Source organism: Haliotis rubra, unplaced genomic scaffold (assembly GCF_003918875.1).
Source record: "Haliotis rubra isolate DU_JTF1 unplaced genomic scaffold, ASM391887v1 Scf16, whole genome shotgun sequence".
Lineage (NCBI taxonomy): Eukaryota > Metazoa > Mollusca > Gastropoda > Lepetellida > Haliotidae > Haliotis > Haliotis rubra.
In genome coordinates this window covers 460,407-529,067 of record NW_025765558.1, presented here as the reverse complement: position 1 = coordinate 529,067, position 68,661 = coordinate 460,407, and the positions used below count along the sequence as shown (strand labels likewise).

The following is a 68,661-nucleotide window of genomic DNA, read 5'->3' as shown; positions in this document are numbered from 1 at the left end:
TGTGCTCCTATCCTTACGGATCTGTTTTTATGCATATTTCTGCATGGGTTGGCAAAATCAAAACAAGGCAATTTGGCCAAGAGGTTTAACTTAAGCTTCAGGTATATCGATGATTTGATATCGTTCAATAACCATCAGATAGCCAATTCCCTTCTACTGATTTACCCACCTGAACCTGAAATTAAGGAGACAGGTGAGACCGCCTCAACTGTTTCATATTTAGATCTATGCATAAAGATTCAGAATGATAAAACAAAATGTCCACAAGGCTGTATTACAAAAGGGATTATTTCAACTTCCCAATAGTCAAATTCCCTTTCATGTCGAGCAATATAACAACAGTTCCTTCCTTTGTGTTTACAGTTCACAACTTTTGAGATACAATCGAACATGCACTTTCAAAGAGCGTCATACCACTCTTGTTTAGAAGTTATTTGATCAAGGTTACAACATTCAAGCCCTCAGTAAAGCTTTCAAAAGGTTTTTGGTAGAACTGTGGAGGACATTTCGAAATTTGATACACCAGTGACAAAAATGATGTCCGATGCTATTCCTTATTTTGACTTGTTACATAATCCCGAATTATTTCAGGTGAACAAATGACTAGACTTAGCAGATGTTTATGACGGGTGACACCGGTGGGCCAGGATACACTCACCTTTTCGCGAACACCTGGTATCATCGTGATTCATAAACACATGCTCTGTCGTCGTATCGTATGGTGACAATCACTGGATTGTCTGGTTCAGACTCGATTTGTTTACAAACAACATCATACAGCTGTAATACTGTTGACACAAATATATGCTCATGATATACTAACAATATCATAACAATATTATAGATATCATAAGAAATTAATTTAGTTTTTGCATTAATCAATTAATATTTTCATTCTTTCTCGATAATGGACGTACTATGACTTACGTCCCTTGGAATATGACGTCAATTTGGGGCAAATTGATAAAGAGATAACGTCATTGTCTCGGAAGACAGAAATACATATAGGCCTTACACTGTGTAGCATTTTCTTTGATACAGAAAGATATCAACACCATTATTCCGATATACAATCGTAAATGTCTCAATCGAAAAAGAGTGATATTCATAATACTGCATCTTACATGTCATTGTATATTCATTGATGAAGAGAGATTGATTATATTTTCACTCACTTTGGGGTTATACCAATATGCAAACCGTATGCAACTGCAAACCGATGCAGATGAATTGCACGAAGATCATGCTGAAAAGCATGTGCAAATATCATGCATGTGAACAGCTGCGTTTTGGTGTAAACTTTTGTTAAGAATTCGCCAATTTTCACTGATTTTTATCATTTATTAACTCATGATAATAATCTTTCCATCGTTGTTTAAACAATACCTTTGTAAAACAGTACCTTTAAACAGTATTTAGTAAAAGTTTGTTTTGCATTGAAAACAGTTGCAAAAAACGTGAAGCAAGTGGCTATATAATTACCAAAAGTTGTTTAATAAAATCTGAACGTTTTAAGTGACATTATGAGCCATGATGATTAACGGTATGACTCATGATGAGTGACGTTATGAGTCATGATGATCATTGACGTGACATGATGTGACGTTGCGAGTTATGAGCCCACGATGAGTGACACTATGTGTTATCATGTGACGTTATTCATGATGCTTGACGTTGAGTCATGATCATGACGTTATGAGTCATGATGATGACGTTGACATTATGAGCCATGATGAGTGACGACGTGAGCCACGATGAGTGACACTATGTGTTATCATGTTTGACGTTATGATGAGCCATAATGATTGACATTATGATGCCATGATGACGTGAGTCATGGTTATGAGCTGATGATGATTGACGTTATGAGCCATGATGAGTGACGCTATTTAACCTTGATGAGTGACGATGAGTGACGTTATGAGCCATGATGAGTGAGTGATCGACGTTATGAGTCATGATGAGTGACGTTATGAATCGATGAGTGACGAGTGATGATGAGTGACGTTATGAGCCATGATGAGTGACGTTATGAGCCATGATGAGTGACGTTATGAGCCATGATGATTGACGTTATGTTCTTGATGACTGACGTTATGAGCCATGATGATTGACGATTTATGAGCCATGATTGACGTTATGAGATGAAATGAGATGACGTTATGATGATGATGACGTTATGAGCATGATGAGTGACGTTATGAGAGTCATGATGAGTGACGTTATGAGTCATGATGAGTGACGTTATGATGATGATGAGTGACGTTATGAGCCATGATGATTGACGTTATGAGCCATGATGAGTGACGTTATGAGTCATGATGACGTTATGAGCCATGATGATTGACGTTATGTTATGAGCCATGATGAGTGACGTTATGAGCGTTATGAGATTGACGTTATGAGCCATGATGAGTGACGTTATGAGCCATGAGAGTGACGTTGACGATGAGATGACGTTGAGTGACGTTATGAGCCATGATGAGTGATGATGATGAGTGACGTTATGAGTGAGTGACGTTATGATGATGATGAGTGACGTTATGAGCCATGATGATTGACGTTATGAGCGTTATGAATTCATGATGATTGACGTTATGAGCCATGATGATTGACGTTATGAGTCATGATGATTGACGTTATGAGCCATGATGAGTGACGTTATGACGTGATGAGTGACATGATGATGAGTGACGTTATGAGCCATGATGAGTGACGTTATGAATCATGATGATGATGATGACGTTATGAATCTTGATGAGTGACGTTATGATTGATGATTGACGTTATGAATCCCATGATGAGTGTTATGATGAGTGACGTTATGAGTCTTGATGAGTGACGTTATGAATCATGATGCCATTATGAGCCATGATGAGTGACGTTATGAGTCATGATGATTGAGTGACGTTATGAGCCATGATGAGTGACGTTATGAGTCATGATGATGACGTTATGAGACGTTATGAGTTGATGATGACGTTATGACGTTATGAGATGTCATGATGATTGACGTTATGAGCCATGATGATGAGTGACGTTACGTTATGAGTGACGTTATGATGATGAGTGACGTTATGAGTCATGATGATGAGTGACGTTATTAGTCATGATGAGTGACGTTATGAATTTGATGAGTGACGTTATGAGCCATGATCCGTACTTTGAGTTGTGATGAGTGACGTTATGAGCCATGATGCTTGACGTTATGAGCTATGATGAGTGACTATGAGCCAAGATTATTGACGTTATTAATTTATGAGCCATGATCCGTACTTTCAGGCTACATTGACATGCTATGAACCAAGACAGTGTTCCTAACTCCCAATCCAGTTAGTGCCTTTTATGACCTGCAGAGGTTGCCGGGGAACTGTTCCAACCCAAAATCCTGAAGGATGCACTGTGTGATCAGCATCCCCAGCATCTTGGTAGGGGATACACAATCAGCCAGGTCCCGCACTGTGACCACCAAACCCATCTGGTCAGCTTCTGTTGTGAGCAGCATCGGCTTCTTTTCTAACTAGCATGAGCTAACAAGACTACTCGTCACAGAATACCAATGCTGTCAGACACAGATATTTCAGCTGTAAATGTTGTCTCTCAACAATGTATCTTTCACACATGTCTTTTAAACACATTTAGTGTTGTGGCTTGACACTATTTTGACTTCACAGTTGACCATCCGTCAAGATTCCGGGAAATAAAAGCGGCAAAGCCCTTTCAACATCCAGAAGAAATCTCTGCCAAAAACTGAGACGATTGTACAGTTGTGACTATGTCATGAATATTTATTTGTTTCAGCAGTATTACAGCTATGTCGCTTCGCCTATTGTTTGCAGAATCGAACCCTGACCTTCAGCGCATGAACCTAACCATCTGTATCAGCCATGGTTACAAACCATTGACCTTTCAGTCAAAACAAAGATGTTGTTTTTATAATATTGTTTGTTTTATTTCATAAAAGATGCATTCGAATTAAGCTGAATGTTCACCGCCGTAGAAAGATCATCTGCAAAGAATCGAACAAAATATGTGATACAATTCTTGAACTTGTACTTATAACCAATGATGAAGAATACACTGTCTTTGTAACTATTTGGCAAAGGCCCTGTCGTCTAAGGCGCATAATTAGCTGTGCACACCTGAGTCTCGTGCACTGGCAATCCATGAGCCATGAATAATTAAACAGACGTCCCTGTGACATTTGCTATTAAGAGCTACTGAAAATCAGGAAAATCTTGACTTGAAAGGGATGAAACATTATATCATGGATTCAATGATAGAGGCAATAGAATTGTTTCTAAGACTGTGAGACGGACTGATAAACGGCATCACTCAAGTGTAGGCAAATGAAAAACTAATGTGGCATGGGTATGGTAGAAAATTACCAGTTGAGCATTGGCAGCTGAAAGGACTCCTTTATATTTTCATTTCCACGGGGAGGACATCCTGCCTTGAGCTGCGCCTCCTAATGCGCCAAATATACCTTGAAACATGTGTCCCACTTCGGACGCTGTGGACGCTCCAGGCGTACCGCCTCCCATTCCGGATGCCCCAGACATCCCGCCTCTCATTCCAAATAGCCCAGACAGAATGCCTCCCAGTTCGGGCATTCCAGACATCCCCTCTCCCTTTCCGGATGTCCCAAACATCCCCTCTCTCTTTCCGGATATCCCAGACGTCCCCTCTCCCTTTCCGGATGTCCCAAACATCCACTCTCTCTTTCCGGGTGTCCCAGACGTCCCCTCTCCCTTTCCGGATGTCCCAAACATCCACTCTCTCTTTCCGGATATTCCAGACGTCCCCTCTCCCTTTCCGGATGTCCCAGACGTCCCCTCTCCCTTTCCGGATATTCCATACGTCCCCTCTCCCTTTCCGGATATGCCAGACGTCTGCTCTCCCTTTCCGGATGTCCCAGTCGTCTCCTCTCCCTTTCCGGATATCCCAGACGTCTGCTCTCCCTTTCCGGATATCCCAGACGTCTGCTCTCCCTTTCCGGATAACCCGGACATTTTGTCTCCCGATCCTGAGATATCGGACATTTTGTCTCCCGATCCTGAGATATCGGACATTCTGTCTCCCGATCCTGAGATATCGGACATTCCTTCTCTCGATTCGGACATCACAACGCTTCCCTTTCCGGACATTCCAGACATACCGCCCAACATTCCCCGTAATCCACTCTTTAAGACATATTTTTCAATTACATCGGCTCCCGTTTTGTTTTTGATTGTTTCCATTTCAGACAGTGTGCTTGTGGTAAGACCGATTCCTTCTGAAAAATGGGAATATTGTGTTACTTCTACGGGTGTTTAATCTTCATTTTCCAATGTTTCGACAAACTTTCTAAACTTTTACCAACATTGGTACTGCATTATATTGTAACCGTCATAAAGGTCAAAAAGATTATCTCGAATCACACAAATTGTTTAGGTCTGCGTTTTATGAGGGGTACAGCTATCCGATACGTCAGTATTTGTTTAGTTGCTTTAAGCAATATTCCAGCAATATCACGCCCAGGGATACCATAAATGTGCTTCACGCATTGTATCCATGTAGGGAATCGAACGCGGGCTTTCGGCGTGACAAGTGAACGCTTTAACCACTGGGCTACCCCACCGCCCTTATCTTTCCACTGAGTTTCGTCCTTCCAGGATCGGTTGGTTCAGATCCAATTCACCTCAGTCAAATCATTAGTTCACCAGCAGCATACCAGTCTTCCTGGTCGTGAGGCGGTGGGGTAGCCTAGTGTTTAAAGTGTTTGCTCGTCATGGTGAAGACCCGGGTTCGATTCCCCACATGGGTAGAATGTGTGAAGCGCATTTCTTGTGTTCCCCGCCGTGAATATTGCTAAAGCGGCGTAAAACTAAACTCGCTCACACTGTCTAGAAGTACTATACCGCAGTTGTAAACAACCAGCAGTAAACGCTGTAAACAGTATTCAAACCATATCTCGCCGGCCAGGAAATAATCGACTCTGGGACAGACAAAACAGTGACTGATCTTGGATCATGACTCACGATAACACATATTTTCAGCCTCCGACACGTGGTAACGACAAGTGAGATATTTGTTTTGTTAAGGAATCAAGAATCAGATTTCCCTACGTTTCTACTTACCATCATAAGTGTGTAGATAACTACCCTTCGTCATGATAATGATTTTATAATTGTAGACAATTATCCTTCTTTCAATCGATTTTGATGAGTGATTATTTTCATTCTTTTATGGAAATAATATATAATTATAGATAAGTATCCTTTCAATAAGTCATGAAAACGTACGACTTTGCAACATCGCAATAGCTCTCTGGTACTCGGGACTGTCTTCTAATATTTGCAATCCGTCAGGCCTTGTCATGATGATCTCTGAAGCGAAACACAGATACAAGCCCAGTCTTAATTACTATTGTAAGAAGGTTAATAGGTTAACAAATAATCAAAATACACACAAATGTATGTAAATTGCCAGTTTGATACTGATATCGATATTTATTATGTATACACTTACATTTAGTCTTGAGTTTGTGTGTCTGTGTGTGTGTGTGTGTGTTTGTTTGTTTGTTTGTTCAACGCTGCACTCAGCAATATTCTTGTTATATGGCGGCAGACTGTACACACTCGAGATCACAGACAATCCAGTGATCGACATTATGAGCATACATGTAGATCTACGCAATTGGGATACGATGACATGTACCAACCAAGTCAACGAGCTTGAGCACCCGAACCCGTTAGTCGCCTCTTTCGACAAGCATAGGATGCTGAAGACCAAAATCTCAGCCGGATCTTCATGCCGCAGTTAAATACTGCCTGTGATATCTAAAAACGAACGTTAAATAATAGATTTCTGGAAGGAAGGCTCCAGGTTAAAAGAGCCCAGTGTCCGTGGTCAACATTCTGGAAAATAATAAACATGCGTCGAACACTGGCGAAGCAGCAGACGGATAATTGGCACATTATGTGGGTTTGGGAGGTTATTGTACCGCTGGAACTACGGTATGTCACACCGGTGGCGTCGATATTTTACAGTTTCTGTCATCATGATAAACAGCATGGATCTTAGACCAACGTGTTATTGCATGAAACAAGAGTCACTATCACTTCACGATGCCACGTGTCACGTCAGTTCACGATCACACCTGTTTCTGCAAGACACTTCACGATACAGCGTGTCATGGCTTTACGATGCTAATATGTCGATGTCACGATCAACTTCACGATGCAACCTGTTACTGCACGTCACTTCACGATGCAACCTGTTACTGCACGTCACTTCACGATGCAACCTGTTACTGCACGTCACTTCACGATGCAACCTGTTTCTGCACACGTCACTTCACTCGTTTCACGATGCAACCTGTTACTGCACGTCACTTCACGATGCAACCTGTTACTGCACGTCACTTCACGATGCAACCTGTTACTGCACGTCACTTCACGATGCAACCTGTTACTGCACGTCACTTCACGATGCAACCTGTTACTGCACGTCACTTCATGATAACACCCGTTACTGCACATCACGATACAGTACCATGTACTGTAAGATAATTCAAATTACTGTTTGTCTCAATATGATCAACTGGATCTTTGAACAACGTGTTATTGCATCAAACATCTCATGTCACCGCATGCTTCACGATACAACCAACTGTCTCTGTATGACAATTACGTGTCACTGTCACTGACACTTCACGATACAACGTGTCACTGCAAAGACACTTCACGATACAACGTGTCACGATACAACGTGTCTCTGCATGACATTTCACGATACAACGTGTCACTTCATGACACACTTCACGATACAACGTGTCACTTCTGCATGACACTTCATGATACAACATGACACTTCACACTGTCACAACGTGTCACTTCATGACACTTCACGATACAACGTGTCTCTGTTCATGACATTTCACGATACAAAGTGTCATACAACGTGTCACTGTGTGACACTTCACGATACAACGTGTCACTTTCACGATACAATGTCACTGCATGACACTTCATGATACAACGTGTCACTGCAAGACAACGATTCACAATACAACGTGTGTCGACACTTCACGATACAACGTGTCACTTCATGATCAACGTGTCTCTGCACGACTTCATGATACAACGTGTCTACATGACATTCACGATACACTGCATGACACTTCACGATACAACGTCACTGCATGACACTTCACGATACAACGTGTTCACTGCATGACACTTCACGATACAACGTGTCACTGCATGACACTTTCACGATACAACGTGTCACTTCATGACACACGATACAACGTGTCACTGCATGACACGATATGACACTTCAATACAACGTGTCACTTCATGACACTTCACGATACAACGTGTCACTGCATGACACTTCATGATACAATGTGTCACTTCATGACACTTCACGATACAACGTGTCACTACATGACACTTCACGATACAATGTGTCACTACATGACATTTCACGATACAACGTGTCACTTCATGACTACAACGTGTCACACGATACAATGTGTCTCTGTATGACATTTCATGATACAACGTGTCACTACATGACGCTTCATGATACAACGTGTCACTGCATGGCACTTCATGATACAACGTGTTACTGCAAGACACTTCACGATACAACGTGTCACTACATGACATTTCACGATACAACGTGTATCTGTATGACACTTCACGGTACAACGTGTCACTGCAAGACACTTCACAATACAACGTGTCTCTGTATGACACTTCAAATACAACGTGACTCTGCATGACACTTCACGATACAACGTGTCACCGCAAGACACTTCACGATTAAAAAGGGCAACTGCAACTCACTTCTCAATGTAATTACCTGTGTTTGTCTCGTTTCCGCCAATTTCTTGGAGTTTCTCCATGTCTTGTTGAAGCTCAGACACTGGAATGTAAACGTCAATGATACAGTAAGCTTGCTTTGATCAGTACTGTAGTTTCTTGTCTCTTACGTCTTGAATACTTGAATACTTGAATGTGTTAAGCCCATTTCTGGTGTCCCCAGCCGTGATATTGCTGGAATATTGCTAAAAGCGGCGTAAAACTAAACTCAGTCAGTCAGTCAGTGAATACTTAATATCGGAGGAATGGGGTGTTACCGATTATATCACCCTTGCATGTACGAGTAGGTTGTTTAGCATACCGAGTGATATATTTGTCATAACATGAGGATTCAAGAAGACATCCCCAGAATTAAGAACTAAGACAACCTTAGAACTGAAATGGATTTGTGAAGACATATCCAACTCAATCAATCTTCATGTCATATAAAACGAAAGTGTCCATAAGAAAAAGGTTTGAGGCACATTTCAGTAACTTAATCAGGATTGTTTGATGACGTCAGGGATGCTTTGATGAAATTATTGTTTCAGTCAGGGATGCTAAACATGCTCGTTGTCTTTCCCAACGAGAACGTCAAGATATGTAAATTATTGTTTCAGTGTCCACCTGCTTCGTATATCTCCGTCAGCTCTTGGGACATGCTGCGTTGTCTCTTGCCCAGCTCATCGATGAGTCCTGCATCAAGAAACATGACACTGCTAAAGGACACTGCCAATCTGCATCAAGAAACATGACACTGCTAATTTACATGAAAAACATCCCTCCATGACACTGTAACCATATAGAGGGCCTCAAGAAACATGATCGTCATATGAGCGAAATATTCTCAAGCACGACGTTAAACCAACCTCAAGAAACATGACACTGCTAATGGACACTGCCAATTTACAATAACATACATTCACACCATGACACTCTAACAATATAGGGAGCATCAAGAACATGACACTGCTAAAGGACACTGCCAATTTACAATAACATACATTCACACCATGACACTCTAACAATATAGGGAGCATCAAGAAACATGACACTGCTAAAGGACACTGCCAATTTACAATAACATACATTCACACCAATTTACAATAACGTACATTCACACCATGGCACTGTAACAATATAGGGGACACTTACAACCATGTGTGACATCTGTCGGACAGTCCAGGACAAATGTTAATGTTTGCTGCACAAAACACCTTGAAATTACAGTTCAACTTACGGCCTATCGTACCATGTCCGTTATCCTCAGAGCAGCAGTGTTTATACAGTTCGAACTGAATATAATTAAGCCTTTGTCTACAGCTAGACATTCCAAAAACTTTGTCATTGATCTTGTTCAACGCCATTACGGCAACAGCAGGAATCGGGACCAGTACCAACACAGAAGGGACATCGTCTTTTGGGTTATCGATGTGATTAGTGATAGTATTGACCAGTGGGTTTATACGTACCAGACTTTCCAGATCCCAGTCCGTGCACACAGCCATACAAGAGGATTGAAACACTCAGCCGGAACACGGTGACCTGAAGGAGATCTGTTCATGTTAGTGTACAATAGCGTAAGAGAGTGAGTGAGTGAGTGAGTGAGTGAGCGACACCAGAAATGGGCTTCACACATGTATGTACCTTAATAGCCGACTAACCCGTGGATTGGATGGATACAAGTTGTGACGTTTATCGTCCTGTATACTATCAACCACTGATTTATCCCGATCGGAATCCTTCAAAGCCGCTAGGTGTAGCTGCAGTATTGCCTCGTAAGGCATTGATTTTATACTTGATACTAATGACCTGCCCTAAATTTATCCCCGCCCCTGAATTGTGTTTTTAAGCATCATCAATGCTCGACTTTTTCACATTTAATTTTGTTACTGCTACATATTCAAACAAATACAAAAGAGGTCAAATACCTTCAAAATATGTAAGGTACTTAAAAATACAAATGTATATAATTGTTTCCTGGCCCTCCAATAGGTCATTGTTGGAAAATGTCACATCACTCTAAAAGGCCTATGTTCTTGTGCATAGAGCGCAGGTCACAAATAAGTTGAAGTTAAGCATCGTTGGGAGCGGAGAGTTCTTGGATAAGTGGCCGTGTCTAGACTTCAGTCCTGCCCCACAAGGAAGCACGTGAGACAAGTTAGGCAAGAGAGTTTGTTATAAAATATGGCCCCTGTTCACCCAACAAAAAATGGGTACTGTGATAAGCCCTGTCACCATTAACCCTCTAGCGCCTCACAGGCAGCTAGGGTTATCAAATTGTTTGGGGCTTCGAGCATACATTGTGCATAGATAAATGCGCATGATATATGGACTATTATTATTATTACCTACGGTGAGATTATTCAAATAACCTAGATGATTCACTGTCTGAGTGACGATACACATTACTTGTGTCAAGATGAAAGTGTCTTCCAGATAGTTGAAGAATCATCTACGTCGATGAATTTTGGATCTTATACGCTTCTAGGGGAACAAGGACATCTATTGAAGTCTGATTTTGACATCTGTCACTGTCCAGCTAACTTAAGGACCACGTGCTTTTGAAAGAAGATATGAGAGCATGTGAGTGAGTGAATGAGTGAGTGGGTTTGGTTTTACGCCACTTTAGCAATATTCCAGCAATATCACGGCGGGGGACACCAGAAATGAGAGTATGTTGTAAGCGCATGTTGCAGATGACGGAAAACGACGGAGAGAGGTTTTGATGAGACTTACCTTCAACATGCTGGCTTGTTCACTGTGACAGGCTCTCATGCATGAAGCGAAATATGCCATGCAATCGTGTGTGTTGTTTATGTATAGCGACCGCCATTGAAGTAAAAGATGAAAGACATACTTCTCACCCATTTACAGTTACTGATGTCTTTGATTACATGTCCAATGTTTTCAAATACAACTAAATCAAACATATATTCCTAGATCCCCCATCTGATATACCGAAAAGAATGATCCATTTGATCAGAAAGTCGCCACCTTGAAACACGTATGTATTTTTACACGAACACGAACTGACAAAAAAATACCTGCTGTTTGTCAGTTCCAAATCAAATCAAAGGAAAAAACTAAAATACCAGATATTATCCATGATTCAATATCTGCATTCCTTCTGAGTGGCCGGTGCTAACACTGCAGGGACATGCTAACCCTTCTCGCACCCACCTCGAGTGCCCAATAATTTCAAGTACAAAATTCTACACCATATCCTACCAACTAAAATCCGTTTACACAGAATGGGCAATACTTAATCAGATAGAAGCGACTAGGGGCGGTGGGGTAGCCTAATGGTTATAGCGTTGGCTCGTCACGCCGAAGACCCGGGTTCGAATCCCCACATGGGTACAATGTGTGAAGCCCATTTCTGGTGTCCCCCTGCCGTGATGTTGCTGGAATATTGCTAAAAGCGGCGTAAAACCATACTCAGTCAGTCAGTCAGCCGTTTACAAAGAATGGGCTATACTTAATCAGATAGAAGCGACTATTGTTCCTATAAAACAGATACATTGCAGCATTTATTTTGGGAATGTGATCTTGTACGGCCACTGTGGACCAAACTGGAAGGTTGGCTAAAAGAAAAAGCTCAAACAGAAATTCATTTTAAAGAAAGAATACTCATTGGTTTTCCAGAGAGAAACAATGACCCGCTAAACATAATCATCTTGATTTTCAAAAAGACTATATTTGACCACAAACAGAAACGATTGCCAACCTTCGAAACATTAATATGCAAAGTCCGGGATTATTATAATATTACTAAATGTGCAGTTGAAATGTCAACTAGAGAGTGATTCGTAACCACATACTCAGAAGATCCGGTTAGAATTGATCTTCAGCAACCCATGCTTGTCGCAAGAGGCGACTAACGGGATCGGGTGGTCAGGCTCGCTGACTTGGTTGACACATGTCATCGTATCCTAATTGCGTAGATCTATGCTTATGCTGTTGATCACTGGATTTCTTGTCCAGACTCGATTATTTACAGATCGCCGCCATATAGCTGGAGTATTGCTGAGTGCGGCGTTAAACAACAACCAACCAACTTTTACGCCCAACGTAATAATTGTGGGTGGATAATTAAGACTGAATATCCTATTGCGTTGACGTTTATTATTACGCCTAAAACTATTGATACATTACAGATATTACCAGGCATTCATGGTTTAATCATTGTCGTCGGTGTCTCAGATAAGCACCTGTCTGTAGGCTCAAAGCAGGTAGATCTCGTGTCGAGCAAGAAGTTTTAACTTTTCGTCTTACAGTAATTTTACTTGTCGATTTAACTGTCACAAAGCCTGCATGTGTTTAAGGGGGCTGAAGAACCTGCAGCTTCTCAGGTCTGAGGGTCCTGATGGCAGATTGTCAAGTAATTTCATTTCACCACTTATTGCTGGTGTGTCCATACATGAAAGTTATTTCAACACTTCTATTTTATTTTCATTCATGTGTGTAAGTACCGCAGCGAATACATACGAGGGGCGTTCAAAAAGTAGTCAGCCTCACCTAGAAAATGATACAAATGCAGCTGTTTTTATGTTTTATTTTTCTACATATTATCTGTCAACCTCAAGAAAATTGGCTTTGTTCTGTTCCACCCTCACCCCCCTCTTCATGTTTAATGAAAGAGCTTGTTTCGGAGATGATGTAATCATAAGGACCTATTCTAATGTTTTCACTTGTTCATACATACGGAAGCGCTGAAGGGACATGAGTAGGAGAATTTTCATACATGATGGCAAAGGTTCAAACTAAATACTGAATGGTCACACAAGTGTCAGTTCTCAATATATTGTAAACAATGCCAGCTTTAATATCTGGACACAATGTTTTTGAAAGATTTCAAAGTGGGTGTCCTTATAAAAACAGCCCTGACTAAATGCAAATCAAGCAATCCAAATCTTTGAATGTTGATCATGACGGGAAGTCATCCAACACTATACTGAACATATTGTATATGACATTATCTGAGGACATACCATTATCCAAGAGGTACCAAATGACAGATCGTTTTTCATTTTCTGCAAATTTTAAGAAATATTATACCCCCAATGTGTTGTGATGACTAATATCTCGTTAACCACATTACCTACTTATGTGAAATTTAGGATATGGCTTTGCTAATGATTCCTTCAAAATAAGATGGAAGCTTTCAAACATTGGACATCGAGAATGTAGCTAGACCGACTACCTTTTGAAGGCCCCTTGTAGTCACGCATGTTATATTTGAGATTACACTTTCTCAGTAAAGTACAGATTCTAGTACTTTTGTTGGGTTGAGTCCCATGCGGGATTCGAGCCCACACCCTCAGAGTCAGGCACCTAATCGCCAGCACACAAAGTCAGCCATCTAACCCACTCAGCCTCCCACTAACCATATGTAGACAAATGTGATGCTCGACCAACAACAGTTCACACAGTTTCCACATTCAACTGAACTGCTCAGGTAACTAAGTGACGGTTGTAATATACTTCGTCCATATTAGAACATAAATGTAAGACACCTTGATTATTTGCAAACAAATCTTTATTTTGAGAATGTTGTCATTAACATCTGAATTTTCACAATTTCATAATTTCCCAGACAGGTGGCGGGCCAGCGAGGATCACTGTCCTGTAAAACAACAAGTGTTGCATCATATCTAATTGTGAAAATGTGAAATGCATGTTTCTGGAATCAGATATACGACATGAAAAGAAAAACACAGCAAGACATACTTAACACCAAGATATACATCTTTAAAATACACATATAGAGCAATGAATCCAGACATATTTAACACCTAGGTATACATCTTTAAAATGTATAAATAGCAAAAAGTATTTCAGCTTTAAAAACATATATAGATATGGTGTAAAGATAACACAGATAATGAATGGACAATACAGGAGGAGAGACAGACGGTACAGGTGGATACACACTACAGATGGTGGATACACACTACAGATGGTGGATACACACTACAGATGGTGGATACACACTACAGATGGTGGATACACACTACAGATGGTGGATACACACTACAGATGGTGGATACACACTACAGATGGTGGATACACACTACAGATGGTGGATACACACTACGGAAGGTGGATACACACTACAGATGGTGGATACACACTACAGATGGAGGATACACACTACAGATGGTGGATACACACTACAGATGGTGGATACACACTGGATACAGATGGTGGATACACATTACAGATGGTGGATACACACAACAGATGGTGGATACACACTACAGATGGTGGATACACACACAGATGGATACACAGTACAGATGGTGGATACACACTACAGATGGTGGATACACATTACAGATGGTGGATACACATTACAGATGGTGGATACACATTACAGATGGTGGATACACACTACAGATGGAGGATACACACTGGATACACATACACACTACAGAAGGTGGATACACACTACAGATACAGATGGTGGATACACACTACAGATGGTGGATACACTACAGATGGTGGATACACACTACAGATGGAGGATACACACTACAGATGGTGGATACACACTACAGAAGGTGGATACACACTACAGATGGTGGATACACACTACAGATGGTGGATACACACTACAGATGGTGGATACACACTACAGAAGGTGGATACACATTACAGATGGTGGATACACACTACAGATGGTGGATACACACTACAGATGGTGGATACACACTACAGATGGTGGATACACACTACAGATGGTGGATACACACTACAGATGGTGGATACACACTACAGATGGAGGATACATGGTGAACGTGGATACACTACAGAACGTGGATACACACTACAGAAGGTGGATACACACTACAGAAGGTGGATACACACTACAGATGGTGGATACACACTACAGATGGTGGATACACACTACAGATGGTGGATACACACTACAGATGGTGGATACACACTACAGATGGTGGATACACACTACAGATGGTGGATACACACTACAGATGGTGGATACACACTTACAGATGGTGGATACACACTACAGATGGTGGATACACACTAGATGGTGGATACAGATGGTGGATGGTGATACATACACACTACAGAAGGTGGATACACACTACAGAAGGTGGATACACACTACAGATGGTGGATACACACTACAGATGGTGGATACACACTACAGATGGTGGATACACACTACAGATGGTGGATACACACTACAGATGGTGGATACACACTACAGATGGTGGATACACACTACAGATGGTGGATACACATTACAGATGGTGGATACACACTACAGATGGTGGATACACACTACAGATGGTGGATACACACTACAGATGGTGGATATACACATTACAGATGGTGGATACACACTACAGATGGTGGATACACACTACAGATGGTGGATACACACTAGAGATGGTGGATACACACTACAGAAGGTGGATACACACTACAGAAGGTGGATACACACTACAGATGGTGGATACACACTACAGATGGTGGATACACACTACAGATGGTGGATACACACTACAGATGGTGGATACACACTACAGATGGTGGATACACACTACAGAAGGTGATGGTGGATACACATTACAGATGGTGGATACACATTACAGATGGTGGATACACACTACAGATGGTGGATACACACTACAGATACATTACACACTACAGAAGGTGGATACACACTACAGAAGGTGGATACACACTACAGATGGTGGATACACACTACAGAGATGGTGGATATACACACTACAGATGGTGGATACACACTACAGAAGGTGGATACACACTACAGATGGTGGATACACACTACACACACTACAGATGGTGGATACACACTACAGAAGGTGGATACACACTACAGATGGTGGATACACACTACAGAAGGTGGATACACACTACAGATGGTGGATACACACTACAGAAGGTGGATACACACAGAACAGATGGTGGATACACACTACAGATGGTGGATACACACACAGACAGAAGGTGGATACACACTACAGAAGGTGGATACACACTACAGAAGGTGGATACACACTACAGATGGTGGATACACACTACAGATGGTGGATACATACACACACATACAGAAGGTGGATACACATTACAGATGTAGGATACACACTACAGAAGGTGGATACACACTACAGATGGTGGATACACACTATAGAAGGTGGATACACACTACAGATGGTGGATACACACTACAGATGGTGGATACACATTACAGATGGTGGATACACATTACAGATGGTGGATACACATTACAGATGGTGGATACACATTACAGATGGGGGATATACACACTACAGATGGTCTTTGCCCATTACAGATGTGGAAAAAAATTACACAATACGGAAATGAGAAAGGAAATTATATTTGTCTACTGAGAGTTAAGAACGAACCTTGTTTTATGCTCCCAGCTTACTCTATCCAAGAGTGATTCTAAACGTTCCTGAAAAAGTTAATAATATGTTCAAAACATTTTTCCTTCTAAGTGTGAAATCTCAAAATACATAAAGGTACGAACAGACATAGTTTTGATATGTGATAAAATTGTACATATTTCTGACAGAATTTTGAGGGTTCCAAGACGACTTGGGATACAGGAGACCTTGTCGTCTTAAGCATGTTAAGATCCGGGCTAGGATTGGTTTTCAACAACCCATGCTTGCTGTAAGAGGCGACTATCGGAATCGTGTTGTCACGTTTGCTGACTTGGTTGACACATGTCATCGTATCCCAAATGCTCGTGTTGTTGATCACTGGATTGTCTGGTCGAACTAGATCATTTACAGACCATTTAGCTGGATTATTGCAGCGTTAAGCAAAAAAGAAAAGAAAGAAAAACCAAACAAACCAATGACTGACATGACCAGAAAATCGGACGGCACAGTAGAAAACTACAAGCGCTACAAGCACCCATATGCACAACATCGTTCATTTAAAACATATGCCGAAAAAAGATGGCTTTTTCTCACGATCAGTGACACCCGAACCCAGGAAATAATGAAAGAAAAATACGAACGTGGTTGGGAGTAGGAATCATCGCCACCTGCAATATTGAAACATGAAGTAAGCACACACCAGTGTTAATCCCGGGGGGCGGTGGGGTAGTCCAATGGTTAAAGCGTTGGCTCGTCACGCCGAAGACCCGGGTTCGATTCCCCACATGGGCACAATGTGTGAAGCCCATTTCTGGTGTTCCCCGCCGTGATGTTGCTGGAATATTGCTAAAAGCGGCGTAAAACCGAACTCAGTCAGTCAGTCAATGTATGTGTGTAGTTTGGTTTTACGCCGCATTGGCAATGTGTTGATACGAATAAGTCGATATTACTAACAATATCACTGCGTTGGCACAACACCTGAAATGGGCTTCAAACATTGTAAACCAAACTCAGTCAGTCAGTCAATGTGAATCTTTTTAGCAATAATCCAGCAATATCACGGGGACAACAGCAAACATTGTGACGATCGCGAGCGAACGCTTTAACCACTGGGCTACCTCACCACCCCTCATATCAAGGAGTATGTCAACCTCAGCCAACACTTACCAGAGGGGTACACAAAGTCCGCAGTCTAGACTACCAGTTGTCCGACTTACATTTTTGTGGAAGCCGTGATGGCTGAGCGGGTTAGGCGGCTAACTTTGTGTGCTGGCGATTAGGTGCCTGACTCTGAGGGTGTGGGTTCGAGTCCCGGATGCAACTCAACCCAACAAAAGTACTAGAATCTGATATATAAGAAAGCGTAATTCCAAATATAACATATGTTACAGCCTCAGCCAAGTTTGATTAAGTTAAATCCAATTTTGATGTGTACACTAGCTTCTGTGCTGTAATTGTATATAAAAGTAGTTCAATTCATTTTAGCTTCCAGTCTGCATCTGCACCCTCTATTCATGAAGATCCTTGCGAGAACTGGTTCTCAGCAGCATAGGCTTGTCGTAAGCGGCGACTCACTTGACAGATTGGTTCGGCTTGGTAACAGGATTCCACCTAACAATTTCACGTTGTCACGTCGTCACAACGTTATGCTTTCGGGGTTACAACGTTTTTCTGTGGGCTCCCATTTACGTTGTCACAACGTTGTGGCCTGACGTTGTGATACTAGTACGTTATTTTTACGTGGCCACAAGGTTACGTTATTTGATACTAACGTATTTTACGTTGTCTTAGCGTTCGATTTAACGTTAATAGTTGAATAGTTTTCCCAGTAAGGAACATTACATAAGAAACAAAGCTGAAATTCACTTCAATCTTTATTCGCCAATTTGCATGTTGTTTTGGTCGTGTTTTCTGAAGCTGTAGCTGAATAGTGAAGAAAGAATCTCAAAGTGAAAAGTTTTACAGAAAACCATCGTGACAAGTTATAAGAAACGTTGTTATAACGTTGTGAGGAGCCCAAAGCATAACGTTTCCTCAACGTAAATTTGCAACGTTGTTATTACGTTGTGACATAACGTTATAAAATGACGTAATACTAACGTTGTGATAACGTTGTGTCATGACGTTACCAATCTACAACCTTCCCACAACGTTGTGGCATGACGTTACCAATCTACAACCTTCCCACAACGTTGTGGCATGATGTTACCAATCTACAACCTTCCCACAACGTTGTGGCATGACGTTACCAATCTACAACCTTCCCACAACGTTGTGTCATGACGTTACCAATCTACAACCTTCCCACAACGTTGTGGCATGACGTTACCAATCTACAACCTTCCCACAACGTTGTGGCATGACGTTACCAATCTACAACCTTCCCACAACGTTGTGGCATGACGTTACCAATCTACAACCTTCCCACAACGTTGTGTCATGACGTTACCAATCTACAACCTTCCCACAACGTTGTGTCATGACGTTACCAATCTACAACCTTCCCACAACGTTGTGTCATGACGTTACCAATCTACAACCTTCCCACAACGTTGTGTCATGACGTTACCAATCTACAACCTTCCCACAACGTTGTGTCATGACGTTACCAATCTACAACCTTCCCACAACGTTGTGGCATGACGTTACCAATCTACAACCTTCCCACAACGTTGTGTCATGACGTTACCAATCTACAACCTTCCCACAACGTTGTGTCATGACGTTACCAATCTACAACCTTCCCACAACGTTGTGGCATGACGTTACCAATCTACAACCTTCCCACAACGTTGTGGCATGACGTTACCAATCTACAACCTTCCCACAACGTTGTGGCATGACGTTACCAATCTACAACCTTCCCACAACGTTGTATCATGACGTTACCAATCTACAACCTTCCCACAACGTTGTGTCATGACGTTACCAATCTACAACCTTCCCACAACGTTGTGTCATGACGTTACCAATCTACAACCTTCCCACAACGTTGTATCATGACGTTACCAATCTACAACCTTCCCACAACGTTGTATCATGACGTTACCAATCTACAACCTTCCCACAACGTTGTGTCATGACGTTACCAATCTACAACCTTCCCACAACGTTGTGGCATGACGTTACCAATCTACAACCTTCCACAACGTTGTGGCATGACGTTACCAATCTACAACCTTCCCACAACGTTGTATCATGACGTTACCAATCTCTACAACCTTCCCACAACGTTGTGGCATGACGTTACCAATCTACAACCTTCCCACAACGTTGTGGTCATGACGTTACCAATCTACAACCTTCCTGCACAACGTTGCAACGTTACCAATCTAAACCTTCCCACAACAGAACGTTGTGTGTTTAAAACAACCTACTGTCGGAAATGCTAGAAAAATGCTTTTGACTTATATTTAAAATTCAGAGGTATTACAGTTACTTAAATAACAAATATCACTTCAAGAAACATCTACCTAATGTAGACCGGGGGAATAAATTTAGAGACATGCTCTAAACTGTGTTTTTACTGATGAAAATACCAAAAACTTAGAAAAATAAGGGGTAGTTGGACGTTATTTGAAACAAACATTAACTGCCTGTCTTACGTCATCAGCATGCACGGTATCGACAGGTGAAATTGACACCTGAGCACACGCTCGGGCGAGGGGTCATCTCAATAGATGTCTTCTGCAAAATGTTGAATATGTGTACGTATAGTATACGCATCAGTTATGTAAGGGATCATTTGTGTATGTGTGTTTGTTGTGACATAAACATACGAATTACTGTACATTGAAAGAATCCTATCACTTGTGGTATCTTATCGATTGATTGTAGAAATGTGCAACGTTTTGATAAATGTTTTGCATGTCAACAGTATAGTTCATTGAAAAAATATGGATGTAATTCGGTCAGTTTAATCTAGTTGTGAACATTGGCCAAAGATATATTATATATATTTTTCTTTTCATAAAGTTTGTAGACCGTCCGTCTAAGCACTCCCTTGTCAAAGTTGTCAAGGATGGTTTTACGTCTCGGTTTTGCATATGAGACGGTCCCTGTCTTGTCTGATTTGTTTACAATATTGTAAACTTGTTGGTAAGACATGCCAACAGCTCTACAAGTTCTGTAATAAACCCTCTCTACACTAATGAAAGGTTTACCTCTGTCTTTTTAAGCAGAAAAACTATAAACCTTTGCAACAATCGACTGCAAATCGTTGGCCATAGTGCACGCTGTGATAAAGATGTGCATGCATGACGGGAAACCTATTTATCGACTTAACATTTATATTAATATTTCTTCAATACAGAAAACGATAATTAAGTAAAGTAACACAAACATTAAACGTTTATTTGTTTAGGAAAAACGTTAATTCATATTTTTACACCACCTGTATTATTAGCATAAATGTAAAGACTATTTCAGATTTCTGTTGTTGAACTCTGAATAAATCTTAAGTTGCTGTTTTGGTACCAAATTCTCTCCTGTAAACTGCCCTTTAAATGTATGGGGATGTTAAATCGATTGAAATAAAAATTAGGTAGACAATAGGCGAGTTGATATATTGACAACATAGTACATTTATCACCTTTATAAAGATACTAAGGATAAAAAGCATTTTTCTAGCATTTCCGACAGTACTATAGCTGGGATTATCCACCATTCATTACGGATATATTACGAGCGCTTCAGGCAGAAGCAGTTTGTGCACCCAAATACCGCATCACTCATTCACAACTTATACGTAACATAGCAATTCTATTGTGTGTTCTATGATCAGTAGCACTCAACATCAGGTAAGAAATGAACATGGGACGTTCGCAATCTGTATATTAAAACATGAATTAGGCATATGTTGGTTTACTGTCGGCACGGAAAGTCTATGTTTTATGGTGGCTAAAATATAAAAAGGATAATCGATGGTGATAAATTTCATTCGGGCACTACTGTCGAGTATAATATCAATGAATAGCTCACAACGCGTCAGGAATACAGCATAAATTCAAAAATAATTTTGAAGGGCCAATTAGCTAGCAGTTAGCATCTGAAACGACCCTGCTTATAATGGGTATTTCGTGGTCGTTTATATCACATAGGGCTTTCCTCCTGCATTAAGCGGACACTTCGTGAAATAAATGGAATACTGTTGAAAGCGGAGTTAACCCTGCTCACTCATTCACCAACTCACACCGTGACATGTTAAACACCAAGCTTAAGCTCTATCAGCATATACACTGTTCCGCATCTTTCAAAACGAAAATTATTTTAACCGTTCCTCCCATTAGATCTTGCTTACGTAGAATATTTCGTTCGCACGTTTATTTTCAACACATCTCCAAGTCAAAACATTAATTACACAGTAGATTCGTTTCCTGCTGACTGGGTTCCGTCCTATTGCGCAACTTAGTTCAATAACCAGCCCAGAATTTTGAGACCAACTCATTCAACTGGATACATAAATATTAATCAGTATTATTTGACACATCTAATCACTTGTATATTGCAACACTACGCTCCTTCTAATCCTTGCAAACTTCGTCGTGCTGCGTGCTCTGTCGTATAGCGTCCTCTGACAAACGGAAATCTGGAAATCGTGGAAATCTCAAAGCGAGGCTCGGCCGCTAGAAACGTTTTGCGGTCTGGTACGGACTTGATATTATATCAATCAAATTGTACGTTACAAACAATACACGTAATAAGCGCAAAGAACACATAACAGGCGTAACCAGTGAGCCAGATGAATTGTGAATCACTGTACGACCTCTTCAAACAGGGGCAGTTTGTAAGGTCTTAGTTAGTTAACGACATGCTGCCTAAACCTCGACATAAAATAGAGAAATACGATTTTTTTTAAAACTTTAAACTTAAAATTAATTTCTAAATACCATTTTCTTATGAAACAAGGAATTGCAATTTTCTATAACCATAGCTGTTTGTTGTGTCTTTTTTCACTTTCACAAGAGAAAATTCGGATCGACTGAAAAGTAGGTCATTGTCTGAATTGGTTAATGAGACTCATGTTTTGGTTTGAGGTGTCAGTAGTATTACTTAGCACTCATTGTGATCATTTCGGACAAAACCAATAAAACGCGTGACTCATGCATGAAAATATTACGAGCGCTTCAAACAGATCAGTTTGTGCACTCAAACACACCACACCACCTATTCACAGTTACATCTGACACCAGGAAAGAACGTGCAAAGCGGCCTTCTGATGGCGAGACTGCAACAATGAAGAATGCTGTTTGCACACACTAGTTTAACTAACTGGCAAAAAATGTATATAAAGACAGTTGCCCTGTGTATATCGCTCAGTTCCTTTATACTAGCAATTAAAGTACTGTAGGAAAAGGAAAAAAAACTGTTTTAGGCTGTTAAACTGTATCCCTAAAGTTTACACAATTGCAAACAGCATATGTCGAAATAACCCACTTCGGCCTAACTGGGCGTTCAGTGGGATGCGTAATACGATATCCAGAAAACATTTTCACTCGTAAAGTCGGGCAAAACTTACAGATGGCAATTAGGTCACTCAGCCAGGACCCTCGACTCACCTGGCATGAAATGCATGTGCTGCCCACAGGCACAAGGGGTCATCTCAAAGATATTTGATGCTTTTTCTTGTGTGTTGAATATGTCTCATCTATTGATTAACATCTTACGTGTCTTTCTTTCATAAAGTACATGTTCAGATATGTAAAAGAGTATGATACCCGTAGAAAAGCATAATCAGTCATCGTATTAAATGTCTCAAAATATTAGGTTGCATGACCACCCGAAGGTCGACAGGACTGGATATTGTTTGTAAATTGTTATGACATGCCGTTTACTTCCCCAGTTTACTTCCCCTGAAGGATTATCTTACCTTAACTTATATCTCTATCCTCCAGCCCGGCCCCAACCACCATCTGCAACACGTCCTTGCCGTCGTTTTGCTTTTGAGACGACCCCTCCTACCTGTTTCTTTTTATAGTGATAGTCACTCCATGGAAGCTACATCCTTAATAGTTTCAGTATTGAAGTTATTATTTTTTACGTCAGCTATCGTTTATAATGAAGCTAAGTCTAATTTCAAAGTGGGTATTTAAAAAGTGTCCTTGTAATACAATATCACCGCACTCTAATTTGCATAAAGCCATGGTCTTTCCAAATAAGTCGAGTTGAACTTAGAAAAAACGCGTTGCTCTTTTCTGCACTAATCTTTCCTCAGTAAAATACAATTTTTACGTTTGTTATCTATCTACCACTAAGACTGTAGTTAGGCCAAACTTAGTTTAACAAATATTTCACACTTTCCCATATTATCTACGTAACTGTATATGTAAATGAATGTGAAATAACAGTTTGTTTTCTATTTCCGACAGTACTTTTAGTATCTGAAACGACCCAGCCCTTAGTGGATATTTGATATGATTATGGAAATGAAGTGATCGTTTATAACACGTTGGGCTTCACCTGCATTAAGCTGACACTGCGTGAAATAAATGGAAGACTGTTCACAGCGTGTACTCACTCACTCACTCACTCACTCACAACGTGACATGTTAAACACCAAGCTCTCAACATATGCACTGATCCGTATCATTCCGAATGAAAATTCATTTAACGATTCCTCTGATCCTGCTTACGCAGAATATTTCGTTTCTAATGTGTATTTTCAACACATCTCAAGGTTTCAAAAGTACTACTTAGCACTCTTTGTGAGCGTTTCTTGTGTGAAGTCCATTTCTGGTGTCCCCCGCCGTGATATTGCTGGCATAGTGCTAAAAGCGGCGTAAAACTAAACTCACTCACTCACTGTGAGCGTTTCTGACAAAACCAAAAAACCGTATGTATGAAAATATTACGAGCGCTTCAAACAGAGCAGTTTGTGCACTCAAACACACCACACCACCTATTCACAGTTACATCTGATACGAATGAAAGGAAGTATACGAACGTGAAAAGCGGCCCTCTGGTGGCGAGTCTGCAACAATGAAGCATGATGTTTGCACACACTAGTTTAACTAACGGGCAAAAAATGTATATAAAGACAGTTGCCCTGTGTATATCGCTCAGTTCCTTTAAACAAGCAATTAGTATCTGAAACGACCCAGCCCTTAGTGGATATTTGGTATGATTATTGAAATGAAGTGATCGTTTATATATCACTTTGGGCTTCACCTGCATTAAGCTGACACTGCGTGAAATAACTTGAACACTTTTCACAGCGTGGTTGAACCCAGCTCACTCACTCACTCACTCCGTGACATGTAAAACACCAAGCTCTGAATATATGCAGTACTGTTCCGTATCTTTCCAAAGAAAACTTCATTTAACCCTTCCTCTGATCTTGCATTCGCAGAATATTTAGTTTCTAATGTGTATTTTCAACACATCCCAAGGTTTCAATAGTACTATTTAAGCACTCTTTGTGAGCGTTTCTGACAAAACCAATAAATCGTATGTAAGAAAATATCACGAGTGCTTCAAACAGAGCAGTTTGTGCACTCAAACACACCACACCACCTATTCACAGTTACATCTGACACCAGAATGAAAGGAAATATACGAACGTGCAGAACGGCCCTCTGGTGGCGAGACTGCAACAATGAAACATGATGTTTGCACACACTAGTTTAAGTAACGGGCAAAAAAAGGCACATGAAGACAGTTGCCCTGTGTATATCGCTCAGTTGCTTTAAACAAGCAATTAGTATCTGAAACGACCCAGCCCTTAGTGGATATTTGGTATGATTATTGAAATGAAGTGATCGTTTATATCACTTTGGGCTTCACCTGCATTTAGCTGACACTGCGTGAAATAACTTGAACACTTTTCACAGCGTGGTTGAACCCAGCTCACTCACTCACTCACTCACAACGTGACATGTTAAACACCAAGCTCTCAACATATGCACTGCTCCGTATCATTCCACACGAAAATTCACTTAACGATTCCTCTGATCCTGCTTACGCAGAATATTTCGTTTCTAATGTGTATTTTCAAGACACCCCAAGGTTTCAAAAGTACTACTTAGCACTCTTTGTGAGCGTTTCTTGTGTGAAGTCCATTTCTGGTGTCCCCCCGCCGTGATATTGCTGGCATAGTGCTAAAAGCGGCGTAAAACTAAACTCACTCACTCACTGTGAGCGATTCTGACAAAACCAAAAAAACCGTATGTATGAAAATATTACGAGCGCTTCAAACAGAGCAGTCTGTGCACTCAAACACACCACACCATCTATTCACAGTTACATCTGACACCAGAATGAAAGGAAGTATACGAACGTAAAAAGCGGCCCTCTGGTGGCGAGTCTGCAACAATGAAACATGCTGTTTGCACACACTAGTGTAACTAACGGACGAAAAGGGTACATGAAGACAGTTGCCCTGTGTATAGCGCTCAGTTCCTTTAAACTAACAGATAGTATCTGAAACGACGCAGCTCTTAGTGGACATTACTCTTCTGCACAAATTAAAAACACTGACGAGGCATACAAAACCCTGATTCATATCTCGGACATGTCACGAGCGCTTCAAGCAGGACACGTTTAATACCCAGGTATCCAAGGCTCAAACGGTACGACTGCCGAATCGTAACATAGCGATTCAATTGCGCATTCTCATGGTTAGTAATACCCGACACCAAGAGACAAAGACAAAGGAAACATACGAACGGTGTACCCCCACCGTGCCCACTTTTCTTAAAACAACAAAATGCAGTCACCCGTAGGACAATCGGGGGGATTAGTTATAGTCTGCTTCAAGGTACATCTGGTGACACCATGAGTCCGTGACCACAAGTCTTATTAAATTGGTGAGCACATTTCAGAACAAATTATATATTAAATGAACCCCCACTTCACCATTCATCATCATGGCTAATGCTAAATTTGACATTCAGTACATTGTTAATACACAGGGTGAACTAAATTTGATTTATAGCAACTGTAAGTTTAGGGTTAAGATCCGAAAGAATAATAATGTGTACTGGAGATGCTGTGTCAAAGACTGCCGAGCGACACTGAATATGACTGAAGGACTCATCACTAAGTCATTAACAGCATTCATAGCCATGAGGTCGATCCAAACAGACTTTCTGTTGACAAGATCTTGACTAGATCTGTTTCTGCCATATATCAAGATGTGATTGTTAATAAACAGTTGTATGTTAATAACTTATTATTTCAAACTCATTACACTTATGTCTTGCTGAGTTATGCCAGGTACTAGTTTTTTAATTAAGTATGTAGTTTATGACTGCCCAAAGAGTTAAGTAGACTATACTATATGCCACTGCCCTCTAGCCTGATACAGACTATACCCTAATCCCTCTGTTGTTTTAACACTGTCCATTTCCAAAAGTGGGCAAAGTGGGAGTAAACCGTACGAACGATGGTGTCGGGCTTTGGTTGACTGGTTATGTACATGTTAAAACTACCCGTGAAGACCCAGGCTAGAAATGGTCTTCACTAACCCATGCTTTTCGTGAAAGCGACTAACGGCATCGGGTGGTCAGGCTCGCTGACTTGGTTGACACATGTCATTTGTTCCCAAGTGCGTAGGTCGATGCTCATGCTGTTGATCACTGGATTGTCTGGTCCAGACTTGATTATCTACAGTCCGCCATATAGCTGGAATATTGCTGTTGCGGCGTAAAACAACAAACCAACCAAACAACCATGTTCTGACTGTTTCGGTTCTGTTAGTGCCATTGGAATTGCTTTGTCCCAGGGTTACAAGTGCAGTCATGAAAGAACTTTTGACCTTTCATTCACATTACATGGCGATCAGATCCGTGATGTTCCGGGTTAGCACTGATCGTCAGCAACCCATGCTTGTCGTAAGAGGCGACTAACGGGTTCGGGTGGTCAGGCTCGCTTACTTAGGACCCGTGAAGGTCCGGGTGAGAATATTGATCTTCAGTAACCCGTACTCGTGGTGAGAGGCTGCTAAGGGGATTGGGTAGTCAGGCTCGCTGACTTGGTTGACACATGTCATCGGTTCCCAATTGCGCAGATCGATGCTCATGCTGTTGATCACTGGATTGTCTGGTCCAGACTCGATCATTTACAGCCCGCCGCCATATAGCTGGAATATTGCTGTGTGCGGCGTAAAACAACAAACAAACAAAAACATGCCGAAGCCAGATTTAAATTTATGAAAAATCCGCAATTTACCTCTGTGTCTTGAGAACGACGACCTCTTATGACCTCCGCTCCTCTTACCTCCACGCGTGGCATCAGCAGCCTTTGACACTGTAAGGAGTTACAAAAAACGCAACACTATTTTAAGCATTTAAACACTTTCCTGAACAACGTTACTACTGATTAGGACAACATTAATGGATGACCAACTTCTATATTCAGGTGATGCGACGTGTCGATATAGATTCTTGTGTGATGCCAGCTTGACAACGACGCAAGAATCTGTATCGAAACGTCCCATCACCTCAATAAAGAAGTTGGTCATCCGTAAAGGTTGTCCTTATCTGACTCTCCAACTTCCAAAAATGCCACTCACACTTGAAGATTCTTTGAGAGGCGTTTTAGAAGTTGTATAGTTGTAGTAGTAGTAGCAGCAGCAGCAGTAGTAGTAGTAGTAGTAGTAGTAGTAGTGATGGTGGTAGTAGTAGTAGTAGTAGTAGTGGTGGTAGTAGTAGTAGTAGTAGTGGTGGTAGTAGTAGTAGTAGTAGTAGTAGTAGTAGTGGTGGTGGTGGTAGTTGTAGTAGTCGTAGTGGTGGTGGTGGTAGTAGTAGTAGTAGTAGTGGTGGTGGTAGTTGTAGTAGTCGTAGTGGTGGTGGTAGTAGTAGTAGTAGTAGTAGTAGTAGTAGTAGTAGTAGTAGTAGTAGGTAGTAGTAGTAGTAGTAGTAGTGGTGGTGGTGGTGGTGGTAGTAGTAGTAGTAGTAACAGTAGTAGCAACAGTAGTAGCAGTAAATAGTGAATTTTGTTTTACGCCACACTCAGCAATATTCCAGATATATGGCGGCGATCTGTAAATAATCCAGCCTGGACCAGACAATCTAGTGATCAACAGCATGAGCATCGATCTACGCAATTGGGAACCAATGACATGTGTCAACCCCGTCAGCGAGCCTGACCACCCAATCCCGTTAGTCGCCTCTTACGACAAGCATGGGTTACTAAAGATAAGTTCTATTCCGGATCTTCACCAGCGATGAATCCAGGTAAAGTAGGACAGCGAACAATCAGAATGTGAGAGAGTAAGTGAGTATGGTTTTACGTCGCTTTTAGCAATATTCCAGCAATATCACGGCGGGGGACACCAGAAATGGTCTTCACACATTGTACCCATGTGGGGAATCGAACCCGGGTTTTCAGCGTAACGGGCGGACGCTTTAACCACTAGGCTACCCCACCTGAATATGAACTAATGATACAGTATACCTGCACTACTGGCCACAGACAGCATCTGTTTTTGTTAGATAACATATTTTGCTCAGTATCATTCTATAATATAAAAACAAACAAAAGAGCAAAAATGCTTTACCCTTGGGGAGATCTGTATAATTGTTATGAAATTCGTGAAATGACTCGTGTGTTTTTAAATATACTTTTAAAGTTGTGAAGTGCATTGTCAGTAAACGGAAAGCATTCGAAAGCAATACCAGGAGGGAGACACAAGAAATAGGCTTCAAATATTTTAAACCGCTTTGCTACTGTACACAATATGTATAGAGTGAGTGAGTTTTGTTTTACGCCGCTTTCAGCAGAATTCCAGCAATATCACGGCGGAGGACACAGAAATGGTCTTCACACATTGTAGCCATGTGGGGAACCTGCTGCGTGCCGAGTGAACGCCTTAACCACAAAACTACCCCAGATCGATGCTTATGCTGTTGATCAGTGGATTGTCTAGTCCAGATTCGATCATTTCCAGATCGCCGCCATATAGGTGGAATATTGCTGAGTACGGCGTTAAACAACGAAACAAATACATAACCCTGTATTACCTGTTTTGGATAGGGCTTCCACTTGCTGCAGCATCTGGTCCTGTCGCTGGTAGATCTTAGCCAGCATGGTGGCCCCTACGTCAAAAACATCGTGGAAGTAATTTTAAATTATTTAATGATCCACTGAATTAGCCGTTTGAAAAAGAATTAAGAGGTTGAGTGAGTGAGTTTAGTTTTTCGCCGCTTTGTAGCATTCCAGCAATATCACGGCCAGGGACACCAGAATTTGGCTTCACACATTGTACCATTGTGGGGAATTGAACATGTGTCATCGGCGTGACGGGCGGACGCTTTAACCATTAGGCTACCCCACCGCCCCTGAAAAATATTCTAACTTCGTTGAGTTTTAGAGTACAATATTGACATAGCAGTTTCTTTTATTTTCGATCGCTTCAACCCCTTTACGCCCCAGAATTAAGAGAAGGGAGTGAGCTTTCTTTTCTGACATGTGCAGAAATATTTAGAGGTGAGGTGAAATGGGAGTTAATGTCGTACTTAAGAATATTTCGCTCATGTGACGACGTGCATGCGTGTGTATGTGTGGCTACTTGTACCAGCCCAGACTTAAGCTGGTTTTATAGTGCTAGCTCACTGAGATACCATGCCGCAGTGAAGCATGAATACCCAACTCAGACACATTATACTGACTCCGAGCCGACCAGTCCTTGTTGTACCCATTAATGCCGAGCGCCAGACAGGGACCAACAAGTTCCGTATTTTAACGTCTTTTGGTATGACGAGGCTGGGTACCGTACCCGCGATCTTCCACTCTTCGGGTGGACGTTCTAACCACTACACCACGGAGGCGGTCAGAAATATTTTGAGGGACTAAATACCCTCTAAAAGACTTAGTAACAAGAGGTATGACTTCATTCTTATGAAAGACGATTTTCCCGTTACTGTTGAGGAATATTCCTGCAGTTCCAGCCTTTGGTCACTTTTGGATTTCAACCTTTTAGGTGTACTCGCTACCGTTCATATTTTTTATTTATCCATCCATCCATCCATCCATCCATCCATCCATCCATCCATCCATCCATCCATCCATCCATCCATCCATCCATCCATCCATCCATCCATCCATCCATCCATCCATCCATCCATCCATCCATCCATCCATCCATCCATTTATTTATTTATTTATTTATTTATTTATTTATTTATTTATTTATTTATTTATGGGATTGACATGAACTAGATATTTCCGAATGTGGTAGGGCAGTTGATGGAAAAATGGCGGCCATCTTGGATATTTTGAGTGTCCAAAGTTATTTGCTGAACAGGGAACCAATGATGAGCAATCATGCCAATTTTGGTGCTTGTATCACAAAGTGAATGATTCGGCCTATTTTGGTCTGTTATCCGCCCGTTCTAACTGACCAGAATGGTGTCTGATGCAAATACCTATTTAGACATTTAATGCAATATTTCCCCGTGTTAGTTCAGCGGAACAATTTGCCTTCACACACGTATGACACGGATGACATCTATCGTTTATTGACATTTATTATGTGTAACCATACGATGTCCGTTTGCCTATGTCCATTTGTAATCACAGCTACTTCGTTAACGTACCTTCGTCCTCATCATACGACGCCATCACTACGCCCAACAACAGCAGCAGGAGGTACACAATCTTCATCATTTCAACCTGCAGCGAGAAGCAGTCTAATTGGTTTTTAAATGTCATACGATTGAATGTTCTTTACAATGAGTGGCTCGGCAAAGAAACGAGGAAAGATAGTTCAACTTTGGGAAGATCTGCATAATTGTGAAAGGCCGCTTGTATTATTATGCATTGGTCGTTGATGGGTAAGGTAATAATGCAGTATAGTATAGTATAGTATAGCATAGTATATTATAGTATAGTATAATATAGCATAGCATAGCATAGCATAGCATAGCATAGCATAGCATAGCATAGTATAGTATAGTATAGTATAGTATAGTACAACATAACATAGCATAGTATAGTATAGTACAACATAGCATAGCATAGTATAGCATAGTACAACATAGCATAGCATAACATAGCACTTCACAGTACAGCATAGCATAGTAAAGTATAGTATAAGTATAGTATAGTATAGTATAGCATAGCATAGTATAATATAGTACAACATAACATAGCATAGCATAGTATAGTTCAACATAGCATAGCATAGCAGAGCACAGCACAGCATAGCATAGCATAGCATAGTAAAGTATAGTATAGTATAGTACAGTACAGTATAGTATAGTATAGTATAGTATAGTAACGTATAGTATAGTATAGTATAGTATAGTATAGTATATTTAAAGTATAGTATGGCATAGCATAGCTTAGCATCATCATCATCATCGAACTCTTTATTACATATGAAGGCCGCTGGCCCATATACATATTAATAATAATAATATTAATAGTTACCTGCATAGTATAGAATAGCATAACATAGCATAGCAAAGGATAGTATAGAATAGTATAGGAAAACATAGCATAGCATAGCACAGCACAGCACAGCACAGCACAGCACAGCATAGCATAGCATAGCATAGTAGCATAGTAAAGTATAGTTGGATCAGGTGGTCAGGCTCGCTGGCTTGGTTGACACATGTCATCGGTTCCCAATTGCGCAGATGGATGCTCATGCTGTTGATCACTGGATTGTCTGGCCCAGACTTGATTATTTCCAGACCGCCGCCATATAGCTGGAATATTGCTGAGTGCGGCGTAAAACTAAATTCACTCACTCACTCAAGTAGACATAAGGAGAACAAGGTAAACCTATCGACATCTTTATGCAATCGCGTATGGAGCAAGCACACATTGCAGCCGCGAACGGTAAAGCTTTAAAAGTAGCAAGTCTTCCCCTTGTGTATTTAACAATCAATGGAAAGAGATTTTTGTCAACGATTACCAATGACTGATGTTAATTCGCCATGCTCGTAGATTATACTAAAAGCATCTGTACTTATACAAAGTAAATACATATTGTTTAGCATAAGGACATTTCAATCTGCTTGGCTAATTCTTGAGATTTCTTGAGATTAAATCTACAGGCGACCTAACCTGGCAATATGCACAAATTCTGTCTCTTTTAAATAGGCAACTGTAAGTGGCAAGATCACTGATAAATCCATGTAGGTAATAAAGTTTAAAATGTAGTTCAAAAACATGTTTCCTTTAAGAGTAAGGATCAAGGGCTCACCTTGGACTTGTGATATCCTGGAATAGACGTTCACAACCTCAGGCTGGGAAATGAAGTGGTTGTGTTTCATTAATACAATTTTATAGACATCCTCTTCGACTCTCGTGACCTTTGTACTCCGTTGTACAAAAACAAAATTAAAGAGATTTTCAGGAGGTAACTCTTTTTTTCCAAGTAATGATCACACTGAACCAAAATCAATAACTTTCTTCTTACCGAACCTTTTCTCACGTGTGTCAATTTTATTACATTAATGTTTCCTTGCAAAGCGGGACAATAGCCCAACGTGGCACAAACCACAAACGACTTACGTTATGTGAGAAAATTCCACAGCAAAATTCTCACCTTCGAACAAAGTTAAATGTGCAATGCTAATTACATTTAAAGCTTAAAACTACGCGAGAAAATAATGCACAATATGCTATATGTCTTCAGTCAGAACGTGTATGTCTAATTAAACTTACAAAGTTCAAGTTGGACAGAACTAGTTAAACTTGATTTACACCAAAGGAGGTGATAATGAATTTATATCACGACTTCAGAATATTCTAGTGAGAGAGTGAGTGACTTTAGTTTTTCGCCGATTTTAGCAATATTCTTGCAACATCAATGCGAGGGACACCAGAAATGTGTGGAATCGAACCCGGGTCTTCGATGTGACGAGTGAACGCTTTAACCACTACGCTACTTCGGTGAATGTCATTTTAGAAGTTTGGCAGTTCAATATTGACAAACTTTATGGAAAACATTTTATTTTATTTTCGAATGTACATTCATCCGTCTTGACGTGTGTAAACATGTTCTATTTACATATATTCACTTTGTGCACTGACTCAACATCCACCTGATGAAGGAGCAAGAATTAGCTCTGACACGTCGTATCAAGAATAAAAAGAAGTTGTTATCTTTAAAATTTGTCATGTATTCTTTCATTTTGTTGTGCGACGTTTCGATACAAATTCTGGTACCGTTGGCATGTAGAGTTGTCAAGAATCGCCATCGAAACGTCGTATTCACGAAATTAAAGAAGTTATTATCCGTAAATTTTGTCTTTGTTCAAAATATTCTAGTGTGATATTTAGTCAGTTGATGAAAACGATCGACGAAAACAACAGGTTTATTAACCGTTTCTATTCCTCAGAAGAACGACCAGTTTCGATTATCAACAAAAACATAAACCATTTGGCGAAAATTGCCAAATAAGGATATTTATAATCTATATTGTTCTGTTTCCATGACAACAAGTTCATGTTGGTGTCTACCTGGCAAAGAAATAGTACGTACCGAATCCCAATTCCATGATATTGTTTTGATTGCTCAATAACTACTCTTGTATCGATTTAGTGTGGGCAGTTGAACGAACATTTTTAAACTAAGCAGCATTTTGTTTAAATATCTATTTAAGGAAATTATGCGATCCTGCAGGTGTTGCCGGTAGGTGTCACCTGGTATCATTACTCATCCACTCTTTTCAGCGCTACGTTGATAAATGTAATCATTGGGAAATCGAAGCTGGTTATTTTCATGCCTTGATGCATTGTATATAGGAAATAGTTTCTATCAAATAGCTACTTATCACATCGAAAAGTGTTATAAAATTATACATATTGACGAAGAGCATATTTTACAACCAACATGTAACGTTATTTGTGTATACACTCCCAAACAAGAAACGCATAGGTGATATTGATAAGTGACCTTTCAAATATTTTTCAAAATTAGTTTGTGATTTTTTATAATTTCGCCGGTATAATGACGTGTACAACGCACAATTGCAACTAAACTGCGGTAACATAATGCACATTGCAAAATATGCAGGTGCGGTTTTGCGTTTAGACGGTCATTGACTTTTTTTTAGGTAAATGTTAGAATATAGTAATGTCACGAATCACTACTGTAAATTGAAACATTGCCATTGGACGTCTGGAGGCTGGGGAGTCTCAAAACCTCCGTTGAACGTCACCTCAAAGTACCAGGAGTCGTTTATGGGGCCGATATGAACAAACCAATTCAAGGCAAGATGGGCTTCAAAGTGGTTGACCTCGGATTTTCTTCACTTGGGGAATCAAACAGTCACAGCAACTGAAACTGCAACTGCAAGTGCAGTGCCTAGTTTGAGGAGAGACTCGGCACAAACCATTCGTAATCGTCGTCGACGGGTCGAGTCGTAAATTACCGGAATCTACACATCTAACGATGTGTATCGTTCAAAGCCGAATCACACCTTCTACTTCAGTGCCGTGACGGGAGAGAACGTTTTGTCCAGAATTGTGTCGCCCAGGTTGACCGGTGGTGTCATGATGTGGGGAACCATATCCTACACGCGGAAATCTACCACTGTGAGCCTTCAGGGCAATTGAACTGCTATTCGGTACATAGACGAGATCATTGACCGCCAGAGGAAGTTGTTCCAGATAGATAACGTCAGGCCTCACACATCACATGCCACTATCAGTGTCTTCAGAATGAGAACAATACAATGCTTCCATGGTCTTCAAAATCGCCCAAGCTCTGCCCCATTTGTGGGATGAGCTCGGCCGACGCATACGTGTACGTCAACCGGCGCCCCCGACGTTAGATCAACTCTCGCAGGCATTGCAAGGGGAATGTGTCAGAATTCTATGAGGTCGAATTCAAAGATTTATTCAGTCCATGCCGAGACGGCGCAGAGCAGTTTATGGGGCTCATGGTGTCCACAACAGATTCTGAAGACAACACCCAACTGGGACCGGGCGCCTTCACTTATTGAACTTTTTATTAACATACATTTGATATTTTATACTGGGACATTTCGCTGCATCTGATCCCGAATAGCATGTTTTATCGCACTTTAAAGTTAGCAGATGAACTCGTGAAAGTACACCTGTGCGTTTCTTTTTGTGAGAGGACATTTAGATTCATCATTGTCTACTCTCCAAAAAGGTAGGGGATCGTAATGACATAAGGCAGAAGTCAGGAACACAGATCTGTTGACAACTGAAGGAACATTCTATACAAGGCAACCATTACTTTTACTGTATGTTCTTCAACAACGTATGTGATCGTGACGACTTTAGACAGAAGATTGATATCTGTGTTCGATTGAACATTTTTATGCTGGACAGCATTTTTACTACTGGTTCCAATTCCAAGCCAAAAAAACACGTATATTTCTGCAAATTATGGGAGTGGCGGGTGCTGTTATGATCAGTCGTCAAATGAAACGGTATCGGCACCGTCACACCAGAAACACTCCACCTTTAGCAGCATGATACTTCATGGGTAGTAGTATAAGCCATGGGGCTACGGGATTAGGGACTTCTCAAGGACTCAAGTTTTAAATTGAGCTCTTGGGAGGGACCTGGTCCCGTAGCCCCATGGTGTATACTACTTGGGCCATAACACTTCAGTGAAAGTTCGTCCTTGATTGATTGATTGAATGGTTGGTTGGTTGGTTGGTTGATTGTTGATTAACACCGCACTAAGCAATATTCCAGCTATATGGAAGCAGTCTGTACATAATCGAATCTGGTCCAGACCATCCATTGATCAACATCATGAACATCGATCTATACAATAGGGAACCGATGACAGGTGTCAACCAAGCCAGCGAGCCTGACCACCTGATCCCACTATACTATGCGAGTCGGCGAGCCTGACCACCCGATCCCGTCAGTGGACTCAAGCATAGGTTGGTGAAGACCATTTTTAATCCGGATCTTCACGATAAAAGCCAGTATTATCGATTTTGTCTATACTCTACTGAAACACGTAAGTTCTCCATACACTTGAATTGTGATCACATTGCTTATGTGTCGTCAGCGTGTTAGTCAATGTGTTCAGTGTGTCTCAGCCTGTGATTTGCAGACTTTTGAACCGGTTTCTGCAGACAAAATATATTAAAGGCGCAGTACACCACATGGCATAATAGGTCCAGGGTGGATTAATTAAGAACATGGCTTTCACCTTTTCGCGAACTCTTGATATCATCACTAATTAATAGGCATTCAAAAAACATGCTCTGTCATCGTATCTCAATATGTCAATCACTGGATTGTCTAGTCCAGATTCGAGTATTTACAGTTGGAACATTGCTAAGTGCGGCGTGAAACAAGCTTGGCCATGCTCATGATATATGTCGTTTTTATTTAGGCATTGATCTCCAACAAGCACTCAAATTGTTTGATTGTGACAGGAAACCGGAGGGCAAGAATCGACCAGAAAACGCCTGCATACTCTGTGACCAAGGTTTGTAATATCGTTTAAAGATACACACATGTTCCATAAGGCGAAAATGGCAAAACAGTAGCAAAAATTAGATGAATCAGTGACGTTGGCTGGCTGGTTATTTGTTTAACGCCCAAGCAATATTCCAGCTTTCATGCGGCGGTCTGTAAATAATCGAGTCTGGACCAGACAATCCACTGATCAACAGCATGAGCATCAATCTACACAATTGGGATACGATGACATGTGTCAACCAAGTCAGCGAGCCTGACCACCGGAACCCGTTAGTCGTCTCTTATGACAAGCATGGGTTACTGAAGACAACTTCTAACCCGGATCTTCATGGGCCCTTGTTCTTCGGCGTGACAGATGAATGCTTTAACCCGCTTGGCTAACCTACCACCGCAGAAGAAATAGACGCAATCTTGTACTGACTCTCCAGGTTCAGCGAGCCTGACCACCCGAGAATCAGTGATGACACCGGGTGCCCTACCCGCAGCACTCACCACTCACACAAATTGAATTGTAAAACAAAAAAATATCAAGAACTTTCATGGATATTTGCCCAGGGTGCCGTTGTACAAAACAACCTTAGTGCTGAGACTACATTAGGTCTATGTTAAGGTATGGGAGTTACGGTCACAACTTCCCCAGGTCGGTAATCAGAACATTACACTTGGTAAGACATAGGTCATTAGTCAAGGACTGGGGAATTCAATGAGTAAGTTAGTTTAGTTCTACGCCGCTTTTAGCAAAACAGTATCACGGCAGGGGGCACCAGAGAAAGGCTTCACACACTGAACCCATTTGGGAAAACAAACCCGGGTCTTCCGCGGTTTAACCAAAAGGCTACATACTCCACCGCACCTTAGGAATTTCACGCACTTCTCAATACAACTGTACATATTGGTCGCCATTGTCTGCCACAGGCAACACAGCTTTGTTATCAATGTTTGTGTCATTGCTGTCTTTAATCTGACTGGCAGAAACACGTTATAGAAGTTTTTGTAAAAGAATGTTAAACATATATCAAACGGAAACATACGTTACTGTCGCTCGTAAAACATATGATGGTTTTAGAATTAGCTTGTCAAAAGACAATCTATAAGAAGTTCCGAAAAATACCTGACTCCTAAGTTCGTCTGTGTATTTCATTGCACAACAACGCGAAACATTGCTGAAACCTTCTGTAATCAATAGTTGTTTGGTTTGTCGCCACAATTGTAAATGTCAGTAAAACATACATACCCAGTATATTGCGTGTTGCATAAGTGTGTAATCAAGCGATAGAACCATATGAAGAAAATGCTAATTTTGTAATCAGGTTTAGTGTTTCATAAAACAAACACCTCCAAATAGAAATAAACGTCAATGTTTGTCAAATGTGTTCCATGTGTTCAATTTTGTAAAATTTATGGTTAAGAATGAAACATTCGTTACTGACCCATACTTATAAAATGAATATTTCATGAACCATTGCCATTTGTTGCAAACATTAGGTTACCAAGATGTTTATACTTAACATACAAAAGTTCATTAACCATAACACTTTTCTTGCAACAATGATTGATATGCATTGACAAAATATCCGTTACAGAATTATACACAATTTACGAAACTAAAATAAATGAATCAGCTCTGCTTTGAGATTCCACGTGTTCATTTTTGAAACATTGATCACCTGGGAAGTTGTTTTGAATATCCCAAATAGAGGTTACCTTTTAAAAAATAAGTATGGAAAGTTAATCGTCAACTGTTATTGGTTATTACTTAGTAACACACGTTACATGAAGAACTGAATGATTGAGTATTATTTTGAAAAATTATGAAAGCTAGAACAAAGAAAGTGTTCCTATTGTCTCAAGTAGAGGTTTCTGTTACATTTAAATACAAAACGATCAGTGTTGAAAGGTGATTGTTAATGTTAAAAGTTGGTAACATACGTTACAGGAAAGTGCAAGGCCCACAACATGACGTCTAGATTATGTTTGCAGCAAACATTTACCATAACGGTTCAAAAATAATTAACTCATAACCTAGTGATGTAAAATCTACCCTAAGTACACCTCCCCTTGTTTGTGTGTTTAAGTATAGCAAAACATTGCTGATCATTAGAATTATGAAAATGTGCTCTTCATACATTGTCTGTTTACCAAATCGACTTTAATTCTTGAAAACAAACAATTCATGGGACCATCATTATGTTTTTAAGTAATTTTTCAGTGTTCTTTGGAAATATGAAACATATGATAATATACGATACAACATCATACCCCTCATAATTATAGCTACCACTTTGACATGAATAGAATTATCTTTGTAAAATGTTGTCCAGTTTTCACCATGTTAATGAGTTTACTATAATGGTATCGCAAGCCCTTTCTCTTTAACGAGTTTAGTTTAACAAGAAATGGTTTCAGTGCAATCCACGAAAATATCGTTTATTTAGATTTGTTAAGATGAAGGCCTTTTTGTATGCAGTTAGTAACAATGTTTAAGATAACATACTAACCAACTTACACCGTTCGCTAACTTTACTAACTACACATAACATAACGTATTTCCTATTTTCAAGTTGATATCAAAATAAATACTTACATTCAAACCTATAAACCATGAAAACAATCGTATCTTACTAGGCCTTAAAAATCAGATCAGATCAGTTGAATAATTGTCCCTTTAATTTGTCACTGTTTAAATTAACTTGAAACAATTTTCAGAAGTTGTTCTCTGCTTGTTGTAGCTTTCAGAGAACTAGTATTTTAACATGTCTGCGAAAACATTTGCTTTCTCATTACCGAAATATCAATGTACCGTTTTATTGAGAAATAGCGTTCAACGAACATTTTTTCCCAGAAAGCATATATTATGTATTACTGGTTCCCACTACAGGCCAAAAACTCATGTTCATTTATGCAAATTGTGTGAGCGGAGGACGTCATTGGGAGGACAGCCAAGATAGACGCTTCCCTTTTTCGTAAACACCTGGTGTCACTACTAATTTGTGTGATCCATCCATTTCACTCACTAATTTGTGTGATCCATCCATTTCACTGACTAATTTGTGTGATCAATCCATTTCACTGACTAATTTGTGTGATCCATCCATTTCACTGACATTTTGCCTTTTGTTCAAAATGGATTCTTCTCAGAATTGAGACAGATTATTCTCCCGGCTGGACATGTCCCATTTGTGATTAAGTTATCTCAAATATTCATTTCTTATTTCACACAAAGGACATTGTTGACAGTAAACCAAAGATGTGAAATCATTTTCAATTAACGTCTAAATTGCAATCATCTAATTTCTTGAATCAAAGTTGAGATCAACCACTTTGCTCCTTTGTCGTATCCTCTAATCCAACCCAGTCTATAATGTCATATTATTTCCGAATAAACTTATGACACTAAAAACTAAATGAATAACGACATGAATATTTGCAAACAGATCTTTATTATCAGGAAATGAGTGCATCTATCCCCATTATTACAAAAACATCTCACAGCCTTGTCCTGGAGGTGTTACGGGGGCTGAAAATGAAAAGTGTTAATTGTTACCGTAAATTCTATTGTATAAAATTAAAATAGGACCAGTTCATCAGTTTTAATGTAGCTGTAAGTGTTGATGTTAAGTGCATGCATAAGATTGTTGAAGTTAAGTGCATGTAGCTCTAAATGTTGAGGTTCAGTGCATGTAGGTGTGAGTGTTGAAGTTGAGTGTTTGTAGCTCTGGATGTTGAGGTTAAGCGCATGGAGGTGTGAGTGTTGAAGTTGAGTGCATGTAGCTCTTGGTGTTGAAGTTAAGTGCATGTAGGTGTGAGTGTTGAAGTTGAGTGTTTGTAGTGTTGAAGTTAAGTGTTAGGTGTGTAGCTGTTTGTAGCTCTGGGTGTTGAGGTTAAGTGCATGTAGGTGTGAGCGTTGAAGTTGAGTGTTTGTAGCTCTGGGTGTTGAAGTTAAGCGCATGTAGGTGTGAGTGTTGAAGTTGAGTGTTTGTAGCTCTGGGTGTTGAGGTTAAGTGCATGTAGGTGTTGAGTTGAGTGCATGAAGCTCTTGAGGTGTTTGTTAAGCTCATGTAGGTGTGAAGTTAAGTTGAGTGTTTGTAGCTCTTGGTGAGTTAAGCGAAGTTGTGAGTGTTGAAGTTGAGTGTTTGTAGCTCTTGGTGTTGAGGTTAAGTGCATGTAGGTGTGAGTGTTGAAGTTGAGTGTTTGTAGCTCTGGGTGTTGAAGTTAAGCGCATGTAGGTGTGAGTGTTGAAGTTGAGTGCATGTAGCTCTTGTTGAAGTTGAAGTGCGTGTTGAAGTTAAGCGCATGTAGGTGTGAGTGTTGAAGTTGAGTGTTTGTAGCTCTGGGTGTTGAAGTTAAGTGCATGGAGGTGTGAGTGTTGAGATTAAATGTTTGCAGGTTTGCATGTATTAATTAAATAAATAATGTAAGTAAGCACTAAGTATAACGTTAAGTGAAATGTCACGTAGAAGCGAGTTTAAGGTAAGTTACTGTTGGTTGTGAGTGATGAAAGGAAGCAAAGGTATAACAGATCTATGGCAGTGTACGCTAAACAGTGTTGTAATTCTAGGACAATGTTTCTGAAAAGATTCAGTAGAAGTTAAGAACTCTGACTTGTTGACAAAGTAGGAAAGTGGTGAGGAATGTCATATATGTTTCTGGAATTCACGTAGGCTTGGGTGATGAAAGTAAGTACACGTAGGTTTGGGTGATGAAAGTAAGTACACGTAGGTTTGGGTGATGGAAGTAAGTACACGTAGGTTTGGGTGATGAAAGTAAGTACACGTAGGTTTGGGTGATGAAAGAAAGTACACGTAGGTTTGGGTGATGAAAGTAAGTACACGTAGGTTTGGGTGATGAAAGTAAGTACACGTAGGTTTGGGTGATGAAAGTAAGTACACGTAGGTTTGGGTGATGAAAGTAAGTACACGTAGGTTTGGGTGATGAAAGTAAGTACACGTAGGTTTGGGTGATGAAAGTAAGTACACGTAGGTTTGGGTGATGAAAGTAAGTACACGTAGGTTTGGGTGATGAAAGTAAGTACACGTAGGTTTGGGTGATGAAAGTAAGTACACGTAGGTTTGGGTGATGAAAGTTAGTACACGTAGGTTTGGGTGATGAAAGTAAGTACATGTAGGTGTGTGGTGATGAAGGTAAGTACATGTAGGTGTTGGTGATGAAGGTAAGTACATGTAGGTGTTGGTGATGAAAGTAAGTACATGTAGGTGTTGGTGATGAAAGTAAGTACATGTAGGTGTGGGTGATGAAAGTAAGTACACGTGTTGGTGTTTGGGTGATGAAAAAGTACACGTAGGTTTGGGTGACGAAAGAAAGTACACGTAGGTTTGGGTGATGAAAATAAGTACACGTAGGTCTGGGTGATGAAAGAAAGTACACGTAGGTTTGGGTGATGGGTGAAAGTAAGTACACGTAGGTTTGGGTGATGAAAGTAAGTACACACGTAGGTTTGGGTGATGAAAAAAGTAAAGTTATAGAGTTTTGGTGATGAAAGAAAGTACACGTAGGTTTTGGTGATGAAAGTAAGTACACGTAGGTTTGGGTGATGAAAGTAAGTACACTTAGGTTTGGGTGATGAAAGTAAGTACACGTAGGTTTGGGTGATGAAAGTAAGTACACGTAGGTTTGGGTGATGAAAGTAAGTACACGTAGGTTTGGGTGATGAAAGTACATGTAGGTGTTGGTGATGATGAATGTAGTACATGTACATGCAGGTGTTGGTGATGAAGGTTACATGTAGGTGTTGGTGATGAAAGGTTAGTACATGTAGGTGTTGGTGATGAAAGTAAGTACATGTAGGTGTTGGTGATGAAGGTAAATTACATGTAGGTGTTGGTGATGAAGGTAAGTACATGTAGGTGTTGGTGATGAAGGTAAGTACATGTAGGTGTTGGTGATGAAGGTAATTACATGTAGGTGTTGGTGATGAAGGTAAGTACATGTAGGTGTGGGTGATGAAGGTAAGTACATGTAGGTGTTGGTGATGAAGGTAAGTACATGTAGGTGTTGGTGATGAAGGTGTACATGGGTGTATGTACATGTATGTGTTGTTGGTGATGAAGGTTAGTACATGTAGGTGTTGGTGATGAAGGTAAGTACATGTAGGTGTTGGTGATGAAGGTAAGTACATGTAGGTGTTGGTGATGAAGGTTAGTACATGTAGGTGTTGGTGATGAAGGTTAGTACATGTAGGTGTTGGTGATGAAGGTTAGTACATGTAGGTGTTGGTGATGAAGGTTAGTACATGTAGGTGTTGGTGATGAAGGTTAGTACATGTAGGTGTTGGTGATGAAGGTTAGGACATGTAGGTGCTGGTGATGAAGGTTAGTACATGTAGGTGTTGGTGATGAAGGTAAGTACATGTAGGTGTTGGTGATGAAGGTAATTACATGTGACTATGAGTGTTTAAGGAAGTACACGTACCTGTAACATTTGAAATAGCTTAAAAAACGCCTCTGACGTATAAAACATTCCTGTTCTTTTGCCTTTCGCTCAGCCATAAGATGATGAAGGTAGGTACACGTAGGTGATGAAGGTAAGTACATGTAGGTATGAGTGCTAAAGGAAGTGCACGTACATGTAATTTTTGCAATAGCTTTAAAAGGACGAATAAAAAAATACCTGTTCCTTCGTCTTACGTTCGGCCGAAGATGTGACCGAGAAGAGCCTCAACTACAGAAGAAATTCACGTAAAAGGAGATTACAATTCATGCACAGAAAACAGTTGTGACAAATAAATGATGTTTAACTGTAAAACATGAATGCTTTCTGACCTATCGTTGTGGATTTGAAAAAATATGTAAAAAATGGGAGGGGGTTATTATTAGCTGTGTGTCTCAAAACTTTTCCAAGGATGTTCATATATCGTGTCGGATGTGGATGCATAACATTGAACAAAATGTATGTAACTACTGTCGAGCCAGATGGAGAGATCGAGTTAGAATTTCAGCACCCCATGCTTCTTGAAAGAGGCGACAAACGGGATCAGGTGGTCAGGCTCACATGTCATCGGTCCCTAATTGCGTAGATCGATCCTCATGATCTTGATCACTGGACTGTCTGTCCCAGATTCGATTATCTACAGATCGCAGCCATATAGCTGGAATATTGCTGAGTGCGGCGTAAAACAAACAAACAAACAAATATAAGCCCCCGGCGACGTCATCCTGTCTCTCTACATGGATTTTCAACAAGAACTGGACTCAGTAGAGATTGAGCCACGCACCCAGCATCGCTGACACAGACATACGACACAAATTTAGCTATACTAAAACAAAAGATGACAAGAAATATACAAACACTGTTCATCTTCTTCAGCTCTGCCTGCAAAAGAGACAAAGGATTTTCAGTAAGTACTTAGACTCAATAAAGATGAAAGTCGGTAGTGACTTTGAATGTCCATACAAATTCACATTTTAATTTTGAATAGGACTAAGTTGTTGACTTTACATAATGCCACGCTCGTCACACCGAAGACCCGGGTTCGATTCCCCACATTTCTCGTATCCCTCGCATTGATATTGCTAGAATATTGCTAAAAGCGGCGTAAAACTAAGCTAACTCACTCACACTGTATGGGCCATTCTGACAACTAATCAAACATTTAACGATTGCTGCTCAGCCCCGCCAAGTTAAACAGCCTGAAACAGATTACGGTTCTACGGTGAAGTGGACTGGCGTTAACGTCACATTCACATCGCACTTACGTAGCGGACCCGTGAAGATCCGGGTTAGAACTGATCGTCAACAACCCATGCTTGTCGTAAGAGGCGACTAACGGGATCGGATGGTCACGCTCGCTGACTTGGTTGACACATGTCATCGCATCCAAATTACGTATATCGATGCTCATGATGTTGATCACTGGATTGTCTGGTCAAGACTCTATTATTTACAGACCGCCGCCATATAGCTGGAATTGTGCTGAGTGCGGCGCAAAACTAAAGTCACTCACTCACTTACGTAGCGACTCCTATGACGTTTATTAGGGAGCGAGTGAATATGGTTTTACGCCGCTTTTAGCAATATTCCATCTCGGCGGGTAACACCAGAAATGGGCTTAACACGTTGTACCCATGTGGGGAATCGAACATGCATTCTATGTGATGAACAAACGCTTTAGCCACTAGGCTACCCCTCCACCCCACCTATATATTGCGCTGGGGCCTTATGCTGACGAGATATCCCCACCGGCCACGTGCTCGTGTTTCCAGTACAAATGGAGAAGCTTACTTTGACGCCTTTGGCTTCGATGCCCCATTTCTTCCTCCCGTTCTGACGTGTAGTCATCATTCTCCCGCCCAGCACTTTTCTCCAAATGATGTAGCCATCTTTTCGCTGTCGATTTCAATATAATGAAGTATCAATTATATTATACATGCATGTATTTTTAAGGCTGTACTCAGTCGAATGTGCAGTGAAAGTTTGGACTGATAGGAACCGGAGAAAGTTGGTTGGCTGGTTTCTTGGTTGTTTAACACCGCAATTAGCAATATTCCAGCACTTACGGCTGCGGTCTGTAAATAATCGAGTAGGGACCAGACAATCCAGTGATCAACAGCATGAGCATCGATCTAAGCAACTGGGATACGATGACATGTGTCAACCAAGTCAGCGAGCCTGACCACCCGATCCCGTTAGTCGCCTCTTACGACAAGCATGGATTGCTGGAGACCAATTCTAACCCGGATCTTATCTGGCCTTAGCATGATGGTTTGCGGAAGGAAGGAGAAACCAGTAGATTTGTGCATTGATAGTTCGACCGATACATATCTCTAATTTCCAAGGGAATAAGGTAGTACATAAGTAGAGTAATCTTTATCTTGCCTCACACATAGATGTCGTTTTCTGAATGGCTTAGCGCTCTCCTATTATTTTCAATGTACCCCGCTTACAATCGAGTAACATTTTCTATGAACCCCGCTGGGAATGCCGAACTCATTTGGTACTTCGTAGTAGTAATTCTTTATCTCAAATAACATTGAATCACGTATGATGTATGGAAATTACCGATGTTTTGCGAATGCAAATCGATGGAAGGGAGATAACTCTAAAATGATTGTCTTATCGTCTGGTACTCCATACTATGATCCGATACCTGTGCTTCAAACAGTTCAAAATTTCCATTGAGGTATTTGGTAAGCTAAATACATTGTTCACTGGTCCCTCGGGGCCCATGGGTTGATGTACCCTCGATGTTTCTTTATGTTCCCCTCGCATAAACAAACATCGAGGGTGCATCAGCCCAGGTCCCCCTCGAGACCAGTGAACAACTTATAATGTTTATAACTAGCACGCTTATTACAAACTGATGGACATATCGAACTAGATTTAGTAGCCACTTGCTTCGTCGAAATGCACAAAACGATCTACCAGAATAACGAGGTAGAATTTATGAACTTTGAGTTCGTGTGTACCGTGGTTTACTGTAGTTATCTTATTGTTACTATGTTACAGATTGAAAATAGTATGCAGCAGAGAGGGTTCGGGTGATCCTTGGACATCATCAGCTTAGGGCTCTTGCCCCCTCTTCACGCAGTCCAGACAACGAATGGTACTTGTCCCAGGAAGCGCTGCCTAGTCGAACCCACCAAGAAATTTCCGGAGAATGTGTAGACTACCCCAACACTGCAGCCTTCTGCATTACCCAGAGCGTCAGAAGGGCTATACTCCCGGTGGAGAACCTGGGCACTCTCCTGATCTGCGCCAAGAGATCAGAAGGTACCAAACCAAGGGCACCGAGAACAATGGGGAGCCTGACGACAGTGTACTTGATGTAAGCGAGACATTTCCAAGGCGAGGTCCGCATATTTAGAATGCTTTTCCAGAATTTTGCCAATCACGTAACTGACAAAAGGACAGAAATTCAATGATATTGATAATTCATTGGCTTTATCAAAAAGGATAAGATCAGGTTTGTTGGCTGGGATTCATCTCAAGTTGTATATAGGTCTGTTCCAAAGAAGTCTATAAGCACGATTTTCCTTGACGCCCTGGACATGTTCAGGGTCGTACCATGGATAGACTTCGGAGTCAAAGCCACAGGCAAGGCGAAGACTGTAGTAGAAACAGCGAGCCATGTCATCATGTCGTATTAGATATGCTGTTTGTGCCAAGGAAGGGCGTCTACTAACGATGTGTGGGCAGTCTCTGTAAATTTCATATTGTTATTTTCTTTAAGAATTACATTTTGGCGATTGCGAGTGGGATGTGACGTCATGAGCAGCAAAATGAAAGCCCTCAGTTTCACATTTAAGACCAGCCGACTTCATCCAGGCGAAGGAGTCGGTGAGATTACTGTTCTGTTCCACACACTGCATGTACACACGGTGCAATGGTTTCTCAGAAAGCGTCGCCACAAATGACCAGCTCTGGGCAGCCTTGGAGAATAACTTCACCTGGTTTACTCCCATCGTTATACCGTCAAGAAGTACATCGCCATCAACAAAATCAACCTCAAAATTTCAGATCCTGAAACCTTGGCACGTTTAGCTGTGAACTTCCTTGTTTTCATTATGAGTCTTGACATGCATCACCAGAGGATCGTCCGATAAATAAATATGTACAATAGTACATACTAAAATTCTATCATGAAGAGCAGGCACATTAATCAAACCCCGACCTCCAGAATTGATTGGCATATATAAACGATTAAGAGAGGACCGAGGGTGGTGGGCTCTGTTATCGGACATGATCCTTCTGGTCAGGTGGTCAAGACTTTGGATATCTTGTTTTGTCTAATCAACTACTCCAAAGGAGTAGGAAAGGACTGGCACAGCAAAAGTATTGGTAGGTTTGACCTTGTTTCGAGCATTTAGCAATGAGCTCCAGATTTTCTCTGAGCGAGATTTATACTCTGCCCGAAGTTTGTTTTGAATTTTGGCAAGGAGCTCGATATCATCCATGTAAATGAAAGTACATGGATGTAAAGCAAAGGAGTTAATTCCCCCTGGAATATTCCCCTTCTGATTGGAATAGATTCCGAAGTCTGCACCTGCCCTTGTGAGAACATCTCAAGTTGGGTTGACCAGCAACTCATTACAGACCTGAGTAAATCAGGCAGTCGCTCAGAAAGGTCAATACAATCAAGAGACTTCAGGATCCATCCGTGAGGGACAGTCATATGCTTCTTTGTAGTCAATCCAGCGCATGGAGAGGTAACGGTAATATGTTTTATCCTCTTCCAAAGTCTTTTTTTGTACAAGAAGTTGATCCTTGCATCCCCAACATCCCTTCCTTTGCTCCCTTCTGTTCTCTGTAAATTATTTCATTAGAAGAGCAGTAAGATGACATGAGAATTGTCAAACACTCTGTTTATATTATATATTGTGTATTCAAGTTTTGGGATCAGTCAAGTATCCTTTTTACACATTATTTTATTACTATGATTGAAAATGAAAAGAACTGTTGTTAAATTTGATTATGTCCAATCAATCATTTCCCATTCCTGCTGAAGTTCGTAAAAAGAAATCTGGGGTTAGGTAATTCTGCTCAAAACAATTTGTTCATTGATGACTGTAGTAAGAAATAATGAAGCGAAAATACAATGTTAAAGTGCTGCGTATTTGTAAAGGAAACAAACTTTGTTGATTTTCAAAGATGAGTTGCCTGAACTACCCATCACCAGTTGTGTGTTATGCTTTTTTATATTCATAAATTCTAAATCAAATTATATTTAGATCTAAAAATACAAACACGTATACGTATTCTTCGAGTACAAGTGCAAGTGTAAGTACAGTAACTGTTCATTTTACGTAATATAAACTTTCTTTTAATTAAAAAACTATGTTTTTTACCTCGGAATGAAACTTCAAGGAGAGATTGGAAACAGAAAGAGTAATACAACCATGATAAACGCCAATAATAATAATAATAACAATATACCTTTTTTGTTCAGCGTTATCAGCTTGGTCAACGTCCTCTGTTGTCGGTCGTTTATCTTTTCAGTCATACTGGATCCTACAAAATATAATTGACAAAACTGTGATTATGAGCATGTGTTCACGAATAACCACAAAAAATAATAGCAGGTGCTCGCTTAAATGCAGTGTACCTTTCTCAAGCGCGGTAGCAGGCACACAAACATGCAAAGGAAAGCTACCTGTCCGCCATAAAAACATACGATCCTAAAAAGTCAAACACCACAATACGTTATTGTTTATTACAGGATGGTTCACATCAAAATTATTGGGGTAGCGGGGTAAAACTAAACTCACTCACTCACATCAAAATTAAAATAACAATGTCACGCAAGATACGTTACCAAAGTGAGTGATAAGTTTTACACCGATTTTAGCAATATTCTAGCAATATCACGGCTGGGGACACCGGAAATGGGCTTCCACATAGTACCCATGTTGGGAATCGAACCCGGGTCTTCGGCGTGACGAGCGAACGCTTTAACCACTTGGCAACCCCACCGCCCCACGTTGCCAGAAATTTCAGTACAATATATATCTGTCATAAAATGTGAACGATTTGAGTGATAGTTACAAACTGAATTGAGATAATTGTGAACGAAACTGCTGCCAGTCAAAGAATGATGTTACATTATATAGTTGTGCGGAAACAGTTATAAATTGGTGCATATGTTTCAATTCCACATCATACTTAATTCAGTATACTACCTTCAGTATACTACCTCCCATGGTCCCGATCCACAAAGCGTTCGTAACCTGTCGTATTTCTAAAGTTTTTTCAAAGGCTTACGAATGTCGTATGGCGACATGTACCAACTCTTTGTAGATTGGGACCCTGGACCTAGATTTTCGAAGCTCTCTTAGTGCTAAGATAGTTTTAAGTGCAATACATTAACATTATAGCTTACGACTATCTTAGCGCTAAGAGAGCTTCGAAAATGTGGGCCCTGGACCTAGATTTCCGAGGCACTCTTAGCGCTACTTAAGATAGTCGTAACTCTATAGTTTATAATAAATTAGGCTTACGAATACCGTAGTGCTACGAATGTGTTGTGGATCAGATCCCTGACCAGTAACATTCCTTGACCATACAAGCCAGTGATTGACACCATGAGCATCGATCTACGTCATTGGCAGAGAAGAACATGTATCGATCAAGTCAGCAAGCCTGACCACCCGATCCTGTTAGTTGCTGGAGGTCAATGTAAAACAGGAACTTCACATGAGTGAGTGAGTTTGATTTTACGCCGCTTTTGGCAATATTCCAGCAATTTCACGGCGGGGACACCAGACATTGGCTTCACATATCGTGCCCATCTGGGGAATCAAACACGGGTCTTCGGCGTGACGAGCGAACGCCTTAACCACTAGGCTAACCCACCGCCTATTATTTTCCTTTTAGAACACAGTTGTTTTACAAATAGAGCTTATTTTGTTTCGAACTGAATTATCTTAATGATTGCCAGGTTGTCATCAAACTGAGCATGAGGCGTTACATCCTTAAAAGATTGTACAGGCAGAATGGCTGCCTGCACTGGTCATAAAAAGGATCGAAAATGGATTGGTCAGCACGGCGTCTGTATTCTGAGTCTGAGTGCGGTATGTAAAAACTGTGGCACTGTGTCTCAGCTGCTAATAGTATCTAATTTTCCGGGCTGGTATATGCAGCCAAACGCACACACGCACACACTTCACATCTTCGTTATTTCATTCATAATTCAGTACTTGTTATTATATCAACCAGCCCACTTGGGTTTCGCGAAAAGGTAACGTATCCGTCACGCACACACACATACACACACACGCACGCACGCACGCACACACACACACAGAGGCCCACACACTTATCACTTGGTTACTTGGTAATGGTATTGAACCAGCATTTATCCGGACGAGTTTTTGCAACGAAAGCCACACCTGTCACAAACGTCCAGCGAGCCTGACCACCCGATCCCGTTAGTCGCCCCTTACGACAAGCATGGGTTACTGAAGATCAATATTCTAACCCTGACCTTCACGGGTCTACAACGCCACGTCACAACAGACCATGTCACATACATGTATGTTCTTAACCACATGCTCACGGTACAAAACACCAGTCACAAATGGCAATACCCTATGCTTATGTTTTCATATCACCTGTACCGTTATCCTACCTGTTTCAACACGTGACACCACGTCCAACAGCAGGAGAGTCAGACAAACCAACCTGATCATTTCAACCTGCAAAAGTAGACCTTCACAGTGAGTTCATCATATTCCAGATGTCGATGTTAAACATTGTTAGAAATACAGTAGATATTACGATATAAATGATCGTGCTCATCTTCCTTTTCGGGTAAAATGTAAGAATAATTCATTTTATACATTATATCGTGTAACACACAAAGCCTTTTAGAAAGGGTTCAGTGAGTGAGTATATTTTTACGCCGCTTTTAGCAATATTCCAGCAATATCATGGCGGGAGACACCAGAAATGGGCTTCACACATTGTGTCCAGGGAACCGAACTCGGGTCTTTGGCGTGACGAGCGTACGCCTAAACCACAAGACTACCCCCCGCCCGCAAAGAGTTCAGAAGCAACGTATTATGTTATATTTGGGATTGCACTTTTCAGATAACCACAGATTGCACCCACAGGGTGAGACATCGCCAGTACGAAAAGTCAGCGATCCAATCAGCCACCGCGGAAGTCTGACAACTGGTAGTCTGGATCAAGTCCATTGTGAACAATTGTAATTTGGCACGGCTCCAATGGCCGAAACTATGAAAACATAATGCCTCTAGAAGAAGCCAAATTCAACATATGTTTACACTTTCTCGGTGTAAAGAACAGATTCTAGTTCGTTCTTATTGAGTCTCATCTGGGATTCAAACTCGCACTCTCACACTGAGGCAACCATGTAATCCCAAATACACGTTACTTATACTTTAATTATTATTATAGGATATTTATATAGCGCACATATCCACGTAACTAGTACATGTTCAAGGCGTCGGAGTGTTCCCTCGATCATTGGATGTCAATCTCAACGGCACATCGCATTATCAATCTCAACTCCCCGGGGATCATACAACTCTTGCTGCCACAAGGCGCACCGAGTTATTGCGGCTGCCTCATCTTAACGAAGTACCCATTCACAGCTGGGTGTACTGGGACACATAGTTACAGTACTTTGTCCAAGTTTTATGCACGTTGCTGTATCTGCAACTAGGTGTTTGCACGTATTCATGTGGCCACCATCTGTTCATATACCAACGGATTCGTGGGTTCTTTTAAGTGCACAGGGTGGTGTACTGTATACTAGGGATTTTGACAACACTGAAAAGTCTGGACACAAAGTTGACTCCAAGGTTTTACACCCGATCACAGGTGGGCTCATTTAGTGATGAGTTGTGGCTATTTCGCAAACATGAAAAACATAAAATTTCATTGCAGAAACCGAAATCAGTAATGTAATACGCATTAATTATTAAATGAAGCTTGTGCAATGTATATATCTATGAAAAGGTGAAAGATGCAACGTCGGATAATCCCACACCCTCTGCGAATGCAGGAACCACAAGGTTATCCCATTGTCGCTTCAAAAGTAAACAAGAAGTTCAAAACGTATAAAAAAAATAAAAATTAAAATGACCTTTTACTTGTGATATATATGCGTATATAAACATTACATACTGTGCTGTGAGATTAGGGATGCTCTCCAAAGTTCCTGTGATCAGTGGTGATTTATCCCAAGAACGACAAGAGAATATGAAGAGGACGGCAATTATGTTAATGCAATTAACACCTTAATGCTCGAAGGCCGAAGTCTTAAAAAGTAGGAATATGTGCTCACCTTGGAAGTGTCAACCAATCCCAACACCAGACGGTTGTATGAAATGATTGCTTTCCATGACCCCAATTTATAGACAGTGTCCCCGTGTCTCGTGACCAGTGTACTCCATAGCACAAAGACCAAACACTGACGAGATTTGCCAAAGCAGACATTTTGAGTATAAGAAATTGAAGTAGGAAACAATAATTTTGTTCTCACGCACGTCACTGTTTCCTTAAGGAACGTATATTTTGTAAAGACACTCGGGACACAATAGGCGAATGACGTAATTACAATTAATATTGTTTAATGTAGATTTTATGGTACACCTAATGTCTAAAGTACAATCAGTGAAATGTTTTCTGTCACGATCCATATGGCTTTATCAAACGTGTAGACTACACACAGTGCGTGAGTGAGTGAGTGAAAGGCGTTCAACACACTTGACCACAATATTTCCCAATATAACGGTTAGCTGTACAAAGTCTAAGATGAGATTCAGTCAATTCAGAGGTACTTCCCCTATCCCGAATTCATTCATCGCTAAGTCACCAACCACTGAATTCTTCATCGCTTTATCCCCTACTGCCCCATTCATCGCTGTGTGTCCTTCATCAATTTCTCCTCTACTCACTGAATCCTTCATCACTTTGTCTCCTACCTCTACAACCTTTTATCACTTTTGTCTCCTACCTCTGCATCCTCCATGACTTTGTCCCCATCTCTGCATCCTTCATCACTTTGTCTCCTACCTCTACATCCTCCATGACTTTGTCCCCTATCTCTGAATCCTTCATCACTTTGTCTCCTACCTCTACATCATTCATCACTTTTTTCTTCTACCCCCCGAATCCTTCATCACTTTCTCCTCAACTCCATCCATCCTTCATCACTTTGTCTCCTACCTCTGCATCCTCCATCACTTTGTCCCCTATCTCTGCATCCTCCATCACTTTTTTCTTCTACCCCCGAATCCTTCATCACTTTCTCCTCAACTCCATCCATCCTTCATCACTTTGTCTCATACCTCTACATCCTCCATCACTTTATCATCTACTCCATACATTCTTCATCACTTTGTCCCCTACATCTGCATCCTTCATCACTTTGTCTCATACCCCTGAATCACATTTTTTCTCATATCCCCTGAAATCATCATCACATTCTTCTCTACCCCTCCATGCTTCATTACTTTATGCTCTACCTCTGCATCCTTCATCACTTTTTTCTCCTATCCCCCTGAAATCATCACATTCTTCTCTACTCCCTGAATCCTGCATCATTTTGACCCCAACCAATTGAATTCTTCATGATTCAATTCTCCTGCTTCTTTAATCTTTCCCGTTATCCCTCTGCATCCTTCATCACAATGCCCCAACTAGCTAAATCCTTCATCATTCTATTCTCCAACTTGGTGAAACTGGAGGATGAGGAATATTTTAATGGATATACAACTTCTTATTCTGTATAGGCGACTTCTAGAATGCCAATCAAAAACTGGTGAATCTGTCTTACCATTAATAAAGGAAAAGACATCATGTGACAGGCTCCATGTCTGACTGCAGTAAAGACTGACAGGCCCTACCATCTTGATGAACACGTGTTATGTAAAGTACTAAAAATACATTGCAAAAGTTTTCAACAAATGACGTGATTTCAACTTTGTAAAGTTATTAACGTCATGTATTTTGCACCTACCTCGTCGGCCATTTCCGACGCCTGTCATATTTCGTGAAAAGAATTCATTACAAAATAGGTTGCATAAGGACATTACAATCATTTCTCTGGTCCTGTCTTTAACCTTACTATGCCGCCATCATTCACCTCCCACCCGCCTCCACGTTGTCGCGGCAGGAATATAAATATACCTTTCCTGTCTCGCGCGCTAAAACATAACAATATTTCACGGAACAGAACCCATTTCAAGTCTCTAGTTTGCTTCCTAAGACTTTTACGCAAACCTTGGCGGATATTGAAAGCGCCGATACGGCTTCTTCCAGCAAATGGCGCGATACAAGGAGCGTATAAAGACGTTGCGTTTCCCCCAGAGGACGTCAAAGCAAGGTGATTGTTAATTAAGGAAGCTCTCTGCACTGTCAGGTAAGTCGATAGTTTGACGTTCGTTTATTTAACTAGGTAGACTTTAACGTATAAGCCTCGTAACAAGCTGTGTTTTGTCAACTGTTATGTTGGTCAAAATGTTATATAAGTGTTTTATATGAATTAAAGGTGAAAAGGTTTTTGATTTTTTTGCATTCGTAATTTTAAAACATATTATGCTATGTAAAAAGGCCCCTCTCTAAATTCGCTGTGCGGAATTTAGTCCCGGTTTTGTCATGATAATGTTTCATGTTTAATATTACCATATCAGTGTTAATGGGTTTTGCGAGAGTTGTTGACGTCTAATTTATAAGACCTACATTATGTCGGAGTGTCCTCCCAAATCGACCCGTCACCAATCCAATCTGATATAATTGAAACACGTTTTATAAAAGTGTCAAGAACAAAATCCGTTTTACCCAAACTAGGTAGTCAATTAATTGAATGCATGAAAGCATCATAAAATGTTGTCTGGACGAATACAGTCGGCCAATTATGTGCTATCTCAAAGTTTAGTTGCAGCTTGTTTGATATTTCCTAGGAACACGAAGTTATATTATTCAAATAATTCTTTTGTCGAAGATCTAGTTCAATCCCTTTAGCTCCTGATTTGTTAGCAGATTCTAGGAATTTGTATTGAGACGGGGTGATTTTCAGCAAAAGAAATATTTTAAATCACAACATAAATTATTAATTTAAAAAACCGTTACAACATGTATTGTGTACATACCCGGTGTGTTCAAAATCAAGCTCGGGAAACTTGGGATTTAAAAGTCCTGAAGTTAACATTTAAAATCTGCGTTCGGTTTTAATTTCAATTTAGCGAGTTTAGCTCATTGAACACACACTTTGTATATCACGTATATATTCTACTCCATGTATATACCTGTAGCGATTTTAAAGTTTTAGAGTAAGAGTTTAAAAATTGTTATTGACCTCATTCTGTAATTATTGAGGGGAAGGTATTTAGAATTACAGTGAAGCCTCGTTAATACGGACGGTTGCGTTTCTCAGTAAATTCGTCCGGATTGCGAATAGTCCGGACTACTGAATCAAGACCCAAGTTGCTTCCCTGTATGTATATTTAACCCATTTTGTGTAACATATATTCAAATTAATCATTGTACACACTGTAGCACTGAGCAACATTCTCCTGTCTAATTAAAACGGTCACATTCATATCATCTTTAAAATGTACAAAATAGGCACAGAAACAAAATAAATACACTTACCCGTATTTCATAATTGGAGGATGTATTTTATTTATATCAATCTAAATTTTAAACAAATGTTTGAGAAACGATATCGTCAACGTTACCTGGGTGACCAAACTGTTTGACCATACTCTGACGTCTTGGAGACCCAGGTGACCATAATCAAAATTGTTTCTCGTCTTTGTGGTTTGGTAGACTATCAGCTTCAAGAGAGGTGAGGTGAAGTGGGGTTCAACGTCGTACTTAAGAATATTTCGCTCATATGACGACGTGCATGCGTGTGTATAGTATGTGTGGCTGCTTGTACTAGCCCAGCCTTAAGCTGGTTAAGCATGAATACCCCACTCAGACACATCATACTGACTCCGAGCTGACCAGTCCTTCTTCTACCTATTAATGCCGAGCACCAGGCAGGGACCAACAAGTACCTTATTATACTGTCTTTTGGTATGACGTGGCCGGGGATCGAACCCGCGACCTTCCGATCTCCGGGCGGACGCTCTAACCACTACACCGCGGAGGCGACCATGTTTACCCGAAGTCATGGCGATGCATACTATAGAAATGGTCCCTATCGTAATGAAACCTAATGCATCAAAATGTGTGAACCTCATTCTTCTTCTTGAGACTAGGACATATTTTAAGCACCTTAAAACGTCTCTCGCTCGGAACGTAGGCAGAATAAATTAAGGAATCAACCAGTCAAATGAGTCAGTTGTTGTCACAATGCCTAGAAAATGCTGACGACGCCAGACAAACAAATACGTTATATCTCCCTGATAGATGAAGAAATGAACTTGTCCCCACTGAGTGAGTGAGTGATTTTAGTTTTACGCCGCTTTTAGCAATATTCCAGCAATATCACGGCGATGAACACTAGAAATGGGATCCACACATTGTACCCATTTGGAGAATCGGCGTTACGAAGAACGCTTTAACCACTTGGCTACCTCACCGTCCCTACTGACACTGGAATTGTCAATCAAGATCTGAGGCTTGAGCCTGTTCTTCAAATGTGTGGGGACGACGTGACGATCTTGGGCCGGGGTCGTGACACGTAGTTGTCCTGGGCGTGGTCGATCACGTGTTGTGCCAGTTTGTCGAGGCGCTGTAATAAAATGACGTTTGTTGAATTATGACGATTAAACCTTCTCGCCTCCTGACGTTTACCAGCTGTTTTGCTGTATAAAATTAAGGCGTGATTTTGGAACACAGTTAAATGACCTGTCAATGTGTCGTGGAACCGCATTTTCACGCGATCTGCACGTGATAAGTTATTTTCAGCAAATGCGGGTCACGTGATCACACAGCTAGCACGTGCTTTTCGGTGTGCATCACGTTTATCTGTCGCTATCAGATGAGTTCAAGCACAGTTTTGTGTTCATTTTGCATATTCCGTGATCAATCATACCAGGGTGGTGCGTTTCTAGTGGATTTCAGTATATACAGAGACTCAGGCACGTGTAATTATCACCTAAATTCACTGTGCAGCTCCGTTAATTTGTGCACTGGTATCAGCTAATCACGGGTTAAAACCGCTCGCACCCGTCTTGTCGGACCCGAGCCGAGCCTGTGGCACCCGTCTTGCCTCACGCCTACCTGGAAGCTTTTAGGCTTTCCACAACTTAAAGCTTCCCTGCTGTGGTATAGCTGTAACACCTGCCAAGGAGGGGTTATGCCCAAGAATGAGTGAGTTTAGTCTTAAGCCGCTTTTAGCAATATTCCAGCAATATCACGACGAGGGACACGAGAAATGGGCTTCACAAATTGTACCCATGTCGGGAATCGAACCCGGGCCTTCGGCATGACGAGCGAACTCTTTCACCACTTGGCTACCCCACCACTCCTTACGCCCAAGACATTCAATAATCGTGTTTCGTCCCTAAAGTTATTGAGTGAGTGAGTATGGTTTCATGCCGCTTTTAGCAATATTTCAGCAATATCACGGCGGAGGACACCAGAAATGGGCTTCACATTGTACTCGGGAATGTGGGGAATCGAACCCAGGTCTTCGGCGTGACGAGTGAACACTTTAACCGCTAGGCTACCCCACCGCGCCTTCAGAGTTACGGACGTTATCGGCGAACCCTTTAACCACTAGGCTACAAGCTACAAACTCATTATAAGTGCTATCGCGTTGGGGAATTTATCACGTCATATTTTGACATTATGTTTCACAATTTATGATAAGGGATCCATATAACTAGAAACATCACGCTTCATATATGTCAGTGTGTGACCTTCGCGAGCGCGTTCTAGACATTTAATCAGCTTTCGCGTTGTACTGGGGCTCTTGACGAGCTGGAAACCGTATAACGCCGAAGCTGATGTATTAGTATTGCACACTGGTGGTGTTTTATTACCATGCCATCTCTTTTGTGTTCCTCGCACTCAAAAACTAGGTTTGCAGGCTAGTAATGCTTCACGACACGACTGGTACCTCGTGAGTTATTTGCTCTTAGTCATTAGGGGAATAGTGTTTCTCGTGGCAATGAATGATGACATTCTGTGAGAAGACAGTTTGAATGGTTGTATGTTGTCTTCCCGCAGGCGTTTCCAATATTTGTGAAACTAGGGTTTTTAAACTATATGCGCATGTTGTCTGGACAATAAGCGATTCTTTCACTTGATTGCCTTCCCTTCCCGTCAAATCGTGTTTTTAAAACAAATTGCCAATCTCCAATTACACATAATCTTGGAACGTTGTCAACAATGAAAATAATTCTTAGAATAATACTTGTAGCACTTGATTGCCTTTTGTCCTGAAACCTGTTTCTGAATCCACAGATTTAGCTCAAATACTTTCAATAGTTTTGTATTGTCTTTGTTTCTAGTGGTCCCTCAAGCGCTATCCGCATGAGTTATCTCTCCTAAGCGCGGGGGAAAACTCATAATTGTCCAAAGATAGTTCCAGTGTTCGGCATCTTATTTGATTATCATGGGTAAATCTAAGGGCACTAAATACATTTCGTCTTCCCACTAGGATCCAAAATTGCTCAGCAAGCAGGAAATCATTGGAGTGTGTTGGCACTCTTTGGCCCTGCGTCGCAAGACTTTTGAGAAGTGGCTGATGAAGATGGTCGTTACAAAAGCTCAAAACCAAAAAAAGATGGCGAAGAAAAGCTGCGACCCAGGATTCCAGTCAAGGTGTCTGAAAACGCAAATATTATCACAGAAAATCAGTCGGACATGGAGTAGCTAGGCGTCCCGCTTCCCCTTCTGTTCTATCTGATCCTGGCACGCCCATCCGTAGACCCCTTTGGCTGTTAAACCCAGGCCTTGTTGGCGGTCCTTAACCCTTTTTGAGATTAGGTAAAGTTATAGCGGATCGAATTTCAGCGCCATCTTGTGGGGGACATCTCAAAAGAGACAACGGGATCGGAGAGAGATTTTCTGGAACGGGCTGCACGGACAGTTTTCATAATCGAAGGCAGTCAACGTGTTGGCAGGAGAGAAGCTGCACGGGATGCAAGGGCAGCTTGGACCGCACGTGCGAGATACCACAAGCGTTAAATCCTTAGATACGACTCTTAATAGACATCAAAGTGATCACTGTCTGTAAAACAACGGAATTCAAAAGTAAATAATCGAGTCTGGACCAAACAGTCCAGTGATCAACAGCCTGAGCATCGATCTGCGCAATTGGGAAGTAAGTAAAGAAAGAAAGAAATAATAAATAAATAAATAGAAAAATAGATAATGAGAAAATAAATAAAGAAATACGGAAAGAAATACCAATGCATATTTGAATTTACGAACATTAAGTGGCAATAAAACCTATTCTTTTCAATATTGACGTTTTCTTGTTAAAATTCAATAGATATTACTCTTGCGTGTTTGGACCCGTGAAGGTCCGGGTTAGAATGAGCCTTCAGTAACCCATGCTTGTCGTAAGAGGCGACTAACGGGATCGGGTGGTCAGGTTCGCTGACTTGGTTGACACATGTCATCGGTTCCCAGTTGCGCAGATTGATCCTCATGCTGTTGATCACTGGATTGTCTGGTCCAGACTCGATTATTTACAGACCACCGCCATATAGCTGGAATATTGCTGAGTGCGGCGTAAAACTAAACCCACTCACTCACTCACTCTTGCGTGTTTGATAAATGTTACGGTTAAGATCCGGTTAACAACTGACCTTAACAACCCATGCTTGTTGTAAGAGGCAACCAACGGGATCGGGTGGTAAGGCTCACATCCCATCCTGTGCCAATTGCGTAGATCGATGCCTATGATGTTAATCACTGGGTTTTCTGGGCCAGACTCGAATACCTACAGACCTGCAGTCAACAGCTGGAATATTGCCGAGTGTGGCGTTGAACAACAGACAAACGTAGTCATATGGAACATTTTACAGACGCTTCGCACGATCCTGATTTGACATCCATGGAATCAAGTACGGAATCCTCAGACAATTCCATGTTACGGTCAAGGCTGTACTAGATGTCCTCTTGGACCCGTGCGTAGGTCACGGCACTTCGCCGTGAAGCCCATTTCTGGTGTACTCCGCCGTGATATAGCTGGAATATTGCTGAGTGCGACGTTAAACAACAAACCATCAAAGTTCCATCAGGCTCGAACATCGGTTTCCTCATCGCAACTTCAACAGAGTAATCCCTATTGTCAGGGCTCTCTGGAACCAGGCCAGAGAATAGGTTCTGGGGACTGGCTCCCCGACAGGACAGCAGAAACAAGCCCAAGTCTCATTCCAAGGGAAACGGGAAAGGATTTCAGGTCAAGAAGGATGGGACGCCGGGGCCTAAATCGACTTGACTCATCTCGATCTTCCCAGACATTAGTAGGACGCACCTGGACCTTGGCTATAGACAATCATCATGCTTGGGAGATGCCCCTAGTTCCTACAAATGTGTTTCAGGGTCCAGTGGGCATTTATCAGGTTTTGATCATAAGGACGGATCAGTGGATCGTCAAAGTTATCAAAGGAAGGATACCGCCTGCAATACGCAGACAGGTACCGTGGATGACACACCCAGCAGGATATCGGCATCAGTTCTGGGAACCAAAGTTTCCAGCGGCGATGACAGCCATAGCATAACAAATTCTTTGATCTGAGAACTGTCATCGAATTGGATACTTTGAAGCCCAGACCAGGGTGTTTCTCTCAAGTCTTGCAGGTCCCTAAGACTGACTGACTGAGTTTAGTTTTACGCCGCCTTTAGCACTATTCCAGCAACATCACGGCGGGGGACACCAGAAATAGGTTTCACACATTGTGCCCATGTGGGGATTCGAACCCGGGTGTTCGGCGTGACGAGCCAACGCTTTAACCACTAGGCTACCCCACCGCCCCGCAGGTCCCTAAGAAGGATTCAACAGACATCATGATGATTATCCTCAACCGGGTATACCTTAGACGACCTCAAAAGTTTCAAATGGAGTATATATGGAACCTCAGCAAAACCCCGATATCTATAGAGGACTCTATTATCCATAGACCTGCAGGATGCGTATATAAACGTTCTAGACTCTCAGAGATACCTACACCCCGTGACTATCCACCATCATCACAACTCCAATCCAAGCATACTTACGTATGAAACGTATATAGCTTCATGGGTACCTGGACGATTTCCTGTGTCAAAACGCCGACGCGGATGCCTGTTTAGAAGACTCTTAATATCTGCTGGATTTCTTTAGGGAATTTTGGGTTCCCTGTTCATCCGGAAGACATCAGTGCTTCACCCTAGAAAGTGCAGAAATATATTGGAGCAATACTCGAAAACTTTCGAAGCCTAGTTTATCCTCCAGAGGATTGTTATCGACAGGTCAGATCCAATTTTATGACGTTTCAGCGATCTCCTCATACTCAATGTAGATGGATGCGGGGCGGTGGGGTAGCCTAATGGTTAAAGCGTTGGCTCGTCACGCCGAAGACCCGGGTTCGAATCCCCACATGGGTACAATGTGTGAAGCCCATTTCTGGTGTCCCCCGCCGTGATGTTGCTGGAATATTGCTAAAAGCGGCGTAAAACCAAACTCAGTCAGTCAGTCAGTCAGTCAGTAGATGGATGCCGTTACTGGGAGCTCTCACTTCTTTTACATCCAGAGGCCATCTGCATTTTATATATATTAAAGATTGGACCAACTAAAATCAACTAACTTGTGTACAACCTGATGAAATTAGCGCTATGTGTACATCATAATTCAAAATCTCACTAAAAATATGCTATACTACCATGCCCCAAAAAGTAATGTTATGTAGATTTATACATATTACTGTATATCTACCTTTGTAATACATAAAAATGGGAAATAAAAGACTTAAATTATAAAAAACAACAACTTGGGTACAGCTAGACTCGACATAGTGCCTACGGATCTGGGTCGCGATCCATAAAGCTTTCTATAGTTTATCATAGGCTTACGAATGTCGTAGCGCTAGGAACGTTTTGTGGATCGGGAACCTAGTGTTAAAGGACCTCGATGGTGCAATATTCCTCACAACGTCATCCATGGGACTCCAACCAGGATGCCAGATGGCCACCTCTTCACAGACGCTGCACTCACAGGACAGGGTGCTCATCTCAAAGACAAGATGGCGCCAGGTCTCTGGATGTAAGCTCCTCCAGTCCACATCAATATTCTAGAGATGAGGCCAGTTCTCTTAGTAGTTATCCACCATGGCGTCATTAGAAATATCGTCAACCAGACGTCAAAGTCAACCAATATATTAAATACAGCAGGAAGAGACGCTCTCAAGTGTTGTCAGAACAACCAAACGCATTTCCATTTGTCTTATCAGTTAACATTTTTTTTTATGGGTGGGTGAGTTGGATTGTACGTCGCTTTTAGCATTATTCCAGCAATATCACGACGGGAGAGACCAGAAATGGGCTTCACATATTGTACCCATGTGGGGAATCGAACCCGTGCCTTCGGCGTGACGACCGAACGCTTTATCCACTAGGTTACCCTACCGCCCCTTTTATTTGTGAGTTTTATGGTTGTCCTTCTAACCTAGTTTGGGGGTACCCTGGGCCCACAAGCCTATTTTGGATTTAGCAATCAAGTGTTAGAGGGACGTATTCGTAAGAATTTAGGAACACTATCAACAATTATAATAGTTATCAGATGACTACCTCTAACACTTGAGTGAGTCCGTAAGTCTGGTTTTACGCCGCTTTCAGCAATATTCCAACAATATCACGGCTGGTGACACCAGAAATTGGTTTCACACACTGTACCAATGTGGGGAATCGAATCCGTGTCTTCAGCGTGAATTAAGCGAAAAATGAGGATTCAGAAAGTTTCAGGTAAAAGGCAATCAAATGTTAGATGTCATATTCTAAAAATTAGTATAATTGTGATAACGTTTCAAAATTATGTGTAAATGGATATTGGCAATTTTTAATAATAAACTATTTAAAGGGTCAGTCTTCTAGAAAGCCGGAATTCCCGTGCAGAGTTGTGTCCCTTACGCGCGCCAGGACCCAGGGATTGCAGGCTTGAATTTCAGATTCGCCTGATTTTCTTTCTGGGATTTTCAACAACGCCATACCCCTGCTCATGAATTCATCAACACACACACACAGACACCACCCCGAGATCTGCCATGCTGTAACATACCGGGTTTGTTTATTAACTATCTCACCTACTCACCCTTACATTTACCAACATTCAAGCAATATCATCTCAGGGTACACCGGGAAAGAACAAAACTTATTGTACCCTATTGATTGCTGATATTCAATCTCGTTTCAGCTATGGACATCGCTATCGCCGTGTCCTTAGCTCTGGCTCTTTGTCTCGTGTGCGGGGTGTGCCCAGTCAATGCCTATTATGAACACACCTGCTTCCTTGATGACCGGCAGCCTTCACCCGGCGGTTTGTGTGGCCCACGAGCATCAGACATGGTGGACATGGTGTGTCGAGGTTCTTACGGGCGCAAGAGGAGTGTACGCTTCCTGAGTAAGTAGTGTACCACAGTGATGGAGTGAGTGAGTTCAGTTTTAAGCTACTTTTAGCAATAATATCGCCATACATATCACGGTTTCACGTATTGTACCCTTGTGGAGAATCGAACCCGACACTTCGGCGAGAGAGCGAACGCTTGGCCATTGACCACTAGGCTACCCACCGCCCCACCAGAGATCAGAGTGAGTGAGTTTAGTTTTACGCCGCACTCAGCAATATTCTATCTATATGGTGGCGGTCTGTGGGTAATCAGATCTGGACCAGACAATCCAGTGGTCAACAGCAAGAGCATCGATCTATGCAATTGAGATACGATGACATGTGTCAACCAAGTCAACGAGCCTGGTCACCCGATCCTGTTAGTCGCCTCTTACAAGCATGGGTTGCTGAAGATCAATTCTAACCCGGATCTTCACGGGTATCCAGAGATCAGAATAAGCTGTGGCTACTTTCCCCTCATAGTTTCATCGTGTATCGTCAGATGCTGTGTATGTCGCATCCAGCCTGATTGTAACTGATCCCCAACAGCTGTTGCTCAGCGTTACAGGCAATGAACGGGATCGGGTGGTCACCCTCACTGACTTGGTTGCCACGTCATCATATCCCAATTGCGATGCTCGATGCTCATGCTGTCACTCACTGGATTGTCTGTTCCAGACTCGATTATTTACAGACTGCCGTCAAATAGCCCAAAGAAAGACCTGTCATTGATCTTATAGGGTGTAACATCAGTTCAGAAGGGTACCCATAACAACACTTGAGTTTTGATATATTCCCCACCAAAAGTGACACCACCGTGAGTCCGTAACCCGGAAGTACCGTATTAACAAACCCATACTGGACCGTTTAATTTAATCCTGTTATTACACAGTATGGGTAGACATATCCATACTCATTGAAAATCTGGACTTCTACTTATAATCACTTTTCTTAGTCTTATTCAAACAGTATTAATAGTTTTACTCGTTGTAAGGTGTAAGCAAAATATGGTATACTCTGGATTTGACATTCAAATTGAAAACGTTCCAACACACAACCTAGATGCCTGTATGACATGAATTTTTAGCCCTCATCAGAGGCAGTGTATACATTCTTTTGTCAAGCGACCCGTGAAGACCCGGATTAGAATTGGTCTTCAGCAACCAATGTGCTTGTTGTAAGACACATGTCATCGTATCCCATTTGCGTAGATCTATGCTACCGCTATTGATCACTGGATTGTCTGGTCCAGATTCGATTGTTGTCAACCCGCCGCCATATAGCTGGAATATTGCTGAGTGCGGCGTTAAACAACAACCAACCAACTTGGGTCAAGCGTTTAGTTTTAATTGAAGCCCAGTCTCTCATTTGCCCCAGACATGATTTGTGCATGTGTTTCATCCACTACCAAGTGCTGTCCATAATTTTCAGACGATGACCCATCGTTGGAACCGGTCAAGTTCGCCTCCCCAAAGCGAGAGGCCCTTTCTTACCTGGGAAAGCGGACGAGTGAACAAGGCTTTGTCTGCGAGTGCTGCTACAACAGATGCTCATTTACCGAACTGCGTGAATATTGTCACGACTAGGCTATACTAGACGCTATTACAGCAAACAGTATGAGGTGGATATACAGATACCATGGTAACGCTTACAGATATCAGTGGCGATAGACTCATATACTGGAAGATATGTTCACATACCACAGCATTTCCCAACCTTAGGCCATAAGTTCCATTGCTCTAATTGAATCTGTTGGACATAAGTGTTTAAACACAGCTAAGCGTGAATTATTGTAGGGGTCAGTCGTACACTGTTAAGTTCATATTTCCATTGAAAACCGTCTTGTCACTTAGGAAACACTGTGGTATGTCTGGTATAATTACCTTGCCCTTATCGTCACTTACACTGTCAATGACGTCATTAATCCACTGCTTCAAAGTGGTTATGTCTGACGATTTCTGAAGCTTGATCAGTGCCTTCGAACAACATGAGGCCTTGCACCGTTTCTCTTTTTACATAGTGTAATAACACAATACTTGGTTATTATATATGAATAAAATGGATGAATAACATATGCATCAGTAGTTCTTCATTTATACCTGGGAGATACACCCGTGAAGGTCCGGGTAAGAATTGATCTTCAGTAACCCATGCTTGTTGTAAGAGGCGACTAACGGGATCGGGTGGTCAGGCCCACTGGCTTGGTTGACACATGTCATCGGTTCTCAATTGCATAGATCGATGCTCATGCTATTGATCACTTGATTGTCTGGTCCAGACTCGATTACTTACAGACCGCCGCCATATAGCTGGAATATTGCTGAGTGCGGCGTAAAACTAAACTCACTCAGTCACTGGGAGATACGGATCCCTTGGCCAAGGTGCTCCATCTCGTTATGCACACTCTTCCCTTAGCCATTATCTGGATTCGTCCTTGACCATCTTCCATGTTCTATCTGCAGATGCTGATTGATTGATTGATTGATTTGGCAGAGTGAGTGAGTGGTCGGTTGGTCGGTCGCTCGATTTATTGGTACTCATCTGTCAGTCAGCCATAGCTGTGTCGGTGCGTGCGTGCATGTTTGAGCGTGTGCATAATCATGGCAGCGAGTGCGGGTGTATTCATCCATGTACTTCTCTGTACTTTCATCCCTCCTTCGAATGCGAGATTAATGATTAAGTCGCATCGGCAATATTTCAGTATTTCACTGACAGTATCCTAAAGCCACACACAGGCGGACTTCTGTATTTGAAGTATGGAATCACAGAAGGGACATTGTCGCCCTCACAAAAACAAAGAAAAACTGGCAAAATTAACCAAAGAGCGACAACGCGACAATTCGACAAATGGCCAAAATGTCGCGTTGTCGTACTTTTGTTAATTTTGCCACTTTTTGCTCGTTTTTGTGAGAGTGACAATGCAACAATGTCCCTACAGGATTCCATATTGAAGAGTTATAACACTTGGTTGGTTCGTTGTTTAACGCCGCACTCAGCCATATTCCAGCTATATGGCGGCGGTCTGTAAATAATCGAGTCTGAACCAGACAATCCAGTGATCAATCCAATTGGGATACGATTACATGTGTCAACCAAATCAGGAAGCCTGACCACCCGACATCACCCTTGCCTCTTATGACAAGCATTGGATACTGAAGATTAATTCTAACCCGGATCTTCAGGGGTCGGGTGACACAAGAACCTGTTGGTGGCAGAAATACACGTAATACATTACAGGCGATTGTGAAAGGAAGCGTGAGGATTTTACTAGCGCTTTCTTTGATCTCTTTCAGAAACGATTTTCCGATCTTTCTCTCATTCCTCGTCTTTCTTTTTTGTTTGTAAGCTGGTACACGAGAAGGTGTTTGTGCAGAAAAATGCAAATATTTCAGATCAAAACGCAACAACCATAAGTATACACTACCCCGAAAAAACAATAATTTTTTTCAATTGATTTGTTCATTTATTTATGTTTTCAGTATGTGTCTGTGTGTGTGCGCGCGCGTGCGTATGTGTGTTGTTCAACACCATAATCAACAATGTTCCAGCTTCCACACAATCCAGTGATTGACATCATGAGCATCGATCTACTAAATTAAGATGCGTTGACGTACATCAACCATATACCATACGTGTTTCCCAACACTTGATGCATTTAAAGCAAGCCTCAAGACACATTTGTTTGAGAATTAGACTTTTTATCGTGATATATATATATATATATATGTTTGTGTTAGCGCTTTGAGCTTGCTTTGTTGCGTGTAGATTAGCGCATTATAATACTTCTCATTATTATTATTTATATGATCGAGCCGGACCAACTGATCCCGTTAGTCGCTTCTTCCGGCAAACACGGGTGCTGAAGATCAATTCTGAGCCGGAGCTCAACGAGTGTTCACACAATGAGAGAGCATAATTACTCTGACATAACTAAACCGATCCTGTACTTCAAGAACTTGATGTTGGGGTAGTCTTGTGGTTCATCATCCGCTCCTCACGCTTTAATCACGGGTTTGATAACCCATGAGTAAGATGTGTGGAGCGAATTTTTGGTGACCCC

The 68,661-nt window shown here is 41.2% G+C and overlaps 2 protein-coding genes and 3 long non-coding RNA genes across 13 annotated transcripts; 1 reads left to right on the top strand and 4 right to left on the bottom strand.

Moving 5' to 3' along the window:
* Window positions 1–8,857: 8,857 nt before the first annotated feature.
* On the bottom strand, window positions 8,858–10,376 carry LOC124271339. The gene is made up of 3 exons (XR_006897014.1): window positions 10,325–10,376; window positions 9,480–9,548; window positions 8,858–8,916 (listed from the first exon to the last, which is right to left on the bottom strand). It is a non-coding gene; the product is annotated as an uncharacterized LOC124271339 (long non-coding RNA).
* Window positions 10,377–14,376: 4,000 nt separating this feature from the next.
* LOC124271326 lies at window positions 14,377–24,206 on the bottom strand. Of its 3 annotated transcripts, XR_006897007.1 has the most exons (5): window positions 23,778–23,823; window positions 23,460–23,486; window positions 17,902–17,928; window positions 17,279–17,328; window positions 14,377–14,481 (listed from the first exon to the last, which is right to left on the bottom strand). It is a non-coding gene; the product is annotated as an uncharacterized LOC124271326 (long non-coding RNA). The 3 variants fall into 3 exon arrangements; XR_006897006.1 differs by lacking the exons at window positions 23,460–23,486; window positions 23,778–23,823 and adding an exon at window positions 24,129–24,206; XR_006897008.1 differs by lacking the exon at window positions 23,460–23,486 and having other exon boundaries at window positions 23,778–23,822.
* A 4,220-nt stretch (window positions 24,207–28,426) lies between these two features.
* On the bottom strand, window positions 28,427–31,872 carry LOC124271325. The gene is made up of 3 exons (XR_006897005.1): window positions 31,795–31,872; window positions 30,220–30,294; window positions 28,427–28,504 (listed from the first exon to the last, which is right to left on the bottom strand). It is a non-coding gene; the product is annotated as an uncharacterized LOC124271325 (long non-coding RNA).
* Window positions 31,873–41,051: 9,179 nt separating this feature from the next.
* Window positions 41,052–57,940, bottom strand: LOC124271353. 2 transcript variants are annotated; one of them, XM_046706445.1, is made up of 8 exons: window positions 57,911–57,940; window positions 57,637–57,794; window positions 51,711–51,777; window positions 49,520–49,594; window positions 45,869–45,973; window positions 44,936–44,959; window positions 44,258–44,308; window positions 41,052–41,147 (listed from the first exon to the last, which is right to left on the bottom strand). In XM_046706445.1, exons 1-7 carry the CDS (start codon window positions 57,933–57,935, stop codon window positions 44,271–44,273), a joined length of 492 nt encoding a protein of 163 aa, XP_046562401.1. In that variant the 5' UTR covers window positions 57,936–57,940; the 3' UTR covers window positions 41,052–41,147; window positions 44,258–44,270. The 2 variants fall into 2 exon arrangements, with proteins under 2 accessions (XP_046562401.1, XP_046562402.1); XM_046706446.1 differs by lacking the exon at window positions 51,711–51,777 and having other exon boundaries at window positions 57,642–57,794.
* Window positions 55,341–66,673, top strand: LOC124271354 (con-Ins Im1-like). Of its 6 annotated transcripts, none has more exons than XM_046706449.1 (3): window positions 55,341–55,472; window positions 64,410–64,616; window positions 66,033–66,673. In XM_046706449.1, exons 2-3 carry the CDS (start codon window positions 64,412–64,414, stop codon window positions 66,185–66,187), a joined length of 360 nt encoding a protein of 119 aa, XP_046562405.1. In that variant the 5' UTR covers window positions 55,341–55,472; window positions 64,410–64,411; the 3' UTR covers window positions 66,188–66,673. The 6 variants fall into 6 exon arrangements, with proteins under 6 accessions (XP_046562405.1, XP_046562403.1, XP_046562408.1 ...); XM_046706447.1 differs by lacking the exon at window positions 55,341–55,472 and adding an exon at window positions 58,200–58,375; XM_046706452.1 differs by lacking the exon at window positions 55,341–55,472 and adding an exon at window positions 59,192–59,217.
* Window positions 66,674–68,661: the final 1,988 nt, after the last annotated feature.

What these genes read in the sequence shown, in the direction of transcription:
- LOC124271353 (XM_046706445.1), bottom strand. Translation starts at nt 57,935, where the DNA reads ATGCGGTTCCACGACACATTGACAG. An exon ending in GGTGTCACGTGTTGAAACAG is followed by an intron (nt 49,595 to 51,710) that starts GTAGGATAACGG and finishes TATATTTTGTAG; the next exon opens with GATCCAGTATGACTGAAAAG. An exon ending in AGCTGAAGAAGATGAACAGT is followed by an intron (nt 44,309 to 44,935) that starts GTTTGTATATTT and finishes TTTCTTCTGTAG; the next exon opens with TTGAGGCTCTTCTCGGTCAC.
- LOC124271354 (XM_046706447.1), top strand. An exon ending in GAGGAGTGTACGCTTCCTGA is followed by an intron (nt 64,617 to 66,032) that starts GTAAGTAGTGTA and finishes CATAATTTTCAG; the next exon opens with ACGATGACCCATCGTTGGAA.